Source organism: Ictidomys tridecemlineatus, chromosome 5 (assembly GCF_052094955.1).
Source record: "Ictidomys tridecemlineatus isolate mIctTri1 chromosome 5, mIctTri1.hap1, whole genome shotgun sequence".
Taxonomy (NCBI): domain Eukaryota; kingdom Metazoa; phylum Chordata; class Mammalia; order Rodentia; family Sciuridae; genus Ictidomys; species Ictidomys tridecemlineatus.
In genome coordinates this window covers 180,191,141-180,244,142 of record NC_135481.1, presented here as the reverse complement: position 1 = coordinate 180,244,142, position 53,002 = coordinate 180,191,141, and the positions used below count along the sequence as shown (strand labels likewise).

General features: G+C 44.5%; 1 protein-coding gene across 4 annotated transcripts; it reads right to left on the bottom strand.

Moving 5' to 3' along the window:
• Positions 1-11,104: 11,104 nt before the first annotated feature.
• Manbal (mannosidase beta like) lies at positions 11,105-39,441 on the bottom strand. 4 transcript variants are annotated; one of them, XM_078051760.1, is made up of 3 exons: positions 39,324-39,441; positions 27,240-27,446; positions 11,105-12,014 (listed from the first exon to the last, which is right to left on the bottom strand). In XM_078051760.1, the coding sequence occupies exons 2-3, from the start codon at positions 27,387-27,389 to the stop codon at positions 11,907-11,909; spliced, it is 258 nt and encodes an 85-aa protein (XP_077907886.1). In that variant the 5' UTR covers positions 27,390-27,446; positions 39,324-39,441; the 3' UTR covers positions 11,105-11,906. The 4 variants fall into 4 exon arrangements, with proteins under 4 accessions (XP_077907886.1, XP_077907888.1, XP_077907889.1 ...); XM_078051762.1 differs by lacking the exon at positions 39,324-39,441 and adding an exon at positions 39,069-39,224; XM_078051763.1 differs by lacking the exon at positions 39,324-39,441 and adding an exon at positions 38,785-38,847.
• Between the last annotated feature and the right edge of the window lie 13,561 nt (positions 39,442-53,002).

Below are 53,002 nucleotides of genomic sequence, written 5' to 3'. Positions count from 1 at the left end.
GCGCTACCGCTTGAGCCACATCCCCAGCCCCTATACTCAACTCTAAAGTTAATACTTTGGGGGCTGAGATTGTAGCTGAATGTGGAGTTAGTTCTTGCCTAGTATATGTGAGGCCCTGGATTCTTACCCCAGCACTACGAAAATAAATAAGAAATAAAATTGATATTTTTGGTTTCTAACTTGCAACTGGTCAAAAGTGGAAATAAACTTGATCTCCTTGACCAAATGTGGTAAGAAAGCTCTGGAAATTTGGGTTCTAGCTCAGCTCTGATTCCAAAGAGCTCAATAGCATCGAACATGTCAACCCCCTACAAGATTCAGTTTCTAAAATCAGTTTATAAAATTAGGGAAGAGAATGGGTTGGCCACAGGAGAACAAGTGACACTGAGACATGGGCTTTGAAGTCACACTGCCTGGGTTCTAATCTCATTTTTCTAGCTATATAGCCTGAGGCAAGTCATTTAATGTTTTCATTTTCTCATCTCCGAAACAGACAAGAGTATCTACCTATGAGCCAGGAGTGGTGGCGTTTACCTATAATCCCAGTGATTTGGGAGGCTGGGACAAGAGGGTCACAAGTTTGAGGCCAGCCTCAGCAACTTGGCAAGGCCCTGATTCAAGATAAAAATAAATAAATAAAAAGCATTTGGGTGGCCAGGTGTGTTGGCGCATGCCTGTAATTCCAGTGGCTCAAGAGGCTGAGACAGGAGGATCGTGAGTTCAAAGCCAGCCTCAGCAACAGCAGTGCACTAAGCAACTCAGTCAGACCTGTCTCTAAATAAAATAAAATAATAGGGTGGGGATGTGGCTCAGTAATCGAGTATCCCTGGGTTCAATCCCAGTACCCTCCCCCACCAAAAAAAGAAAAAGTGTTTGGGTGTAGCTCAGTGGTAGAGTGCTCTTAGTTCAATCTCCAGTATAGCAAAAAAGAAAAAATAATCTACCTATAAAATTTGCTGACAAGATAAATGACATATGTACAAAGAACATAATTTAGGGCCTGGTCCACAGGGGGGAAAAAAAACGTATTGTAATAACTTACATATAATGTGGCTCACAGATACCTGTAACAGATAACCACAGTAGCAGAAGCAGGAAACAATGTAGCCAGGACAGAACACTCCCCCTTTAGGCTTAGTGCAGTAAAAGTCCCTAAGTTGTATGAGCTAAGCGTCCCTAGGCTGTTGACAAACTTGTGCCCATATAAGGGATGCAGAATGCACCCTCCAATAGACCTGTACCAACTCTCTTGCCTCAATGTACCTCAAATGTGCTTGTGTATAAAAGTCAAATCCCTGCTGTGCTTGGGGCTCAGACTTTGGGAATTATCCCTCTGGGCCATGGTACCACTAATAAAGTTTTGCTTCTAGATCTCAGTGTCCTGACCCTCATTTCCTGCTACAAAACAGATCTTAAGCATTCAGTCAATTTTGGTGACTGCATATTGAAGATAGAATATTTCAATAACTCTAGATAAAGTTTTCTCATGTTCCTTTCTAATCAATCTCCAATACTCATAGGATCTGCTTGTTACCACAGGATGGTTTCCTCTATTTCAGATTCCACTTGAATAGAAACAAAGAGTATATATTGTATTTATGTATGTTGGACTTATTCCACTCACCATAAGAGTTTTTAAAAATATTTCTTAGTTGGACACAATACCTTTATTTTATTTATTTTTATGTGGTGCTGAGAATAGAACCCAGGGCCTCACACGTGCTAGGCAAGTGCTCTGCCACTGAGCTACAACCCCAGCCCACTATAACTTTTGTTATTTATTCAGATCATTGTATCAGTAGATCATGTCTTTACAGTGTAGAGTATTTCGTTGTTTAAATATACTACATTTTACCCACTTTATTGTTGACGAGCATCTGGACTATTTCTCATTGTTTTTTTTTTGTTGTTGTTGTTGTTTTTTTTGGGGGGGGTCCAGGGATTGAACTTGGGGCACTAGACCACTGAGCCACATTCCCAGCCCTCTTTTGTATTTTATGTAGAAACAGGGTCTCACTGTTGATGAGGCTGGCTTTGAACTCGTGATCCTCCTGCTTCAGTCTCCCAAACTGCTGGGGTTACAAGGGTGCACCACTGGGCCTAGCTAATTCTCATTTTTTACTATTATGAATAAAACTGTTCTGAAAGTTCTAGCTAAAAGTTAGTACAAGACTCTTGTGGACGATTATTTTCAATTCTCCTGGGTCTTGGGCATTACCTAGGAGGGGAATGCTGAGACACAGGTAGAGAGGCATGTGGGACTTTTTCTTTTCTCCCCTGCCCCCCCACCCCACGGGGATTGAACACAGGGTGTTCCCTGAGTTAGCCTTGCCAGGGCCTCCCTAAGTAGCTGAGGCTGGCCTTGAACTGGGATCCTCCTGCCTCCGACTCTCTGGCCATGGGGATCTCAGGTGTGTGGCAACACTGTGCTTGCTCAGGAAGCTCCCTGTGGTTTCTCAGTGGCCGTGCTGTCTCACACCCCCATCAGCAGGGTGTGGGAGCTGGTCATCCCACATCCTCTCCCACACAGGGTGCGGTCGGTCTTTCGATTCTAGGCATTCTGGGGGCGCTTGGTGGCATCGCACTGTGGTTTTTGTTTGCATTTCCCTGATGAGCAATAGTGAGCTCCTGTCATGTGCCCATTTTGGTTTGTTCTAAAGGTAGCTCCTTTCCCTTCAAGGCCATGCTGTTTTCAACCTCAAGATGCGGATGGGTGAATAAATGAGGAAGGGAAATGCTGATGGCAACATCTATGAAAATATCAAGAATGAGCATGAGGGGCTGGAGACAGAGCTCAGTTGGTAGAGTGCTTGCCTCCCATGCACAAGGCCCTGGGTCCAATCCCCAGCACCACACACACACACACAAAAAAAAAAAAAAAAAAAAAAAAATCAAGCATAAGCTCAGCTCAGAAGTTACAGATTCATCCATTGATGATGATCCAGTCACCCCTGAAGGCCCCATCCGTAAACGCTGCTACATTGGGGATCAGGCTTCTCTGGTAACCTTGGTTCACAGGACTGGTCGGGGCAGGGCTCTTAGGACATGCATGTCTTCCATGCAAGTCAGGATCACAGTCAACGAGAAGGTGTGTTTCATGATACATCTGCCCCCGATGGAATAATCAATAGCACTGCCACCACTTATAAATTACCCACTATGCTCCTGGCACCTCATAGACGCAGTAGGTCCAATTTTTACGACAGCCCTTTAAGGTTGTTATATGATCTCAATTGACGGATGGAAAATCAAAGATGCAAACTGGAACTCACCTGATGACAGCTCTGTCTCCATGGCCTCTAGATCTAAAGTGGGGCTGTCTGGCTCCAAACTCACCTAGTTACATTCTAGAAAACTCCATCATTCATACACACACACACACACACACACACACACACACACACACACACACGAACAGTATGCAGCTCAGAGAAGAAATGAAGTGGGCTGAGGGGTAGCACAGTGGTGGAGAGCTTGCCTAGCGTGCCTGAAGCCCTGGGTTCAATCCCCAGAACACAGGGGGAAAGAAGAAAAGGGATGAAATCCTAAGGCACATTACAGAGTGGATGAACTTTGGACACATTATGCTGAATGAAAGAAGCCAGTCACAAAAGATCACATGTTGTATCCCGTTGATATAAAGTATCCAGAATAAGAGCAGATTGGTGTTTTCCAGGGACTGGATACTGGGTAAACACAGGAGAAAAATCAATGTAAGAAGGAAGTGAGTATTTTGGCCCATGGTTTCAGAGATTTTAGTCCCTGGTCACTTGGTTCCACTGCTTTTGGGCCTGTGGTGAGGCAGAACCCATGGCAGGGAGCGCAGGATGAGGCAAAGCTGCTCACTTCCTGGTAGCCAGGAAGGGGGGGAGGGGCCAGAGACAAAATGCACTCTTCAAAGGCAGGCTCCCAATAACCTGCTTCCTCCAACGAGGCCCACCTCCCAGTGACCCATTAAGTTACAGACTCACCCACTGATGAAGATCCAGTCACCACTGAAGGCCCCATCTGTGAACACTGCTACACTGGGGATCAGGCCTTCAGCACGTGAGTTTTGGGAGGACATTTCTGACCCAAACCACAAGAGTATGTGAATGTGCCCTCAGTAAAGAGATAAAAACAAAACTCCAAGCCAGGCATTGTGGTGCACGCCTGTGATCCTAGTAGCTCAGGAGGCTGAGACAGGAGGATCACAAGTTCAAATCCAGCCTCTGCAAAAGTGAGGTGCTAAGCAACTCAGTGAGACCCCGTCTCTAAATAAAATACAAAATAGGGCTGGGGGTGTGACTCAGTGGTTGAGCCCCCTGAATTCAATGCCAGGTTCTAAAACAAACAAACAAACAAAAATCTCCACCTAAGAGTCTCTTCCTCATCGATGAGCCTAACTTTACCACTAGTAATTTAGCCCTTCAGGTACCTCTACACCTAGGCCTGATTTTTTCTTCACCCAACAGAATCCCCCTTGAGAATTCAAGGGCAAAAATGAAAGAAACAGAGTGGACACTGCAGTCTGGCAGTCCAGTTTAATCCCAGGAATCTTCATGGTGATAATGTTACCAACCCCATAGGGACATAGTGAGGACTAAATGAAGTCATGTATGTAGCTGGGCATAGTAATGAAATATCTGAAATCCCAGGGACTCAGGAGGCTGAGAAAAGAGAATTTCAAGTTTGAGGTCAGCCTCTAATTAAATGAGGCCCTGTCTACAAATGAACAATAAAATGAGGGGGCTGGAGTTGTGGCTCAGTGGTAGAGCACTTGCCTAGTATGCATGAGGCCCTGGGTTCAATCGCCAGCACCACATAAAAATAAAAAAATAAAATAAAGGTATTGTGTCCATCTACGACTAAAAAAACACTTAAAAAATAAAATACAATAAAATGGGGATGTAGCTCAGTGGTAGAGCAATCCTAGGTTAAATACCTAGTACTGCCCCACCCCCAAAAAAACATGGATGTAAAGTGCCTGTGCATCCATGCAATATTTAGTCACTAATCAAATCCAAGGGCACTTTACCACTGAACTACAGCCCCACAGCCCCAGTCCTTTTTTTTTTAAATTTTTTATTTTGAGACAGTGTCTTCCTAAATTGTGGAGGCTGGCTTCAAGATTACATAGGCTACTTTTTTTGAAAAGCGGTTTCTACTTAATCAGCAGGTCAAGGCTGTAAGTCCAAGACTGGGTGACCCCATTGATTTGGCCTCTGGTGAGGGCTAGAGGCACCATGGTGGGAACATATATGGGAATCCTGGGGTCACAATCACATCACAGACAGGAAGCCAGAGGGGACTCAGGGGCCAGGCTCAGGTTTTTATTTATTTTCAGTACTGGGGATTAAACCCAGAGGTACTTTCCCACTGTGCCCTTTTTATATTGAGACAGGGTCTCACTAAAATTTCCCAGGCCGGCCTTGAATTTGCAATCTTCCTGCTTCAGCCTTCCAGGTCACTGGTACTACCAACATGAGCCACCTTGCCCAGCAGGCTCAGGCTTTTTGCAACAATTAGCTCTCGAGAGAACTCACTCCAAGAGACCAGTTTTCTCTAATGAGGGCCACGAACAAAGGCCCGAGGACCCCCTACTAGGCCCCACCATTTTTTTTTCAGTGCTGGGGACTGAGCCCAAGGGCACCCTACCATTGAACTATATCCCCACCTGTTTTCAGTTTTTATTTTGAGACAGGGTCTTGCTAAGTTGCTGATGATTTATAAGAAACCTAAATGGACAATGAAAACAAGAATGTTCAACTTCACTAGAAACCAAGGGAAAACATTAAAAGAAGAAGATACCAGCTGGATGCTGTGGCACACCAGCTGTGTAATTCCAGCGGCTCTAGGAGGCTGAGGCAAGAGCCTCAACCACTTAGTGAGGTCCTAAGCAACTTAGTGAGACCATGTCTCAAAATAAAACATAAAAAGGGGCTGGATGTGGGTCAGTAGTTAAGGTACTTTAAAAAAAAAAAAAAGCCTCTTGACATTGGCTTCAGCAACAGTTTTTTGGATATGACACTAAAAATACTGGCAGCAAAGATAAAAATTAAAAAGGAGAATATCAAACTAAAACATTCTGAGCCAGGCATAGTGGTGCACACCTATGACCCCAGGGACTTGGAAGGCTTGTATATCCAATGAAGATATACAAATGGCCAATAGGTTATATGAAAATAATGATTAACATTATTAATCATCAGAGAAATGTCAATCAAAACTAGGACATAGAGCTAGGCATGGTGGCACAAGCCTGTAATCTCAGCAGCTCAGGAGGCTGGGGCAGGAGGACTATGAGTTCAAAGCCAGCCTCAGCAAAAGTGAGGCACTAAGCAACTCAGTAAGACCCTGTCTCTATTAAAATACAAAATAGGGATGGGGATGTGGCTCAGTGTTGGAGTGCCCCTGAGTTCAATCCTTAATACCTCCCCACCCCCTTCAAAAACAAACAAACAAACAAACAAAAAACAAGACATATCAGCTCACACTGCTTACCTAGAATGACTGTTACTGGGAAAAGGCCAAAGGTAATTGTTGGTGAAGATGTGGAGAAATTAGGACCCTGGTGTTTGATGGTGGGAATGTACACTGGTACAATTATTATGAAAAACAGTAAAACAGCTCCTCGGAAAGTAAAAAATAGAACTACCATGTAAGCCTGCAATCCTACTTCAGGGTATTTATCCAAAGAAAAGGAAATTTGTTTTTTTTGGTTTTAATATTTATTTTTTTTAGTTTTCGGCGGACACAACATCTTTGTATGTGGTGCTGAGGATTGAACCCGGGCCGCACGCATGACAGGCGAGCGCGCTACCGCTTGAGCCACATCCCCAGCCCAGAAAAGGAAATTTGTGCCTTGAAGAGACACTTACACATCTATGTTCACTGCATGATTTACAATAGAGAAGAAACAGACACAATTCAAATGTCCATCACCCGAGGAATGGATAAAAAACACAGTACATGCAAACACCGCACTAGGACTCAACCTTTTAAAAGAAGGAAGTCTTGACATTTGTGACAACATAAATGGATCTTGAGGACCTCGTGCTAAGAGAAATAAGCTAGACACAGAAACACTGTACGATTTCACTTCTATGTGGAATCTAAACTAGTTAAACTCATACAATCAGAGATGGTGGTTGCCAGGGGCTGCAGGAAGGGAAGATGTTGGTCAAAGGGTACAAAGTTTCAGTTATGGAGGATTAATAAATTTTATAGGTCTAAATATAGAGCATAGTGATCTTAGCTGAGCTTCACAATGCCACCCAAGGACAAAAAGAAGAAGAAAGATGCTGGAAAGTCAGCCAAGAAAGACGAGGACCCAGTGAACCGATTGGGGGCAAAATCAGAGAAGTGGTTCAAAGGCAAAGTTTGCAACAAGTTCAACAATCTAATTTTGTTTGACAAAGCTACTTATGACAAACTCTGTAAGGACGTTCCCAGGTGTAAGTTTATAACCCCAGCTATGGTCTCTGAGAGGGTGAAGATTCAAAGTTCCCTGGCCAGGGCAAACTTCTGGAAGCTCCTCATAAAGGACTTCTCAAGGGCTGGGATGTAGCTCAGTGGCAAAGCGTCTGCCTTGCATTCGCAAAGCCCTGGGTTCGACCCCTAGTTCCAAAAAAGACAAAAAAAAAAGAACCCCACCAAAAAAATAAATAAGATTAAAAAAATAATAATAATAAAGGACTTCTCAAACTGGTTTCAAAGCATGGAACTCAAGTAATTAACATCAGAAATTGGTGAAGATGCAGGAATAGGTCCAACCAATATACATTTGGGAAAACAAAACCTTATTAAATATATATATATATATATATATAATCATGGTGATCATAGGTTAACATATTATACTGAATACTTGAAATTTTCTAAGAAGATAGAGCCTCAGTGTTCTACCTACACACATATAATGGTAACTATGTGAGGTGATGGATTTTTTTTTTTCTCTTTTTTGCAGTATAGGGATTGAACCAAGGGCCTTGCACATACTGCACATACTGGGGAAGCACTCTCCCACTGAGCTACATCCCCAGTATTTTCTCTTTGAGACGGGACTCCCTAACTTGCCCGAGCTGGCCTTGAAATTGTGATCCTCCTTCTTCGGGCTCCTGAATAGCCAAGCTTTCAGGTGGTGTGCCACTGACCCCACCTGGTAAAGTATATTTTAATTAGTTTGATTGTAGTGATTATTTCACAACATATACATATTTCAAATTGAGTTGCATACCTTAAAATATATAGTTTTAGTCTGGCATGGTGGCACACAACTGTCCTATCTACTCAGGAGGTTGAGACAGGAGGATTTGAAGTTTGAGGCCAGCCTGGATAACTTAGCAAGACCAAGACCCTATGTCAAAATAACATTAAAAAACAAGGGCTGCGAGCTCAGAGGGAAAATCCTCCCAGGTTCAATTCCCAGTACCACACACAAGTACATATTTTTGTCTTTGTTGCTATTTAAAGATACTCTTTAAGAGGAGAGGACAAGAAGGGCAGGTTGGGGCTGCAGGTGAGAAGATTAGGAATTTGCCTTAAAGGCCTCTTGGATATACAAATGGAGATATTGAGGAGGAGGTCAGATATATGAGTCTGGAGTTTAGGGGACAAGTCTTTTTTTTAATCCAGAGGCACTTTACCACTAAGTTATATCCTCAGTTTATTTTTATTTTGAGACAGGGTCTTGTTAAATTGCTGAGGCTGTCCTTAAGCTTTGGTTAGTCCTGCCTCAGCTTTCCAAGTCTCTGGGATTACAGGCATGCGCCACAACACCTGGCTAGAGGAGATACTGAGAGGTCTGGGAATGATCAGCATTAGGGCAGCAAACTGATTGGTGACAACCTGACTGGGCCACAGGATGCCCAGAAAATCATTAAACATTATCTCTGGGTGTGTCTGGGAAGTTATGTCCAGAAGCTATTAGCATTCGAATTGCTGGACTGGGTAAGCAGAGGGTTCTCCCCAGTGTGGTGGCCTCATCCAGTTCCTTGGGGTCTGAATAGAACAAAAAGGCAGAGGAAGGTGGAAATCTCCCTCCCTCTGCCGGATTGTGAGTTGAGGCAGCCATCTCTTCCTGCCCTTGGCACTCCTGGTTCTCAGGACTTCAGACTTAGACTGGAATCTACCACATAGGCCTCAGTCTCAGCTTTCCTGGATTTATAGCATGAAGATAGATCATGGGACTTGTGTCTCCATAATTGCCTGAACTGATCCCTTATTTTAGTTTTCAACAAACAACAGAAATTTATTTCTCACAGTTCTGAAGGCTGGGAAGTTCAAGGTGCCAGCAGATTTGCTACCTGTAAAGGCCCATTTCCTGTTTCATAGATAGCTGTCTCTTCACTCTCTGGGGTCTCTTATAAAGGCACTAGTCCCATTTATGAAGGCGCCACTCTCATGACCTAGTCATCTACAAAAGGCCCACCTCCAGATACAAATTTTGGAGGCTCATAAACATTGAGTCTGTAACAAAAGAACCTTATCCAAGATCGTGTATTAACTACCTATTATAACATAACAAACTACTCAAAATTCAGTGGCTCCCAATAAGCAGCATGTTATGTCACAGTTTCTGCTATTTGGGAATCCTGAGCAGATTAGTTAGATTGTTCTGTGTTATGGTCTCTCCTGAGGTTGCAGTCAAGATGTAGAGCCAATCCTTTATAATAAATCTCTCCTACTGGTTCTGTTTCTGGAAAACCCTGATGAATTAATGAAGTATTTAAAGCCATGAGTCTGGGGCTTGGGATATAGCTTAGAGGTCGAGCCTTTGCATACTACAGTAAAGGCCCTGGGTTCAATCCCCAGCATGGCAAAAATAGAAATAATGCCACAAACCTGGATGAAATCTCTAAGGAGTATGCGGAGAAGAAGTCTAGGGACTGGGGTTTCTGCACAACAAAGTGGACAAGGACTGAGGCCTGGGCTGCTCTGATGAAGAGGAACCAGGATGAAGGAAGAAACCCAGGAGAGGAGAGGTACTGGAAGCCAAGAGAGTGCAATGCTGCAGGCAGCCCACTGTACAAGTGGCATGAGGGCTGGTGGAGAGGAAGACCACTCTTGCTTTCCACAGGCTGGCTGGCACAGCCTTTAAGGAGACAATGTGAGGAGTTGTGCCCTCCTGGGAGCTAGAAGCTGTCTCTCCTACACAAGCTCCTGTTCTGGAGGCCTGGCCCCCAACTCTTTGGGCATAATTTCCCTCTGGTCTCAACTCCCAGGAGTCTTTGAAGACTCAGCTAGGTACTTTTGCTCTGCCAGGTAGCTGGACTGACCCCAGGTCTGAGATGATGCCCTGCAGCTCCCATAGCATCTGCTGCCCGCCCTTGCTGGAGAACTCCCCACACCAAGCCTGCTCACGTGCCTGTCTCCACTAGGCCAGGTGGTTTCCTGGGAAGGTTCCTTGTGGGCAGCCTCACTCTGTGCCTAGTATCTGGCCAAGACCAGCCCTGTGTCATGCAGAACCAGTCCCTGGACTTGCTCTTCTGAACCCTGCAATGCTAGGAGACCTTGCCAGCCTCTGCACAGCAGGGCCCTTGCAGCACTGGTACCTATCAACAATTGCTAAGTATTTGTTAACCACCATGAAAGGGCCTTGGACTTGGGTCATAGCCCAAGCTTTGGCATTCTCAGGTAGCCCAGACTTCAGGCTCCTGTCTCTACAAAGATGACAGACGCTTGTCCTCTGAGTTCCCCATAGTCTTGACAACATTTGGGAAAGCATTTGGCACATGATAAAGAGCCTGCTGTTTTATTTACCAGAGATTAGACCGGCCCAAAGCCATTGAGTGTACTGCACTTGATCTTGCTTAAGGCTTAGAGGACAAGCAGTGTCTTCCTCAGGCAAAGGCATGTAGGGAGTGAGTGGAAACTCACACCCAGAGACATTCACAAGTGTTTCCAATGACTAAGGGCCACACGAAGCTGTTGGCAGGACCCTTCCTGAAAACTTGTTCCAGAATGTCTAGGCCTGCAGAGCCACACTGATCAGAGCTACCCACTGTCCAGCCATCTTCACCCCACACTGTCCCATTCCTCTGGGGGTCCACTCATTCCCTCACTCCCAAAACAGGGACCCATGTGTTCCCTTTCCCTCAACAACAGACAACACACAGGCAGGTTCAACATATGGAACCATTTATTGACCTTTACTTCCCCAAATAATGTTTCCTTAATGGTCAGGGGATGAAAGAACTGACAGGGAGGGGGAGGTACGGTAGAAGTCAAAGGCACACCTTGAATGTGTCCGGAAGGGTTGAAAACAGGTTGGTCTGACATTGACAAGCCTGCTACTTCAGGAGCTCAGAATTTTTATGCTCAAGAAATATAAACTCATTTAGTCAATTCCCTTCCACATGCTAAAGGAGAACTCAGGTGTTCCTCTGGCTCAGGCCTTCTGGGACTCTTGCACCAGGCATTTTGGGACCTGGTTGTTGCAGTCAATGAGAGACTATCATTGCATGGCCATGGTGTCCTGACCTAAGCTTACAGGTGAGGCCTGGCTCCACTCACACAGCAGAAACAAAGATGCTGAGTGAGCCGGGAAGACCTGCAGTTCACAGCAATGGCAGAGGGTGTGCCTGTCTGCTTGAGACGACGACTCCAAACCCAATGTGAATCCACAGCGGGGGAAACTGTCTGGATCTGTTGATCACATATGAAGACGTAACTGTGGGCTCACCTGGCTCCTGAGAAACCCTCTCAGCACAGGGTGTGCTCCCAGGCCTTTCAGTACCCTAACTCTAAACCACCACTGAGGCAGCAGGAAGAGGAAGTAGCTGGAGCTTGGGGTTGCCATGACTGTCCATCTCTCTGTGGTCAGAGGGCATGACAGCCACCTCAGACCTGATCCTGGGATGCAGAATGGAAACAGATGTTGACTCCCGGGTAGGCTCCCCAAGGCCCGCCTGGCTCCTCCACTTCTACCGCTTCTTCTTGGTCTCCTTCTTGGGCCTCTTGTTGGCAGAAGGAACAGCAACCTTGGGCTTTTTTGTCACCTCTGCACCTCGGGGCTCAGATGGTTCTGCCTCCTGCATGGTGATAAAGGAGTCCTGATTAGAGGAATCAAGTCTGACCAAAGGGATTTTGCAAAGTGAAGCATGCCAGGGACACCAGGGATGGAAACCATCCTTTGGGTCCCACAGGTAGCATCTGGTGCCTTCACCTCCCAGTCGAGTGACGTTGTGGGCAGAGTTCACCTCCTTTTCCTGGTCAGGGTTTACCCTGTGACAGGGAAATCATGATGCACTCCCTGGTTGACTGCCATGAGCAGGCAAACCTGCACAGAAAGCACCCAGAAAGTGATGGCTGCACCCGCAGCTGGCAGGTCAACCTGTGCGTGAGGGGCTGCTGCGCAGCAGACCGTGGCTAGCTCTCCTTCTGGCTGCTGTTCTTTTCCTCCCATGCAAACCATAGAATGTCAGGGCTGTGGGGAGACAGTGTGCAGTCACCACACTGTTCTGCGGTGTCTGGCAGAGGTGAGGTGCCGCTGTGGGGGAGGCCAGAGGCAACCTCAGGCCTGATTGCAGCCTCCCTGCCACTGGGGCAGCTCTGTTTTATCTTATTTCATACATTGTGATAAGATTTAGTTAAAACAAAGCTTCTGCTGTTGAAAAGAAAAATAAAAAAGGGTTCAAAACCACAGAGGCCAACTTGGCCTTCACTGTGCTGATAAAGGTGGGCACCAGGAAGAGACAGGTCTGCCCTAGGCCACTCAGGCTTATGACAGAGAAAATCTGGAACCGATTTAGCTTATTTCTATCTAGTGTTCCTCTCCTCTGCTGGGTGATAATGCACAGTGTGGTGTGGCCAGAAAGGACATTAGAAAGCTAGACTAACTTGGGAACACTAACTACAGCTCACAGGCTTTGTCCGACTCACAGGAAAACTTCACTTGGCCTACAGTGTTTATTTTAAAAAATTCAAGCCAATTGAGAGACTTCTCATTAAGTCAGGACTCCCAGTTTCTCTCTCTCTCTCTCTTTTTTTTTTTTGGGTCTCTGTGTGTGTGTGTGTGTGTGTGTGTGTGTGTGTGTGTGTTTTGGTATGGGGGTTGAACATGGGTGCTCTATCACTGAGCTTTTTTAATTTTTTAATTAAGCTCTACCAGCTCTTTTTATTTTTTAATTTTTCAGACAGAGTCTTGCTTAAATTGTCCAGGCTAGCCTTGAACTTGTCATCCTCCTGCCTCAGTCTCTTGAGTTTCTGGGATTATAGTGCAACATTGGGCCCAACTCCCAGATTCTCTTAAAAACTTGACATAGGGCTGGGGTTGTGGCTCAGTGGTGGAGCACACTCGCCTTACATGTGTGAGGCACTGGGTTCAGTTCTCAATACCCATATACATAATATGAGTAAAATAAAGGTCCATCAAAAACTAAAAGAAAAATTAACAAAACAAAACCCTTGACATAGTGGTCATCCTGGCCCTGAAGTCCCCCGTGGTGGCAATGGCTCATGAGAGGCTGCCCCTTAACTCATGTGTACACACCCCACCACCCCACCACCCTGCTGCCTCCAGCCCATGAGAAGGAAATGTTTTAGTGTTTGTAGTACTCCTAATCTTTATCTACTTTTTTTTTTTTTTTTGAGACATAGTCTTGCTAAATTGCCCAGGCCAGCCCTGAACTTGAAACTCGCCTGTCTCAGTCATCTCCTAAGTCACCTCGATTATTGGTGCATGCTCCCAGACCAACTCTCATGATCCTTATTTAAAATAGAAAAATGAAAAGCAGACCAAGACTACTAGGAAGTAGTGTGCTTCTTCTCAAAGACAAAAATCTCACTCTGTGTTTCATTTGCCAACCCCCAGCATTCAGCTTGCTTTGCTCTCTGACCTTCCCTACTCACTCAGGTCCCCTGGGGCCCAGCCCTGTCCAAAAGGAGGGGCCACAGCTGGGGGTGGTCCCTGACAAAGGTCCAGCCCAGACGCCTATCTACTCCCTTATCAGCCATGGTCCTCTCCAGCCAGTCAGACAAGACACCAGATATGAGAGCCCTCCAGGTCTAGGCGCCCAAGACCGCATCTTCCCAAGATAGCAGGAGGGCTTCCCCTCCCCTGGCCTGCTAGGCCTCCTCCCACTAAAACTCAAAATGATATCTGATGTCAAAGGTACCCCATGTTGATACTGTTTATGTAACTTGGCCAAAAAAAATAAAAAAGATTAGCCCAATAGAAAAACCAACTAAACCTCAGGGAAGCCAGTCTGACAACTGCTGCTCTGAGAGCCCCCGTGCCCAGAGGGAAGGCTCATGTTTTGTTTTGTTTTTTAATATTTGTTTATTTATGTATCTTTAGTTTTAGTGGACACATTGTTTTGTTTTTATGTGGTGCTGAGGATCGAACCCAGTGCCTTATGCATGCTAGGCGAACACTCTACCACTGAGCCACAACTTCAGCCCGAGGTTTGTGTTTAAGGCAACCCAAGAGAGCATAATGCACCTGGGGGCCCTGGGAGCTGGAACCATGCCCAGGGCAGTCCCTCTGCAGCCAGCAGCCAGCAGTCAGTCCCTAAGCACCCCAGATGGACGAGTGCTCTACACACAGGCAACTTGCTGAGGCCCAGACCTCCAGGATGGAGCCCCCAAATCTGAGCTCAAAGCTGGGTGGCTCCTTGGGTTTCATTCAGTGGGGTTCAGTTCTGAATCCAAAGACTGACACTCAGTTGCCTCCCCCAGTGCTTCCTCATGCCATAGACCCTCTCCTTTGGTACCTCACCTCTACTGGCACCTCCCAGACCTTTCCCTTGACCCGGCTGTCTGTCAAACAACAGGGACGTGGATCTTCCATGTTCCTCCAACTCAACTGTACTAACCTTAGTACCCTCTCTCTAGCAGTCCACCCTCTTCCAGTAGATAGGGCAACCGAAGTCCCAGAGACCCCACCCTTGACCTGTTCCTGACTGTCCAATGGGTCACCAAGGCCTATTGATTTAACCTCTTCCTCTTGACTCTACCATTGTCTTTGACATCCAAATCCCTACCCAGTTCTGCCCATTGTTAATCAATCTGCCTGTTGTGTCTATCCCATTCCTTGACCTGCTAAGGGAACTCTCCTAAAGCACAGATCTCCTAAAGCTCCCGCTATCTTGCATCTCCTAGTGACTCTCTATCATCCACAACCTCATGTCCCACACCTGAGATGGCATCTAAGGTCACCTTTCTAGACTCATCTGGGCCCTTCTCCACTCCCGATTCTGGTCAGGTCCCAGGGCTTTCCCTGATGATCTTGATCAAAAGAAGCACTCTTTCTTCCTTGGTCACTCAGTAAACCCCACCGGTTTGGCCCTACCCAAGGAAAAATCTCCTCCAGCTGAAGAATCCCCTCCTCCACCCCTACCCCAGGTACCTAGGAACCTTTTTTTCTTTTTTTGGTACTGGTGGGTTGAACCCAGGGACACTCTATCACTGAACTATACCCCAAACTTTTATACTTTATGAGACAGGGTCTAAGTTGCTGAGGCTGGTCTTGAACCTCAGCCTCCAAGTAGCTGGGGTTATAGGCACTCAGGTACTTAGGAACCTTATAATGCCACTATCATTTTACCACAGTTACATGTTTTCATGCCGTTCTCTATTAGCCCCTGAGCTCTTCAGGATAGCTTTAGCTGTTGCTGGATGAGTGAATGAAATAAAATAGACAAGGTTTCCCAGGACCATGGGAACGTCACTCTTGTCTATCACTCTGAAACTACAACATTTAAGACCAGACCTCACTTTTTCTATGAGCACAGAGGACACAATGCAGTCTTAAAATCCAATCTACATACCTTACAGCAAGGCAAGGCATTGCCCACCAATAAAACAACACAACCACCACAGCAATGGCTAGTAGTTATCATTCACATTATGCTAGGCCACGTTATGTGGTCTGGACACATTTTAGCTTCATAAAGTCCTAAAATGAATCTATTTTATAAATGAAGTAACAGACACGGAGAGGTCATGTGACATGTGTAAGGTTTCGACCGGTGAGCAGGGCCAGGACTTGAACCTAATTTCTTATGCTCATACAGTACAGCCTGGGGAATCCCAGGGTTTCCTGGGAACTTGGGGCTACGGAAACCTGGGATCTGGCTAACTGTGAAATCTATTTTCTCTATTTGGCAGCCCTGGAACCACAAGGTGACTCTGGAATGACAAGAATGGCCTGGTCTAGATTCTATCTGTTGAAGGGTCACTCAGAGTTCCCTTGTTTGTGACGAGAGTTCCTACAGGAGTCAGGAGAGTGGGATCAGGCTCAGAGTCATGCTTTATTTTTCACAGCTGAAAGCAGGTCTCTGTGGGCGTGCATACACATGACAGTCCCCGAGTCATCTGAATGCATGATCTGTCTCCTCCTCCTTCTAGCCCTCCTCCTCTCCTCGCCTCTCAGGTTCTGGCATCATTGCTCACCCAGTCACCCAAGCAAGAAACCACACCATTATCCAAATATTTCTAAGTTCTCATGCTCCCCTGTGCTCCCCCACCCAATCTGCCCCCAATCCTATTCATTCCACTTTTTTTTAACATCACTCTTTTTTAATATTTATTTTTTAGTTGTAGTTGGACACAATATCTTTATTTTATTTTTATGTGGTGCTGAGGATTGAACCCAGGGCCTCACACGTGCTAGGCAAGTGTTCTACCGCTGAGCTACAATCCAACCCCTTCATTCCACTTTTCAAGGGGCTTTAGCATATACTGGTTCCCCCAGATGGACTCTACTGCCCAGTTAAGATCTCATGGTCTCCTGCCCACCTCTCATTCTATCAGCCATCCACAGTTCTTCCTCCCTTCTCTCAAATCTCTCCATGCTCATCAGCCTCCACATTACTTTCAGAGTCTGTTTTCCTAAAACAATTACAACAATCCAGATCATGTCTGTTTTCTGCTTTTAAAACATTGCTTGCTCCCTCTTTATATGAGATATATTTTAAAAAAAAAAGTCTCAGCCTGGCCTTCAAGGTCATTCTGCTTCAGCCTCAGCCTTGACTCTAGGCACGCCCTGTTGGGCCACACATTTGGTCACTCTGGGTGCCTGGCCAACCAGTAGCTCCCAGACACTTTTGCCCTCATCCACTGCATAGGATCTCAGCATTAATCACCATCTATTTGCATCTAGCATATGCAGGTACTGTGCCAGCCCTCACGGGTGGTGGCACACACACTGGGTGGAAGTACGCCAGCAGGTGCCTCATAGGTGTCAGTTCACTGAGCCTCTCGATCAACCTGATGACCAGTCACTGAGAGTCACATTTACATGCAAGAAATTGAGGCCCACTGAAACTGGGTAAATGGCCCAATGTGGCACAGCCACCATCCCCTGCACACTGTGGGGAAGAAAGGTGGCTATTACACACATGACTTGGGTCCTTGGATCCCAGCCACACAGAGCCTATAGCGCCACTTCTCAGCTGTCAGGAATAACTAAATGAATGGCTGTCTTTTAATTTCTCCCAGAAAATGCTGCTGGCACAAGCCAGGCAGATAGCAGACCCTGCACCCCACGGCCTTCATCTTTAAAGGTGGGAAGCCCTGTAGCTCCCCCAAAGCCAGAGTGAAGTTTCCTTAGCAATCACACTATGGAGGGGAAGAGAACATCCCTGCTGCCAGGTGGCTCCTGGGTCTACAGAGGCGTCTTCTGTGGACTCATGCCTCAGCAATAAATAAGTAGCACTACAGCCGCTTACCAGGCCAGAAAATTGCTCCTATTCATCAGGTTCAAATAATCGAATCTGTGCCACAATGCATCAAATCCCTTCCAGCAGGGATGGTGCATGGAATCTTATGATTTCCACACTACAGTCCAACATGGATTTAGTCCTGCGAATCAGGACAAAACGTCATTCTACACTGACTGAAACCATTCTTTTCTTGAAAATTGTCAGGGGAAAGAAAACCACCAGCCTATACTTGGCACCATCATGACCTTATCTCACTTTTCCTCCAAGATCTCTGGTCCTCTCTTCATGGTTCAGGATCTGAGGCTCAGCTAGACTAAGAAGGAGCCAGCACTCACTCAGAGCTGTCTGACCATCACTGAAGCTCCTGCCCAGCCCACTGTGCCTCTCTTGCCTGAGGTCCTGGGCAGGAGAGGGGCTGAGAAGGCCTTGCAAAGATAGAACTAACACTGGCCTTGGGAAGAAGACAGGCCCAACTGAAATGGAGTGGGGGAAGGCACCCATGTGGGCTCAAATGCACAAACGAAGACACAGAGTCCAGGATGCACTTGGCAGGCGAGTGAAACTGTGATTAGAAAGAACAGCCCCAAGAGCTCATTCCAGACACAGTTCAGCAAGACTCTACAGCCCTTCCCACTAGCTGGCCTGTGGCTTCCCGTGTGTCCAGCCACCTCTCCCACGAGTTGGTACACATCTCCAGACCATGGCTGCCTCACCCTGCCCACCACACAGCAGTCCCGCAGGAACAGATCATTAAATAAAAAATATTCTGCCTCTCACTTCACCTGTGAGCTCCTCTAAAGCTTTAAAAAAAAAAAAAAAAAAAAAAAGCAGAACCTCAAAACTGGTTCTATAAGCCTATATCCTAGGGTGTTGAGAACGGGGACCTGCTCACCCAAGTTCATTATTTATTTATGACACCCGTCACTGCCAACCAGGGGCCGAGTTTAAAATCAAGACCCTCATGCAAAATTTTCCAACAGGGTTCTGGCATTCTAGGCTCCATTCCACTGCACCCAAGGAAGGGTCAATATTTTTAGGGTTCCAAATGCTGAAGGGCTTTCGGATAGTAAAGTCTCTGTGAAGACATCATATTGGAAGTCACCACTCTCACATCCATTCTGATCATGTCGCTGGGCATCTCTTGTGCTTGTCTGTCCAGCATCCCCTTTCTATGGAGGCCCTGACCTTTCCCCATCCCATGGGGTTCTGGAGACTCTGAATCACTGTGGACATTGGAGTGAGCAGCTAAATGTGGCCTGGCTAAAGATAGAAGCCATTCCTTCCTACCTATGGGGTAAGGTAAGAGCATGTGGCGAAGCAGAGCCCATCCATGAGGTTTAGAAAGAGAGCATAAGAGAGAAATGGCTTATCTCGCCTGTAAATCCTGAGTGACAAGGATGCTGATGGGCTGCTGCAACTATCTTTCCTAATATACTGCAAGGACCTAAGAGGAAGCCACACTCCCAGGAAAGCCAGGAGATGGAGACAAAACCATGAGGCCTCCCTGAGCCCCAAGTCCATTGTGCCTTGACATCCCCTTTCCAAGAGCCAATCTCATCTCTGTTTAGGGAAGCTGCTGGAGCTGAGTCTCTGCACTTCCAACGGCAAGGGTCCCCATCAACACAAGAAACGCAAAGGGAATCAACCATGAAGGCAGAGCACGGTGAAGGGATCTGCTTTCCAGGAGCTGGCAGCTGGCTGGGATGTGACACAACCATGTGAAGAGATTGTATCAGTCAACATTTAAACTATGAGGAGTTTATGATTAATTACTAGATGCATTAATAATTAATTAATTACTAATATCTGCTATGTGAACTGTTGAACTAAAAGGCAACAGCTTGCTTAGGGGTGACTGGATCAACATTCTGTGTAGAAACTGAGCCAACCTGGGAAGTGAGCAGGCAGGACTCTGGGAAGGGAGGCAGACAGACTACCCACCTTTACTTCCTTCCCTTTACTTCCTTGTTATCCACTCCTCAAACACCTAGAATTGGGATCCTACCTCCTTAAACTATTGCATGCCGCTGAGAGAAAAGCTGTAGACAGTCTCCTCAGAAAACATGCCTGAGCTTTTTTTTTTTTTTAATATTTTTTAAAATTGTTATTGTTGATAGACTTTTATTTTCACTTATTTGTATGTGATGCTGAGAATTGAACCCAGCGCCTCAGGCATGCTAGGCAAGCAGGTACTGCTGAGCCACAACACCAACCCCAGATGTCTGAGCTTTTTAAAGCTCACCTTTTTGCCCACTATTTCAGGAAACTCACAGGCTCCTAGAGCTTATCGAGGGACACAACCCGCTTCAGGAGAACATCCAGAACTCCCCGTAAAGAACTTTGTTCTAGGGCTGGGGATATGGCTCAAGTGGTAGTGTGCTCGCCTGGCATGCGTGCGGCCCGGGTTTGATCCTCAGCACCACATACCAACAAAGATGTTGTGTCCACCAAGAGCTAAAAATAAATATTAAAAAAAAAAATTCTCTCTCTCTCTCTTAAAAAAAAAAAAAAAAAAAAGAACTTTGTTCTATTGAAACCCCACTCTAAGGAGAGCAGCCTGAACATGGCAGGGTTGTCAAACTGGGCCAGCCTTCCTCCATTGTCTCTGGGTGTTTGGTATGCTCTCCTTAGGTCACCCAGTGGGTTGGGGAGAGGCCACAATCTCCTGTTCCCGACCACTGCCCTGTCCCCTGAGATGCGAGAGGAATGGAGACCTCAGATTAGTCTGCTCAGGGTCCCAGCTCCTGTGGGAATGGGTCTTTTCTACTCTCCATAGGGTCACAGCTGCCCCAAGCTGGGTCAGCCACACAGTTTGTTCCCTGAGAATTTGGGAACTGGGACCAGGCAGGAAGGTATCCTCTCTATGAGATGCTGCAGCTGAAAGATGTAAACCCTGGAAGCTGTCATGGTTGTTTCATCTCACCACAGGACAGCGAGCAGAAGAAGCAGGCCCCGTGAGAGAAGTGAAAGAGGAAAGGGTTAGGGAGAGCAGGCAGAGGGCTTGCAGACAGCAGCGATGGAGTGCCAGGTCCCCACCCCCTCCCAGGTGCCGCACTGCATCCCTGCTCTTGGGTTCTGGGACAGCATTTTCATCTTCTTAGTACATCTATAGTGCATGGAAACTACCTCAAGTTGGTTGGGCGTGACCTAAGTTCAGGAGTTTCCTTAATCTTTCTGGGGGGTTGCAGGGGAACAGGGGATTGAACCCAGGGGACTCTACCACTGAGCTACATTCCCAGCCTCTTTTCTTTTTATATTTTGAGAGAAGGTCTCCCCAAGTTTCCCAGGCTAGCCTCGAACTTGTGATCCTCTTGCCTCAGTGTACTGAGTATCCAGGAGACACAAGTCACTCTTAGGTTTCAAGTAAGAATGCCATGTGAATGAAATAGCCCCCGGGTCTCAAACCCCAACTTCCCACTAGCTCTCCCTTTTCCAATATGGGAGTGGCTTGCCATTATTTCAAACTTAACACACCTAGAACCGGCCATCTTGTACTCTCCTAAAATTGGTTTGTGCTTTAGGGAAATCATTTAAGGACTAAACCAGTGGCTGCATATTAGAATCACTTAGGCGTCATAAGAAAACACTAATCTGAGACTCTGAAGAACATCTAGATCAGAATCTCTATGGGTGCAATCCAGGCCTTTGAAAATTCCCCAGATGGTTCTCATGTGCAGCCAGGTGCAGAACCATGGTCCAGCGCAAAGATGGGCAATCTGAAGGATCACTCCCTGGCTCCTGTTCATGGAAAATATCATGAACAATTTCTTTCCTCCAGAGCCTTGAAGCAGCCTCAGAACCCTTTTCACCACCAGTCAACATACAACCAATAAATAACTAACCAAAAAGAACATAAGGATCTTGTATTTCAGAATCTGGCCTTCAAAGAAGAAAAGTTCGGATTAAGTGTGGCCCAGGTCTCAATCAGACTCAAACAAATGTTTGTTTTCTCAGGTCTTAGTTTAATGAGGTGTCAATAAGGAAACCTAATTTGGCTTAGAATCGTAAAGACTGAGGATTGGTTCCTTTCTCATACTATGAAAAGAAGGGGTGGGGTGGGAAACATTTGTATGTATTCCTTTTTTTTCCTTCCCTGATTACCCCCAAAAGAGCTTTCAAATAATCTGCTAAGTACTGAAATACTGAAGTCATAAACTAGTTGCAACAACAACAAAAAAAAATCGGCTTACTGGAACAACAGGAAAGACATTCTTTTGCTTTTCAAAGGCTTTCCCATCATCTGGAGCCAAAAATATTATCTTCTGACCCAAAAAGCTACTAATAAACCTTCTTTCTATAGGCCTAGAAAGAGGGATGATTTTGCCCTAAGCAAAAGGGATAGAGAGAGCTAGGGCTGTGGCTCAGTGGTATAGTGGTAGAGCGCTTGCCTAGCCATGTGAGGCCCTGGGTTCGATCCTCAATACCACATAAAAATAAATGAGTAAGATAAAGCTATGGAAAAAAAGTTACCTCATTAAAAAAAAGGGGGAGGAATAAGATTGTTCTCTGGATTCTCCCCCCACACTTCTGCCCCCTCTCCGGCCTCCTGCCATTCTCCACTTCCAGGTACCTCCCTACTGCCCTGGGACTACCAGGAATCCCTCAGAGCTGCCTTCACTTCCAGGGGTTCCCTCTCTCCTGAAAATCTCCTGGCCCCAAGTTAAAGCCTCCTCTTTTCTCCTCCACACCAAATTCCAGTTAGCTGTAGACACAACCTCCAATCAGCACAGTGCCAGCACCTGACCTCTCCTAATCCTGTTTATACGCAAAATTCTGTGCTTCTTCTTTCCATGCACTTAGGAGTTTGGGAAGCAAGAGAAGCCTTCCTTATGGGACACAGAAGAAAAGTGGCAGGAGAATCCCTGTGTAATCAGGGCCATTTTTGCTGCCTTAGTGCAATAAAAAGTTGGATTAATTATACTATTTTTTTTGCTACTAATCCATTGAAAAGCTCAAGAAAAAAAAAAGTTAAAACACTAAGCTTTAGTTACAAAGGCAGTTCCTTTGTATGAGCATCAATCCCCTAAACTACAAGATAAACAAAACCAAGATGTGCTGTACTATATTTATATTTTAAAAGATGAGGTCTTGTCCCCGATTAACCTCAATGGTGGGGGTGGGGAGATGGAGGCATATTTTTGAGCCCTTTTTCAACTCTCTGCCTCAAAGAGAATAGGAAAGGGTCCCCTTTTCTGCAAGTTGGCTGGACTGACCCAGACCTCTGCCACTCACCTTGAAGGGTTCCTAGTCACACTGGTCACAGGAGGTGAGCAGCTTCCCATCTCTCAGATGGCCACACCTGACTACATCTCTGCCTATAAAACCAGAACAGTCAGCACCTCCCTCCCCTGGGACTCCAGCAGGCTTCATCAGCAGCCAGTGACAATAAAAATGTTTGTTATTTATAATACCCAATAGCATGCCAAGTCTGTGAGGACAGAGCCCAAGAGCACAGGGACTGTTTTTAAAGTGTGATATAGTTGAGGGTGAAAAACTCCATGGTGACCTCCTTAGAAAAACCAGAGTAAGAGGCAGACAGAACGACCAGAGGCCGTGAGCCTGTCCACCCCCACCAGCGTCTTTCCCTCCCCATGGCTCTCCTTACCCCTGCTCGTTCCCTGCATGCTGAAACTCTCAAGTTCTGTCCTGGGCCCTCTTTTCTCCCCTGCGGAGACCTCATCCCCTCTCATGGCTTCCTTGACATCTCAACTCCCTGAAGCTGGTCAACACTCTATCCAGAGCCATCACCTTCTGCTATACATGTGGAAATCCACTTGCTTAGTGGACAAAATCACCTGGACTTGTTACAGGCACCTGTTTATAACAGACTCAGGCCAAGCACCGTGGTGCACACCTGTAATCTCCATTATGGTGCACACCTGTAATCCCAAGTACTGAGGCAGGAGGAGGCTGAGGCAGGAGGATCTCAAGTTCAAGGCTAGTCTGGGCAACTCAGAGAAACCCTGCCTCAAAGAAAAAACAGAAAAGGCTTGGATGTGGCTGGGTGGTCAAGTGCTTGCCTGGCATGTGTGAGGAACTGGGTTCAATCCCCACTCCATCCCATGCCTGCTCCTTCACCAGGACTCCCCACGCATCTGTAATCCTCTTCATCCTTCCCGCCGCATAAGCAGGATCTCCAGGATATAGCCATCTTTTAAATTAATGGGTCTCCAGAATATATTATATATTGTTAAATTAAAAAAGGAAGGAATAAAACTATGTTTAAGGGTAGGCTATCTTTCATAAATCAAAGAAGGGAATATGAATACACATGTATATATACAACACACACATATATATGCATTTGTTTGTATTAAGAGACAACCACTACATCAAAATAATAAAGACATATCACAGTAATAAAACTGGTTCCCTACAGGGGGAGAAGGGAATAGGGTGGAAGATAATGAGATTAAAAGAAACTTCTGTGAATAAATCTTATTATATAATTTGACTTCTGGTAATGTATATAAATGTCTTATATAATTTTAAAAGAAAATAAATAAAAAAGGAAAAAAATCCCTGGAAATTAAAAACAACGAAGCAAACTAACCTTACTGTATGACATTATGGAGAATACACCTACACAGAGAAGACTTCTTTTTTTTTTTGTAAAAGCAAATAGAGCCCAGGGTCTCACATATGGTGCTAGCTAAGCAAGCGCTCTACCACTCAGCTATACCCCAGCCCCCACCATACAAAGAAAACATTACTAAACATAATATTGTATAGCACCCCCTCCCTCGGGGACATATTGTAAGGTCAAAAAGAACCACAAAGAAACTTTAAATTTCATTCTCAGTCTGTGGTTTTTTTTTTAATATTTATTTATTTAGTTAGTTTTAGGTAGACACAGTGTCTTTATTTTATCTTTATGTGGTATTGAGGATCAAACCCAGTGCCCTGCACATGCCAGGAGAGTGCGCTACCACTTGAGCCACATCCCCAATCCAGTCTTACTGTTAAAAAGTGAAAAAAAATTAAAAACTATAATCAGTATGTTGTAAGTATGCAAAACAGAGTTAATATTAAAAAAAAAAAAAAAAAAACCTGCTTTCCTTAGAAAGTCCTCCTTGCAAGGGTGACCCTTGGCTGGCATCTAGGAACATGAATTTGGATGGTTCCCACAATTCCCAGAACTGATAAGAGTGGCTCACTATGATTAAGCCATTTGAGCAAATGATATGGTTTATGTTGAACACCTGCCTTCTTTCTAGAAGTATGGAATTTGGATTCAGGGTAGGTACACAGTGCTTATGTGATCAGCCCCCAATAAGAACCTGGGCACAGTCCATAATGAGCTCCCCTGCTAGATAACACTTCATATGATTTGTCACATCCCGTGTGACTCCAAGGGACAGCACTCTTGTGCCTATTTTTCTCCAGTCCTCACTGCATGTACCTTTTCCCCTGGCTGATTTTGCTTTGTATCCTTTCAACTGTGGTAAATCAGAGTTGTGAGTCCTTCTAGTGAACCACTGAGCCTGGAGTGCTCTTGGGAACCCTAATATAGCAGAATACAGCACATAAGTCATTCTGTTAATGTTACCAGGAAACGAGATTCCAGCATAAGACTAAAAGATACAAGATACTAAGGGCTGGGGTTGTGGCTCAGCAGTAGAGCGCTCACCTTGCACATGCAGGACCCTGGGTTCAATCCTCAGCACCACATAAAAAATAAATTAGTAAATGAAGGTATTGTGTCCAACTACAATGAAAAAAAAGGATACAAGATACTAGTATAAGATCATATTAAAAAAAAAAACTATGATCTTAAACATGAATTGAAACTAACTATAAATTCACAATTCTTTTTCTTAAAAAATTATTAAAGATGAATGCAGAGGCACATTGTATTCTCAGCTTGAGATTAAGAGGATTACAAATTTGAGGCCAGATTCAGCAACTTAGTGAGATCTTGTCTCAAAATAAAAAATAAAAAGTCCAGGAGTCATGGTGCACGCCTGTAATCCCAACAGCTCCAAAGGCTGAGGCAGGAGGATTGCAAGTTTGAGGCCAGCCCCAGCAATTTAGTGAGGTCCTTAGCAACTTTGTGAGACCGTGTCTGAAAATAATAATAATAATAATAATAAAAGAGCTGGGGATATAATTCAGCACCCACTGAGTTCAATCCTCAATACCAGAAAGAAAAAAGAAAAAGGACTGGGACAGTAACTCAGTGGTTTGGCACCCCTAGGTTCAATCCCCAGCACCACAAAAAAAAGAAAAAAAAGAGAAAGTTTGAAATTATTGGTCTACACTGGAAGATGATTGAGCTAAAAATCACTACTCTAAAGGGAAAGGACCAAGCATTTATACTGCTTTTCAGTATGAGAAAAATTTCAGAATATCCACATAGGTGATAAGGAAAAGGTCCTCACTAAAGAATTCTAGCTAATAAATGCAGAGGGAAATAATGGACCTAAGCAATGATCATGAATGGATGCTAAAGTCATCTTGGTCAAAGAGTGATGAGAGCTTTTATAATAGAAGAATCAGGTGACAACAAATGAACTGGCTAGAACCTATAAATAGATGTGTGGCAGCCAGACGCCACGTGCCTATTGATGTGCAACACCAAGTACAGAGCGCTGGCCATAGGGTGTTCGCAATAAATAACCTAATCTGAATGGACTCAGGCCTCAGGATGGAACTTCCTGTGGGCGGGACATATGGGAACAGAGAAACATGTTATAGGACCCCACAGAGGCAATTGGCCAAATTCTGGGATGTAGAAATCCTAGGTGACAAAGATTTCCTTTCTCCAACAAATCAATGTCAGGGGAAATGTGGTGGGCAATAACAGTGGGTGGAGAAGGGTGTTACAGTTTTAGAATAAAGACATTTACAGACTAAGAATCAAAACAGCAAAAAAAGCCAATCATTCTGATGGTATCCTTCTCTTATTTAAATCCTCCAGGCCTTGGCAGCATGGCTCACAATGTCTCCTCTGTGCTCTGACAGTCACCTTCATTCAGTTCCTTGAACTAACCTGTTCCGTTACCCCTCAGGTCCCTTTCCTTGGCAGGTCCCTCTCCATGGAATATTACCCTCATCCCTTCCCCACTTTAACTGATAGAAGCCTGCTCATTCATTTCCTTTCTTAAATACTATCTTCTTAGCAGGGGGAAGAGCCCAGCTCTTACCTCAAGGTATGTCAGTGCAACCCCCACCCACTACACACATTCACTATGTTCTGTATTCCTTTTGGTACTAGAGATTTAACCCAGGAATACTTTACCATTGAGCTACATCCCCAGCCCTTTTTGTTTTTTAATTTGAGACAGGGTCTAAGTTGCTTAGGGCCTTGCTAAATTGCCAGGGCTGGCTTTGAACTTGCAATCTTCGTGTCTCAGCATCCCAAGCTGCTGAGGTTATAGACATGCACCACCACACCTGGTGCAAATTCATTTTTAAAAAATATTTTATGTATATTTTTTAGTTGTAGATGAACACACAGTATCTTTATTTATTTTTATGTGGTACTGAGGATCAAACTCAATGCCTCACGCTTGATTGTGATGACATCCATGTTAGTACTCAGAACCCAGACTGGCATTAAAGAGCTCAGGCTCACAGGGAAGGACTTACCACCTCGTGGGACTTGGGAATGGGTACGATGATGGCCAACACACAGATGAGCTGGAAGATGGCCCCCAGGAAGAGTCCGTACCGTAGAAGGTTCTCCAGGAAGGTAGGCTCAGGCACCTCAGGAGGTGAGAAGTCTAGGTCGGAGGCCATGGCCCAAGCCACCTGCTGCTTGAGGTCTCTGACTCACCACTTCTTTACAGCCAATTTCTAAATGCAAAGGTAAGTAAGCATCATGTTTCTAAAACGTTTTTTTTCCTGGGTGGGGGGGCAGTATTCATGGTGGTGGAGATCAAAACCAGGGCCTTCTGAATACCAGGCCAGCACTCTACACTGAGCCACATCCTCAGTTCCCTCTACTACTGATTTTTAAAGATCCTGCTTGCATAAACACACATACATTCAAGACTATATAAAGCAATTGTAGTGAAATGTTAACAGTTCTTGGATCTAATTAGAGAATAATTAGAATAAAAACATTTACAGAATAAGAATTAAAATTAAAAAAAAAAAGCCAATCATTCACAGTGAGCCGTTCTTCCAACTTTTTCATAGTTTTCCAAATATAAAGTTAAGAAAAATAAATAAGTAAATGCAAAGGGAAATACTTCCAACAAAAATCTCAAATCACATCTGTAATCCCAGTGACTTAAGGAGCTAAGACAGGAGGATCCCAAGTTTGAGGTCAGCCTCAGCAACTTAACGAGATCCTGTCTCAAAATTTTTTTTTTTTTAAAGAGAGAGTGAGAGAGGGGAGAGAGAGAGAGAGAGAGAGAGAGAGAATTTTTTTAATATTTATTTTTTAGTTCTCGGCGGACACAACATCTTTGTTGGTATGTGGTGCTGAGGATCGAACCCGGGTCGCACGCATGGCAGGCGAGCGCGCTACCGCTTGAGCCACATCCCCAGCCCCCTGTCTCAAAATTAAAAAAAAAAAAAAAAATAGAAAGGGCTGGGAATGTGGCTCCACAGTAAAGTGCCCCTGCGTTCAATATCCAGTATCAAAAAAAAAAAAAAAAGAAAGAAAGAAAGAAAGAAAGAAAAAGTCAGGCAAGGTGGTCACACAGGCCTATAATCCCAGCAGCTCCAGAGGCAGGAGGATCACAAGTTCAAAGCCAGTCTCAGCAACTTAGTGAGGCCTAAGGAACTTAATGAGAGACCCTGTCTCAAAATAAAAAATAAAAAGGACTGGGGATGTGGCTCAGTGGTGAAGTGCCCTTGAGTTCAATTCTATCCCTGGCCAGAAAAAAAAAAAAAAAAACTCAAATCAATGTACATTTCCTAAAGGACTGCTATGTTTCAGGTTTTGTATATTCATTTCTTTACCCATCTAGTCATTCACCAATGAATATTGATTGAATACCAAGCATTAAAGAGTGAGCAAAACAGACAAATCCCTGTTCTCTTGGGACCCCTGCTCAGGAGGGAGGCAGAAAACAAATACACTGAGATGTGATATGCTAGGAAGTTTTGGAAAACATCTAAGCAGGACATCATTTTATTTTACATGGAGTGACAGGAAAGCCCTCTCTGAAGAACAGAAGTGAGAATGAAGTGGCAGAGATGTGAGGTGAGGGAGTGAGCCACTTGTTATCTGAGGGAGTCTGTTACAGGTAGAAAGAAAAGCAAGTGCAGAGGCCCTGGGGCAGGGAAATGGAACAACAAGTCCAGAGAGAGCCCTCAGGAGGGAGAGTAGAAGCAACAGAGACTAGAGAGGGGCGGGGCAGGCCTTGTAGGACCCTCACATCTCTGATTTAATTTAGTAAAATGTAAAGCCACTGACAGATTTTGAGCAGAGAAGTGACATGATCTGAATTACTTTTTTTTTTTTAATGGGGGGAGGGAGACCACAGGGAAGGGGCAAAGTGGACACATGAAGACCAACAAGGAGGCCACTGCCAAAAACTCAGACAAGCAATGTTGGAGGCATGCACAACAGGGGCGGCTGTGGCCAGTAACAGCAGGTCCAGCCTCAACCCACCTCTCTCACCTTTGCTTTCACTGGTGCCCCCATTGCTAACACCTGGAAGAACTGAGCTGCCTGTGGACCTCTAAGAGCACTGGGCTCTTTGAAAATCCTGGGCCTCTGCCCAGCAACACTCTCTGCCAAGAATAGCTTTCCCCAAGGCTGAGGTGAGTGGCACCCCCAACATGTCTTTCTTGTCGCCCTCCTCCTCCCCTATTTGACTGTACTGTCTCTTCTCTACCAAGCACCCACAAATGGCTTCCTTCTACCCATCTCAACAATAAAGGTAAATATACATCGGGATCAGTGCACCTGAATCCATAGCCCTTTGCATTTTCAGGGATCTGGGCCATAGTGCAATTTTCTGCTAAACCTAAGCTATCCAATATGGTGATCATGAGCCACACATGGCTATCTAGACTTAGAACACACAGCTAGTCTGAACTGGGATGACTGTTAGGTTTAAATACATGCCCAATTTCAAACATTTAGTATGAAAAAATACTCACTAGTAATTTTTATATTGATTAGATATTGAAATGATAACTATGCTAAACAAATTATATTACTAAAATTAATTTCACCTAACTTGAAAAAGAACAAAGTTGACAAATTCATTTTATGATTTCAAAACTTACTGCAAAACTATGGTAATCAAAATGATATGGTACTGACATAAGAATAAACATTTGGACCAATAGATTAAGAGAGTTCAGAAATAAACATTCATATGGTCAACTGATTGATTTTCTTCCTTCCTTCCTTTCCTTTCTCCCTCCCGATTCTTTTTTCCTTGCAATACTGGGGATAGAATCCAGGGGCACTCTATCACTGAGCTACGTTTCCTGAATTTCATTTTTTATTTACAATTTATTAGTTCATTTTAGGTATACATAATATTAGGGATTATTTCAACATAATTATACAAGCAAGGACTATAATTTGCTCCAATTCAGTTCCCACTACTTCTCAAACTCTTCCTCCTCTCCTCCCTCCCCTGTTCCCTTTTTTCTACCCTATTGTTATTGCTTCTATTTATTTATAATTATTTTTAATTAGTTCCTTATGGATATACATAAAGGTGATATTCACTATGGTATATTCACATATTTTTGATTTAGAGACAGTGTCTAGACAAGTTGCCCTGCTGACCTCAAACTTACAATCCTCCTGCCTGTAATCGCAATTACAAGTTCAACTGATTTTCAAAGAAGGGAGGAAAGATCCTTTCCTTTGAGTAAGGAAAGAACAATCTTTTCAACAAATGGTGCTAGGAAACTGGACACCCAAGTGCAAAATAATGAAGTTGGACTCTTAACCTTGAACCATATAGAAAAACTAACTCTACCTGAATCTTTATCTAAATTTAAGAGCTAAAACTCAAACTACTGGAAGAAAACAGGGAAATTTCCATGACACTGAATGGCAATGATTTCTCAGATGTGACATCAAAAGCATAACAAAAGAAAAAAATAAGCCAGGCACAGTGACGCACACCTACCATACCAGCAACTTGGGAGGCTGAAGCAGCAGGACGCAAGTTTGAGGCCAGTCTCAGCAACTTATTATTTCAAAACAAAAAATAAAAAGGGCTAGGATGTAGCTCAGTGGTAGAGTGTCCCTAGGTTCAATCCCCAGTACTAAAAGAAAAGAAAAAAAGAAAAAAGAAAAAACATGAACTTCACATTAAAATTGAAAACAGTGTATGAGAGGCCATCACCCAAGAGAATGAAAAGACAACCTGTGAAATGGGAGATATATCTGTAAGTCCTATATCTCATAAGGGTCTAGTATTCAGAACATATAAACAACTTTCACTAGGCAACACTACCACCAGCAGCACAATCCAATTTAAAAATGGGCCAATTTCTCGGAAATGGACAATTTCTGGGAAAAAAAGATATACAAAAACCAACAGGCACATGCAAAGATGCTCAACATTACTGGTTGTCATAGAAATGCAGATCAAAACCATAAGACATTACTGTTCACCCATTAACATGGTTACTATTAAGAAATAGGTGGAGGAGATAACAAGGTTTGACAATGTGGAGAAACTGAAATCCCTATGCATTGCTTGATGGGAATGTAAAATGATGCAGCTGCTGAGGAAAATAGCTCGGTTTCTTCCAAAAGTTAAACACAGAATTATCATATAATCCAGCAATTCCACTCCTAGGTATACGCCCAAATGAACTAAAAGCAAAGATTTAGATACCAATATTCATAGCACCATCAGTCACAAGAGCCAAAAAGAGAAAACCAAAATTTCAACAGATAAACAAAATGTGATATACACATATAATGGAATACTATTCAGACATAACAAGGAACAAAACCTGGACACATGCTACAACATAGATAAACCTTGAAAACATGTGGTAGAGTACTCCCAACCCCAGCAGTTTTTCTTTTAATTGGTATGGAATTGTTTAAGGGGATGAAAGACTTCTGGAACTAGACAGTGGCAATGGCTATACAACATCGCCAATACCACTGAATTTTTTCTTTAAAATATTTTTAGTTGTAGATAGACACAATACCTTTGTTAATTTGTTTTTATGTGGTGCTGAGGTTCGAAACCAGTGCCTCACACGTGTGAGGCAACCACTCTACCACTGAGCTACAACCCAAGACCTACCACTGAATTTTATACTTAAAATGGCTGAAATGATAAATTTTGTTATGTATATTTTACCTGTTTCATTGATTTATTTTTAGTACCAGGAATTTAACCCAGGGGCACTGAACTACATCTCTAGACCTTTTTATTTTTTGAGACAGGGTCTTGTTAAGTCACTAAGGCTGGCCTTGAACTTGCAATCCTGCTGCCTCTGCCTCTTCAGCAGCTGGGATTACAGGTGTGTGCCACTATACCTGGCCTTCTACTACATTTCCATGGACATTTCCATGGGACAGCCTCGGGCACAAGAGACTGTCTGAAAGACCTTCATTCACCTTGGCTCTCTGCTGCTCTGCTTTGCAATGTTTTCCCAGCATGAAGTGTGGCTGCAGGATAATAGGGTGACCTACTAAGTAAAGTGAGTGGGATCTACACAATTGTGCGTTGTTTCCCTTTCAACCCGGTCACTTCAAAGGTTGTGTGTGGGCCAGCAGGGTAGCCATTTTTCACCTCAATTCTGCCTACTTTGAGAATGGCCCTCAGAGCCCGAGACTCATTTAGTTTTTTCCCCAGAATCCTCAGAGTTGGCAGATCTTCATCCTCCCAGGAAGGATCTGACTTCTGGAAAGAGGCCAACATCACTGAGTTCCAAATGTGGTGAATCAGGTGGGGCATCACGCTCAGGAATACCATTTTTGGTCAAATACAAGGTATCACAGTCAGACTCCAGGCAGATTGTTTGGAGTGGCTCATAAACTGGCCCTGGAGTGAATTCCAAAGCAGATGCCAGAACAACTTCACTGGAAGAACAGCACAGCCCCTCCAGGGCACCAGCACATGGCTCCCAAAGTTTTAAGAAAGCGGTCTCATTTCTCCAGTTGCACCTCGTAAAGTAAAATGTTCTTGGCCCCAAGCTTTATTCTTAAGGCTGTAACAGGTCTACTGGGTTTATCAATACTCAGATTTATTAGTGTTACTAAAAGCAACATTATTATTGATATTTGAGGTAGGTCTTTGGAAGGATAGGGCAGGCATCCAGAAGTTGGAGGCAGAGTTTGATTCCATCAGCAAATAGCTACACTTTGGGTGATCCCTTGACGTCTTAGAGACTTGTTCTCCTGAGACAAGCAACATTATCTCTTCAAAGTATAATGCATTTAGGCTATTTTTAAAAGTGGCATCTAGGTAATAGATAACAAGAGTCATAAGTGATTATATCCTTTGACTGAACAATTTACTTCCTAGAATTTATAGAAAGGAAACAATTCAAAAGAAGAAAAAGCCTTCAGGTACAAAAAAGTTCATAGCAGTGCTATTCATAATACTGGAAAACAGGAAGTAACAAAGTACCCTACAATAAGGAAGCAGCTGACCCAATTACACTTTGCTAAAATCTAGATGGGATAAAATATTGTGTTATCGGCTAAATCTTTGCAATATAATACTAATTAAAAAAACAAACAACTGTATAAACAATGTGTTTGCAATTACGTATATCGTATAACGTTATTTCACCGGTTGTCATGGAAATGTCATGATTTCACCGGCTAAAGATCAAGAAACCACTAGAAAATGTAAATAGTTGCTGTTAAGGTGAAGGACACTAGATTTGAATTTTTTAGAATGTTACTGAAACAATGAATCAGTTTAAAAGAAAAACTCATGCCTTATCTACTTGCTTCTCAAGACTTTTGCAATAGTACAATTAAGTACTGTTCAATAAAACTTTTTGCAATGACAGAAAAGTTGTAGACGTTTTCTCCAAATGGTGGCCACCAGCCACATGTGGCTATTAAGTACCTAATACAGCTAAAGAGGAACTAAATTTTTAATCTGAATTTTATTTACTTTTAATAAACTTAACTATAGGTACATGTGGCTAAAAGTGCTCTCCTGGAAGCACAGGTATAACAGGAGCGTTCAAAGGTCTACAAAAGACTCCCCCTATGCTGCACGTGCTTCAAAGCTCCCACCTGTTTCCTCATTTTCTCTGCATCTTGTATTTACCTCCCAGTCTGCCCCTCAGTACTTCTGCGTTTTCCTTTCCTGTTACAGCCATCACTGGAGTCCTACACATTCTTCAGATCTCAACTAGGAGACTCTCACCCCTGAGACTCCACTACCTGGGACAGGGCCGCTGCAAATCATTTGCCAGATACTGTGCACAGCACTTTATGAATCAGCTTCTCATTCCCTGCACAACCACTGTGGAGGTGGGAATTACTACCATGGATGAGGAAACTGAGGCTTGGAGAGGTCAGGTGGCTTAGCCAGGGATCACTAAGCCATGAGCAAAGTCAGGATTCAAAGTGGCTGGCTCCTCCACTGCCAGAGCTTTATTGCTAGGTCAAGAGGAGTGACCTACTAGTGAGCCATGGAAACCATTTGGAAGGCACCAACCAGCACTTTCTCTTTTTAACTTTATTAGCCAGCACTTAATTTTAATAAAATTAATTATTTTATTTTAATAAAATAAATAGCAACAGAAAATATTGGAGTGTATCACATTGGTAAGGGCTATCTCAGATGGATTTCTCATATGAGGATTTAAAATGTATTTTCTATTGTTTGAGAAATGTTAGTGAACCATTCATTATAAGGCTTTCTCTGAGTGAAAGAGGAGCCACTGAAAGGTTCAAGCAAAGAAATTACAAGATCCTTCTGGCTGCTGTGCTGAGAACAAAATATAGAAGGAAAGAGCGGAAGCAGTGAAACCAGATAGACTATTATAACAAGTCAAAGACAAGGCAAGAGGGCTGGGGTTGTGGCTCACTGATCGAGCGCTCTCCTGGCACACATGAGGCATTGAGTTCAATCCTCAGCACCACATAAAAATAAAACAAAGGTATGTGTCCACCTACAACTAAAAAAATATATATATATATTATATATAATATATATGTATATGTATATATATATAAAGACAAGTCAAGAGCAGTGAAAATAGAACTTCTCAGGTTATAAATATGTTTTGAAAAGAGGACTGTTCAGGTGAAATCTGAAAGAAGTAAAATGATCCCCAATGAAGGGGAATGATTCTGTATGATACTGTAATGGTGACCAGCAGACATTAAGCAGTCATCAAAAACTATAAAAACTGTCAAGTGCAGTGGTGCATGCCTGTAACTTGTGACTCAAGAGGCTGAGGCAGGAGGATCACAAGTTCAAGGCTAGCCTGGGCAACTTAGACCCTGTCTCAAAATATAAAATAAAAAGATATGAGCTAGGGTTGTGGCTCAGCAGTAGAGCACTCGCCTAGCACATGCAAGGTGGTGGGTTGATCCTCAGCATCACATAAAAATAAACAAAATAAAGTAAAAAAAAGGGATGGGGATATAGTTCAGTGGTAAAGCAACCCTGGGTTCAATCCCCAGTACTTCAGGCTGTAAAATTTTATGGCACGAAGAGCAAACTGAATGTTTTAAAATGCTAATATTTTTTTAAAAATCACAGGTCCAGAAATCTCAGGATGGAATACAGATGGTGACATTCTGAATCCAAATGTATTATAAACAACTTCACTGAAAGGGTGGAAGGAATAAGATGATGACCTACATAACTTTAGAAATAAGAGGTCTGTAAAACAAAAGTCAAAAGGAACATCCATATGAATTATGCTCTAGTTGATAAAGTTGCTTTCAACAAGGTATACAGGTAAACAATTCTGAAAACCCTATACGAGTACACCAGAATAAGCAAAGGGATGGTGGCAGTCATAGGTGGAGTGGGAAGTCACAGATTAGAAAAGGAAACTAGAATAATCCACACAGTAATAAGGAATGAGCGTTGAGGAATCAATATGCTTAGTTTACTAGATACAGTTACATATAGAAATATTTATAGAGGGCTGGAGTTGTGGCTCAGTAGCAGAGCACTTGCCTTGCACATGTGAGGCACTGGGTTTGACCCTTAGCATCATATAAAAATAAATAAAAAAAAATACATTGTGTTCATGTATAAGTAAAAAAAAAAATTTAACAGAAGTATTTACAGATACATGTATATACACATATGTCTCTTATTCTGTCCACTTACATGGTCTAGAAGCAAGGACACCCCAGTAGCAATGAGCACAACATATGTCCAGATATTAGTTTCTGGGCCATTCTCCAATAAAAGGAACCAAGACTCCTTGGTAAACGGCTAATTCGAAGACTGGGGAAGAAATATACAGGATGACCCTGATGCATAAAAATATGTAAGTGCTTAAAAAAAACTAAGCAAACAAATGAAATATTAAGGGGGTTACATCAGCAGGAGAGCTCCCAATAGCAACACCTGAAACAATCAGAGCAACAAAATAAAGTAGTAATAGGTTACAACCCAAAGTACAAAATAAATACCTAGTCTATACTGACAAAAATAAATGTTTGAATAATAAATGGTGGAGCACAGAAAAATCTCCCATGGAAGCCAGACACAGTGGCACTCATCTGTAATTCCAGCTACTTAGAGGCGAGACAGGAGGACCACAAGTTCAAGACCAGCCTCAGCAATTTAGCAAGACCCTGTCTCAAAATAAAGAATAAAAAGGGCTAGGGATATAACCCAATGGTAGAGTGCCCCTGGATTCAATCCCCAGGACCAAAATAAAATAAAATCTCCACAGAGAATTCCGAATAATTTATGTAGATACTCCACTTTTAAGTGTGGGGCATAATTCCACACTTCTAAACGTGGGCTGGGATAATTACTTTCTTCCAAGAGTATATGGTATGAAAATGCAGTGAGAGGAGTGAATTTACAGTAAAACAAAACAAAACCCCGACTACTGCCTCAAGCCAACAGTGATAACTCATACTGGTTCTCTGTACTCTCCTTGAAACCCAGTCTAAGCAGAAGAAGTGACAAATCCCAACTGGTAAATTATTCAGCAAAGTATCTAACCATAATCCCCAAAACTGCCAGGATCACTCAAACAGGGAAAATATGAGAAACCATTACAGCCAAAAAGAGTGAAAGGAGACATGACTATTAAAGGTACTGTGGTCGGGGCTGTGGCTCAGTGGTAGAGCACTTACTTGCCTGTCATGTGTGAGGCACTGGGTTCGATTCTCAGCACCGCATATAAATAAATAAAATAAAGGTCCATCAACAACTAAAACAATGTTAAAAAAAAAAAAAAAAAAGAAGGTACTATGGTCACCTAAATAGGATCCTGGTACAGAAAAATGGCATTAGGGCAAAAACTGAGAAAATCTGAATAATTTGGCAAATGTACTGCATGAGAACTCCCTTCAGTATAGTCACAATAATTTTGTATATCTGAGTGGCACACACATGTAATCCCAGTGACTCCAGAGCTGATAGGATGGCAAGTTTGAGGTCAGCCTGAGCAACTTAGCATGACTCCTTTCAAAATAAAATAAACATAAAAAGGACTAGGGAGGGCTAGGGATGTAGCTCAGTAGTAAAGCACACCTGGATTTAATTCCCAGCACACACCCCAAAATTATATAATAAAAATTATGCGAATGTGGTCTTTCTCTCAAAATATTCTTCCCGTACTCACCCTTCCTGGGGTGAGGACATAATGCCTACATAATGAGATTAGGTGAGGTGAGTGATGTAGGCACTGTGATGTAGTGTTAAGCTACTATTAATTTTCATTTGCTTCAATTGATCCTGAATCACAGGCTAAGACAACCATGGGCGGTTGGATGTCAAGAACAGATAATGTTGATGGCTGGGGGCTGGGGATTCTTTTTTTTTTTTTTTAAATATTTTATTAGTTGTTGATGGATATTTATTCATTTATTTATATGCATTGCTGAGAATCCAACACAGTGCCTCACACATGACAGGCAAGTGCTCTACCACTGAGACACAACCCAGCCTTGGCTGGGGATTCTTTATAGGAGAATTTTTTTGTGGCAAAAATCTTTCAGAAGAACACTATAATCAAAAGTTATCTCTTGGGCCAGGGGTTGTGACACAGTGTTCACTTGCCTGGCATGTGTGAGTCACTGGCTTCGATTCTCAACACCATATATGACTAAAATAAGGTCCATCAACAGAAAGTATATATGTATACACACACACATATTTTTTAAAAAAAGAAAAAGAAGTTCTCTCTTCTTTTTAAGTTTAAATGTGTCACCTCAGACACTGTAATCGTTTGGTAATCACATAAGAGATTTTAATGCTGTGTTCATCCAAGGACCACATACATAATTTTGTTCTTTAGTGAAAATTCAAAACACTTTGGCAAATTCTGATAACACCCACTCTGCTACAGCTTCTTCAAATTCCCTACTTGTTAACTTGATGGCCTTCAACATTCTTCCACTTCCGCTAGAAAGGTGGTAGTTGCAACCTCTTCAGTAATTTTTATATTTTGCAGTTCAAATCTATCCTTGAATCTGTGTAACCATCCCCGACCTGCATTAAATGGCTTCATGTTTCAGGGGATCCCTTGCTGAAATCTTCACGCAGACTCAATGCTTTCTGGTACCAAACACTGTCGTCAATAGGAACATTTTCTCTTCACTTCTTCCACCCACAAATTTAATGCCTTTCCATCTTCACTAAGCACTTACCACACACTGTGACTATAACTTTCGCAAGCTGAGGTATGACAGCACGACTTTCTTCTTCACAATTTCATGGACAGGAGATTCATTCCTACCATAGATTTTAGCAACCTCAGCATACTTTATTTTCTTTCCTTAGTCAGCTTAGAAGAAGGACTTTTTGGCTTGTCTTGGGCATATCCAAATTGCCAGCATCACTCATCTTGGGCTTGGGGCCTACTACTAAGTAAAATAAGAGTTGCCTGAGCACAAGCATCGCAGTGCAGCATCTGATAACTCAGATGATGGCTGTTAAGTGACCACTGAGTCGGTAGCACATACAGCATGGATTCATTGTACAAAAAGGATGATTCACGTTTAGGACCAGAAGGAGAGGGATGGCGCGAGATTCATCACGCCACTCACACCTCACAATTTAAAACTTACCAATTGTTTATTTCTCGAGTTTTCCACTTAATATTTTCAGACCACAGGTACGTGAAACTGCGGATAGGTGAGAGAATATTGTACTCATTTCCCCCTTTCCTTAGAGAACTAATGCATCCTCAGACACTGAGGCTCTACATTCACTACCTCCTGTAATGTTCAGGACAGGCCTGTGTGCCCGTTTTACAGAGGTGCAAATTGAGAACCAGAGAGGAAATGCGACCAGCCCACAGTTGCACAGCGATGCAAGGCACACTGGGGATCCGAACGCCGGGCCGACTTACTCCAGAGCTGAGGCTCCACCTGTTGCAGGAGTGGCTGGACTTGGCTGTGAGGAGCCCGGCGTTCCGGCCCGGGCTTGGGACTAAAGAGCTGGGCGGCCCCAAACCCTCCCAGAAACTCCAACTCCCCACTACGAGTCACTTGCCACGCGTGCCCTGGCCGCCGCCCCATCACCCGCCCCTCCGCTCGGTTCCCGCCACAGCTCCAACTCCGCCCCGCCCGGAACCCCGGCCCGCGGCCCGCTCCTCCGCACTCACCTCCCGCGCCGCCGCGCTGCTGCCCCGGAAGTAGCTCCCGTGACCCCGGGTCCCGGAAGTGACGCGCCCGCGTTGCCGGGGTCGTGGCGAGCGCGGCTGCTGGGCTTCCTTGGGCTTCGTTGGGCTTTCCTCCCCTGCACTGGGAGCCTTGCAGCGAGGCCGGGGGAGGAAAGGCCCAGACCCTCTCTATTCCCCAAGCCCTTTGTCACTTAACACGTTTCAGGAAGCCTTTACAGAAGCCTTAAATCCAAGTCAGGCCCTGAGCTAGGAGCCCACAGCAGAAGGAAGTCAGCATGATTCGTTGGAAAAACATCCCTCGAGCTTCTTGTGCCGAGGGAGATGGAGGGAAATAATTAAATGAACATGGAATCATGATACGTGTTTGAAAGGCAAAGAACAGTCTCTGATTAGAAGGGGCGGGCCACGTGGCTGGGTTAAAGGAGACCCAGTTGGTTAGACAGAATGCGGCACCCAACCTCCACCGAGCGCGAGGATGACTGCCTCTTGAAATCCGCGACCCGTGTAACCCATAGGACATGGTGGAAATCATGGAGCACCACTTTGAGATTAAGTCAGAAAAGACATTGCAAGTTCCTCTTTGCTCTCTGGATTACTCAGGGAAAATCCCATGCTGTGAGGACACCAGGGCAGCCTTATGGAAAGGTTCTCGTGGGTGGTCATCAGACCTGCCTACGACAGCTCCAACTCGGTCAATTCAGCCAAAAGTATGAGCCACCTTGGGAGTTGACTCTTAAGTCTCAGTTCAGATGACTGTAGGTAGCCCTGAGAAAGATCTTGAGAATAATAACCTCATGACTGGGGAAACACCCAGCAAAGCTACTAGGATCCCTGACCCACAGAAATTAAAATAATAGTACAGGAATTATAAATTATAATGTATTTCCAAGCTCTGATTTCAGAATTATTTATCATGCCTCATACATAACTAATACCTAGAGGACAGAGGAAGGGTTAGATGCTAGACATTAAAAATAAAATGAGACCTATCTTACCTTAATGAATATCTTGGCCTGTAATTCCAGCTATTGGGGAGGCTGAGGCAGGAGGATCACAAGTTCAAACCAGCTTCAGCAACTTAGCAAGGCCCTAAGCAACTTAGTGACACCCCATCTCAAAATAAAAAATGGCTGGGGATGTGGCTCAGAACTTAAGTGCCCCTGGGTTTAGTCCCCAGTATCAAAAAATAAATAAAAAAGAATATCATTCTGGGCCAGTGGAACTAACACAGTGGAACATACCAATAATCCCAACAACTCAGGAGGCAGGGACAGGAGGATCACAAGTTCAAGGCCAGCCTTAGCAGTTTAGCAAGGCCTTCATTGTCTCCCAAAAAAGGGCTGGGTTGTAGCTCAAAAATAAAGTATCCCTGGGCTCAATCCCCAGTACCAAAAGAAAAAGAAGAATCAATCTCCCTGCCCCCTCCCTCTCTTTCCAATGTTTGGGATGGAACCTGGGACCTCACCTACCACTGAGCTTCACGTAGGAGTTTGTTCTCTCTTGGAGGACAGGGCAGAAATTCACTAATCTCCCGATATGTGAGGTAATATGGGAAATACAAAGATGCAAATTTGTTTAATAAATTCCTATGGAGGGCTGGGGATGTGGCTCAAGCGGTGGCGCGCTCGCCTGGCATGCGTGCGGCCTGGGTTCCATCCTCAGCACCACATACAAACAAAGATGTTGTGTCCGCCAAAAAATGAAAAATAAATATTGGGATTCTCTCTCCTCTCTCTCTCTCTCTCTCTCTCTAAAAAAAAAAAATGTGTTCCTTCCTTTCTCTCTTCTCTACTTTCAATAAATAAATAAATAAATAAATTCCTATGGAGTTTCTGCTCCATATCCTGCATGATGTCACTAGGAAGACAATGTGAATAGGTTGGACTCTATCCTGACTGTGTCAATCCCACAGACAAATGTATACTTACAAAGCATGAGATGAATTAGGAAGAAAGAAAAGAAACCATGTGAATAAATAAAATGAGAGATACAATCAAGATAGATTGATCAGGGAAGACTCTCTGAGAAGGTAACATTTAAAGTAAGAAAGAAGAATGAGTAGGAATTTACCAGGCAAAGAGAGGAAGGAAAGAGCATAGTGGGGGCATAGGCAGAGGTTGGTCAGAAATGGATGGAGCAGCGAGAACTGAAGCCTGAAGGTGACATATAGAACAGGACCTGGTACTTGTCCTAGAGGAGCCCTCTATGGGGTATGATGAGAAGGGTGATTTATGGATTGAATTAAGTCCCCCCAAAATATATGTTGGGATCCTCACCTCAGATTCCTCAGGATATTATCTTAGTTAAAGAAAGGCTTTTAACAAAATGATCAGGTTACAATGAGGTCATTAGGAGGTCTAACACAAAAAGGAGAAGCTTGGACACAGGTGCACATATAAGGAGGATGTCATGTGACAACAGAGAGGTATTGGGGTGATGCTTCTACAGCCAAGAAACACCAAAGATGGTCAATAAACCACTCAAAGCTAAGGGAGAGCCAAGGAAAAGATTACTTAACACCCTTATAAGCTGTCAATAGACACCTTGATTTCAGATTCCTTGCTTCCAAGAACTGAGAAAATAAATATCTGTTGTCAAGCCACCCCTGCTCGTGGTATGTACTTCATTATGGCAGCTCTAGTATATAGTTACACAGATGCTTTGAAACCTGTTACTCTCTGTATCCAAATGTAAAAGATCCCTGGTGTGACTGCTGCAGGTACAGCTACTTTCTCACCTTCTAGAAGCTTCTTGAGGTCTCCAGCTGAGTTTTGCTCATCTCTGTGCCTACATGGCTCCATTAGCACCACAGCACGGTAGGTAGCTTCGTGGCATGTGTGTTCCTGTCCATAATATCTATGCAAGCACAGAGCTTCATTATGAAGGAGATAACATTGAAAAAGAAATGATCTCTGCTCTGAAAAAAAAAAATCTGAAGTAGCTTAACATGTGATGTGGTGGACTGATTTTATCAGTATTAATTATAACTGTCAGGCTGGGGTTGTGGCTCAGAGGTAGAGCGCTGCCTAGCATGCCTGAGACACTGGGTTCGAGCCTCAGAACCACATAAAGTAAAATAAAGACATTGTGTCCACCCATAACTAAAAAACATATATATATTAAAAAATTATAGCTGTCATTTATCATATATTCACTACTTTACACAGATGAAATTCTTCTCCCGGCAACTCTACAAGGTAGACATTATTGTTCCTACCTTATAGGTGAAGGCTAGAAAAGTTTAGCAGATTGCGTGCCTGTATAACCATCGCAGAACCCAGCCAACCTGCACAAGCCAGCTGAGTGCCCTAGGAAGAGGGGAAGGATGGGCAGACACTGAGGCATCCGCGAAGGCTTCATAACTGCCATCCTCTAGGCAGTGCAGACATCCTCCATGTACAGCAATGTCAGGGACCTGTCCATCTCAGAATCCATGGGACTCCAACAGCAGTGGGGACTTACCCCTTTCTGACTTTCTCTGGGTCTCCAGGAGCCTCGCAGCAAATAATGAACTTCGGTTGCTCAAGGCCTGCTCTCCTGCTTTCTGTCGGTGGGTCTGGGATGATGGGCTGGATTTGAATGTGGGAAAAGGAAAAGAGAGGGAACAAGACTTACTCTCCATCTCCCAGCCTTTGTCTTTGTTGGTCTCTCTTCCTGGAGTGCTGTCTTCTAGTTCTTCACAAAATAAGCTCATTCTCATTCCTTAGGGCTCAGCCCAAATATCAACATTTTTAGAAAAGGCTTCCCTGGTCACCAGCATAACTGATTGTGTTTTCCAAAGATAGCTGCAGCAGTAGCTCTCATCCTACGTAACTTTTTTCCTCAAAGCCCTGCGACAGCTTTGAGCCCCCATTTGTGGGGGGAAGCAAGGAGAGAGAGCTCTCTTCCCATAATGGCAGATGAATGGGGTGGTCAAGCTCTCTTCTCAGTTCTGGATGGAGATTGGATGCTGTTTCCACCATGTCTAATTGAGAGTCTCTACCCTGGACTCAAATCCAGAGGCAGGAATGCCTGCTGCAAGGGTCAGAGATTTGGGTCTTGTTCAGAGCAGGTGGCTCTTGGCACAGGATTTTGGCCACCCCTGGCCTTGGTGGTTTCTGCCTGAGCCTTACTGCAGTGTTCCCACCAGCTCCAGCGGGAAGCTAAGAACTATGGTAGATCCTGATGGATCCAGAATCTGGACCAAAACCAGACACTGCTGTCCTCTGGGCAGTGGGGACATCCTCCATGTACAGCAATGCCAGGAACCTTTCCATCTCAGAATTCGCGGAGCCCAACAGCAGTGGGTGTCCAGGAGCCTCCAGCAAATAGCAAACTTTGGTTGCTCAAGACCTGTTCTCCTGCTTTCTACAAGGTGTGAAGTCAAGGTCAGATCCCATGCACCAGGACCTTCCAGCAGGTCTGCTACAAAAGAGGACAGGCCACATTTGAATGCTGGGTCATTAGAAGGGGCATCCAATAGAATTTCTATCAGAAGATAAATCACACACCAAATCCCAGAGGGTCAACCTTCCTAAGAAAATCCCAACACCTGCCCTGTACTTGAGACCCGGATTTACACAGTTCTAACACCCAAAAATCTTTCTGTAGCAGGCACTGCCTGAGCACTGACTGCATTTCTGATAGAGACTGGGGATAAGACCTTGGGCTCTGGTGTGCAGAGACAGATGTAGCAACAAACTGACACAGTAGGATGTTTAAGTTCAGAGTGACACAGGTTTGGCAATCTCAGAAGGCTTCCTAAAGGAGGTAAAAGCCAATCCCCAAGAGAAGGGTACAGCAGAGACAGAGACCAGGCCAGGGCTTGCACTACTCCTACCACCACCACCCCCAAGCAGAGTCCAGAACTTCATTTCTCTGAAATGTTCAGTCATGGAAGCAGCACAAACTTCTTGTGCCCAGCATCTGGTTGGTATTAATTACCTCCACATTTATTAAGTGCCCCATTAAACTTGGCTCTGACAGCACAGTTGGCTCCCTGGGTTAAATCCACACTAAATATTCAATTATACACAGCACAAGCAGAATCATATCTGGCAGGGATTAGCTCACTTGTCCCGGGAAGGCGCTTTTCCAGCTGAATAACAATGGCTCCTTTTAATCATGTAGTGTTTTCCTCTTGAGGGACTTTAAGCTGGGCCGTCTCCCAAGGGAGACAGAAACTGGGTGTCATCCTCTCCATTTGTAGTTGATGAACTCCGGAAGAGAGCTGGCCCTCACCACATAAGCTGGAATTGTACTCCTCCTTCAGGGCCCAGCTCAAATTACTGCAGTCTTGAAGATTTCTTGGTTCCCTCATGAGAACCTCCAGGCAGCGTTTGACCGCAAAAGAAGCTCTGACCTAAGAAAAATGGCTGGGCCCTCGCTGCACACGGGGCCCTATGATAGGTACCTGATCTGCATTTGATCATCTGATCCTCCCAGCAATCCCAAAGGGGTGTTTCCATTTCCCAGCTGATGAAATGAAGGCATAGAGAAGTTGAGTGGTGGGTCTAGGATTAGTTGTATACTAATAAGTGTTACAGCCAGCCTCAACACCCGGTCTGCAAGCCCACACACAAGCCTGGTCCATTCACACAGTAAACATGCATTTATTGATCATTTACTATATATTCAGGGTTAGGTAGGAGTAAAATACTTTCCAGGGAAGCAGGAGTGGGGAAAATATGGTTCCTGCCATATCATCTAGCAAAGAAGACAGATTTAAAATACTCCCACAAAGGATTATTTAATTACTTGTCAGGCAATGTTAGTAGAAGTTTAACTGAGTTAACTCCTGCTCTCTTCCTTCTTGGAATCTCAGTTTTTTTCCAGCTAGAAAATCAGGATGAAAATAGCAGAAGACTAGAAGCAACCCCAATATCCATCAACAGGGGACTGTTAAAATAGAAGATGGTACACAGATCTACACCATGGGATATGCTATTAAGGTTGCTAGCTCAGCTCTTAAGAAGCATGAGGGCCGGGTAAGTGGCTCAGCATGTAATCCCAGCAGCTCAGGAGGATGAGGCAGGAGGATCACAAGTTCAAGACCAGCCTCAGAAACTTAGCAAGACCTTGTCTCAAAATAAAAAATGAAAAGTGCTAGGGATGAAGCTCAGAGGTAAAGTTCCACTGGGTTTGATCCCCAGGATGAAGAAGAAGAAGAAGAAGAAGAAGAAGGAGAAGGAGAAGGAGAAGGAGGCAACCCTAAATGCGGAAGGATCTCTAAGACATATTGAGTGAAAAAACAAGGTACAGAAAAGTGAGGATGGAGAGCTGCTGCTTCTGTGAATAATAAAAGGGGAAGGAGGAAAGGAATGTCCCTTGGTGTGCCCGGGCTCTCAGTGAGGATGCACAAGAACTAGGGGAGGGGTTCCCTCAGGGAGGAGACCAAGGCTCCTGGAGTTGGGAAGAAACTTAATGTGTGCCTTTTTGTGCAAAACTTTTTTGAGTTTTGCATTCTGTGCACATATTTTCCCCCCAAGATAAATTAATCAATCCAAGAAAAATCGAATACACCATTGTGACGAAGATAAAACTGCAGTCCAATTGCTCACACCAGCCTCCCTCCCACTGCTGTTAGATTCCAAGGAGAGGTCAACCGTGGCAGTCTCCTGGAAAATCTAAAACCTTTAGAACACATGTTGCTCATAATGAGATGAGAGGGGAAGGGAGGACCAAACAGAGGAGAAAGGAGGAAGAAAAGACAGGAGAAACAAAGAGGCCATGCTTAGATAGAATGACCCACAGAATAAAAATCCACAATCCACAGTTACTTCAGTGCCCCAGAGACCTCCAGGCAGTTATGCTACCTGCCTCTTTCTAGCCAGCTGCCAGGTTGCCATGGTAATGAAACAGCCTGCGTTAAGCTGATTTCTGATTCTGAAAACATATAAAAAAAAAAGAAAGAAAAGAAAAGAAAAAAAAAAAGAAAGCTGCAGATGGACAATGAGCAGAGAAGGTGACAGAATAAGAGGAGGCATTGGGGTGACCTTCTTAGGCTTCATATTTATTCCTCTTTGAAAACTGGTAGGGTGCAAACCTGAGCATGCATCTGAAAGTGGAAGCTAGACCAAACACAGATTTCTGGGTCCTACCCCGAATCCCTGATTCAGTAGGTCTGAGGTAGGGCATTTCTATCATATTTCTTGGAGGGGTGGATACCGCTGATTGGAGACCACATTTTGAAACCACTGTCCTAAGTGATCTCTAAAGGGATCTCCAACACAGGAAGCCGTGAGCAGTGGACCCAGCCCCCATTCACCCCAGACACATCTATTCCTTCCATTGGCCTCCTCCATCATCTAAGTGGCCGAAATGTCCTAACAGAAGGGCCCAGCATGGATTGCCAGATAGGCAGAGCACCTGGTGTGCCAAGGACTCCAAGGGTAGTGTCTGAGGTAGAGGCCAGCACCTCACATAAGCAAGAACATGGGAAGATTGGCCAGCGTTCCGGCAGCCTTTGCCAGAGCTCTCTCATAGGACCAATTAATGAGGTGTGATGGCCACAGGTGCTGCTGGGACAGAGAAAGGCAGCTGCCCAACAAGAGAGAAGCAGAACAAGGGCCAGGGCAAGTGGGAGAGGACTTGAAAATGACAGAAGCCAAGTCTTCAGGCACTGTAGTGACCTCATGGGATCCTGCATCTCCCTGAAACGGAGACAGGCAGACAAATCCAGACCCCAACACACACAGCCTGCTCAATAGGAAGGCAGATAGTTGAGTAGACTGCAATATCAATGACGAGATCCCCAAGTTCAAGATTTCTTGTGCATGGACACGTATTTCTAGAGTACCGGCTATGTGCCTGGTTCTGTGCTAGGTGGTGCACACATGGGTGTTGAGCAAGATGGCCCAGTCCTCATGCAGCTGCCCTTTAAGTAAAGTTGCTATTAAAAGAATCATAGAATTCAATGTGCTTAGGTTCTATAAGTGAATGATCTTATTCTTGGAAAATAATGTTCAAATATTTAGGCGTAAAGGGGAGATGCTACCCCCCGTTCCACGTGGGCAGCTGAACTTAAGGTCTCTCGTGTGAATTTACAGGGACACCAATTAAAACACAGACACACTTTACCTTCTGGAGAGTGGAGAAGCTTTTGGATGGCTTCTCCACTCTCGGCCTCAGGCTCCCCAAAAGGGAGAGCAAGAGAAAGTCATGAGAGGCTGGCAAGACAGAGAGAGAGAGAGAGAGAGAGAGAGAGAGAGAGAGAGAGAGAGAGAGAGTGCTTCAGAAGTGAGCTTTTATTTGGGGGACTCTTGTTCTTTAGAAAGTTCTAACCAAAAAAGGTCAGAAGGGGCAGGGTTACAAGGGACAAGTGAGTGTAACTCAACCTCAGGGGTGACACCTACATCTGAAGACCTTCTATTTCCCGGGCTGGGACAATGCTCAAGTCACCTCGAAATGATTGGCAGTGACAAGTCAGAGCCTTTTGCTTCAGGACTGGAAGGCATGGGTCATTCAGAGTGGCTCCCCCCAGGGCGAGATGTCTGGAAATTATTTGTAAGTGGTTCAGAGAAAAATAACCATTTTTTATAATATATTATTTATATGTGTGTGAGTGCAGATATAACTATGTATATAACATATATGTATTCATAAAGAGAGACAGAATGACAGAGTAAATGTGACAAAAATGTTAATAATTGTTGAATCCAGGAAAAGAGCATATGGGTTATTTTTTGTATTATTCTTGCAACTTTTCTGAGTCTGACATTATTTCAAAATTAAATAAGAATCACATTAGTACATGAAGAGTTATAACAGTGGTGAGCACTAGTTTTGTTTGTTTGTTTTGTTTTGGTAGCAGGAGTTGAACTCAGGGGTGCTTAACCACTGAGCACATCCCCAGCCCTATTTTGTGTATTATTAGGGTCTCACTGAGTTGCTTAGGTATTCCCTAAATTGCTGAGTCTGCCTTTGAACTCTTGATCCTCCGGCCTCAGCCTCCTGAGCCACTGGGATTACAGGTATGTGCCACTAGGGCTGGCCACTAGTTTTTCAAAGAACACCAGTGTGGAAGGACCTAGAATGTTGTGGCTTGTCTGAAACAAAAGCCAAGGAGGACTTCCTGCAGGGGGCAGGTCTGTAGGAAGGTCTGAGCAGAAATTAACCAGGGGGGAGGCGCTGCCTCCCAAGAAGGAACTCGGCCCAGCAGAGGCTGTGTGGTGGGAGACAGCCGGGCCCATTGGAGGAACTGAAAACCAAAGTCAGGGCAGCTGGAGCTGAAAGCCTCCACATCCTCTCCTCCATGCCGGATGGTGGAGCCCGGCAGAGGCAGGACTTGTGCAAGGCTTCTCTTCTGGCCCAGAGTGGAATCTGTTCTGTTTCTCCCTACCCAGTCTGGCTCCCCTCCAACCTCAGTTTTTAAGGCTCTGCTAATGCCGCTCCCCAGACCAAGGTCCCAGCAACATTTAACAACTTGATCTGAGGGCTTTTCACAGCTCCTTCCATTAGCTCCATCTCAGCCCTAAATCCCTGGTAGACATCCATCAATCAAATCCTTTACCTGCCAAAGGGGGTCATGGGGAGAAATTTGGGCTGTCATTTCAACTTATTGGTTCAATTTGCTTCCTAGGCTTTAGGCAACCGACTCCATCTGTGGACAGCTCGGCACACTTCCAGTGCTCTGCCTCCACTGCTGATTTCCTGAGAGCTCAATAGGGCTGACTTTCAATTTCCTGCAGGGGGTCAACCAAGTGCAACCTTGGTGATTCTGAAGTAGGGACTTGCGTAATGAACACATGGTGTCTCCATAGCATCCCTCATCTAGGTTATCCAAAGCATTTTGCAGATGTAGAGTAACATTGAACCAAATCTTGGTAACACTTTCAAAACCCCAGGAGGTAAGTGCCATTTTATTAGGTATTCATCGAACCAGGGAACTCAGAGGGAAACTTGAGGTCTTGTAGTCATTTTATAGAGATGTGAACTAACTTGCCCAAGTTCACAGAGCAGGTTCAGGTTTCTTTTTTTTTTTTTTTTAGGTTCAGGTTTCTTGATGCCCAATAGGACAGGGTCCATGTGACCCATTAATACACAAGGTGCATGTCATCCCAGGAAGCTAGCATTCCGGTCAACAGCCTACACGGAATCTATTATGAAGTGAGCAATTTGTATACCCTTGGTGGGAAATGAGCCCTGTGAATCTGTCTTCTTGTATTTAGCAGCTCCCTGTTCTGATATTTTTATCTGTTTAGTTTCACTTTAGACCTGGTTCCTATTTCACATTTATGACAAAAGTCCCTTGGGCTTGGAAAAGGGAAGTCAGAAAAGAGAATATTTTCTTTGATACTGTCCAAACCTTTCCATATCCCCCCCTCCTTTATAATATTTCCTTTCCCAGGCCAGAAAAGCTTTTCAAATCTCTTGCATTTCTAATCTCCTGTTCGCCTTGGCTGTAATTATCTTGGGAAAATTTAAATTCCTTATCACAGCACTGTGACAATATCAGCTCAAGTTAAACACGCCTTGCTTCCATTCTGAGGTCTTGTCAAATTGCCCTCAATAACTTCCCTCAATAGGAATTATTGTTAGATATTTTTAAAGGGGCAATAATAGGATTGTGACTACGTTAAAGAAAGAATCCTTATCTTTTTTTTGAGATACATATTGAAATATTTGTGGATGAAATGATATGAACTCTGGAGTTTGCTTCAAAATAATCTAGTGGGAGAAATAATAAAAAAAAATGTTTTTATGGTGCTGGGGATGGAGCTCAGGGCCTCAGACTTGCCAGGCAAATACTCGAACACTGAGCTACACCTTCGTCCATCTCCCAAGTTCTTTTTTGTGGCATCTTGCTCACTTCCATGCTCTCAGCCCCAGTCTTTGAATCTGTTGGTTTGGGACCTGAGGATAGGATTTGCCTCCCAGAGACTCATCAGAGAAGAAAGTGTGGGCCCTGGAGCCAAAGAGGCATAGGTTCAAATCCCATCTCCACTCTGAGGATCACAGGGACATTTCCTTGTCTAAGTTTCAATTTCCCCATCTGCAAAGTAGAAATAATAAACTGACAGCAAACAGCCTAGTTTTCTAATGGATCCTTCTTGTAAAGGTAAAGATAAAAAGGTAAAGAGGTTTGAAAAAAAAAAAACAAAACAGGCAACCTTTCTAAGGTTCCCCACTCCACATGCCCCTTTGTCCCTCAGGGGATCTTTTCTAAGCTCCAAGCTCAGGATCAGATTCAACGGTGTGTTCCCCTCGCCCTCCTAAGAATGAGTCCTAAGAATCCAATGTGTGCAAATCAGCGCTCATTGCTCCTTCTCTAGCCTGCTCCACCCGAGCATCCTGATTACCCTGCAAGAACCCAGCTCATTCTCAACATCCCTTCTTTACCCGCCCCATCCAGACACTCCAGGCCATGCTCCCATCCTCCAGAGCCCATCCCAAGTGCTCCCCACCACCTCCCTGGTCAGGCCCTGGGCATCACAGGCCTGGACAGCTGTAAAAGCTCACTAACTGGGCTCCCTCCTCCCACCTCTTGGCTGCTGACAACCCTCTCCTTCCAAAACCATTTCTTGGGGCCTTGAAAACCTTCTATGGATTCTCCCTACTAGAACTGGAAAGGCCGAGATTTCTTAGTATGACATTTGACACCCTGCCCAGCTTGTCCTTAATGCATTGTTCCAGAATTACCCACAATTTCTACCAATGAAGCCACAGGCCTGGGCTTCTCGGTCAGTAGTCCCTCACACCTGTGTCAGAATCCCTTGGGGCCTTAGTTAAAATCCCAGGACCCTGAATCCTACTCCACACAACTGAATACAGGGTCTAGGTTTAAGCACACAAAGATCTGAGACCCTTCACTCCAGCCACCCCAAACGACTTTGCTCCCCTAGGACCTGCTCCCGCTGGACTGATTTTCCCCATTTCTGCAAGGCCCTGCCTAAATGCTACGTCCTCTGCAAAGCCTTTCCTGCTCCTAAATAGAGCCAATTCCCCACCCACTCTTCTCCACGGCACCTTGTGCTCACTTCTAATATAGACCGTGCGTATCACACTGTATGTAATTATCTGCTTGCCCACCGCCTGCTGAGCTAGAATGAAATCTTCGGTGAAGCAAGTCCACAGATGCCACGAGTCCCCAGCAGAGCCAACAGAACAGAGCGGGTACTTGATGAGTATCAATTCATTGGGTCGTGTATTGCTTTTTCTGTTTCCTGAACAAGCACAACACTTAGCACCGGCGGTGTTATTACACCAATGTCTGGTGGACGGATTATCAACGGATGGTTGAAGGCAGGGATGAATGATGAAATATGCAAATAAATTGATAGATAATGACTTTTCATCATCCATGGATATGGGGACGGTCTAAACTGAAGGACATATAAATTGGGTCAGAGGTCAGGCAGGAGTCTGGACTTTTGGATCCAGATTCACTGGTGAAATTGCTACACCAATCACAAATGTCACAAATGTCACCATCACCATGATGAATGCATGAAAAGTTCAATACCCTCTTCCATCACATTCTTCCTGTCATTGGCCGCAGGAAATCTTTACTTGTCACATTTGTCACTCCACCTGGTAGGACCCATAGAGACCCTACTGAGACCACTCAATGGTGAATGCGATATTTGTGGTGGGGCTGGCAGGAGATCAGCCTGCTCTGGGGCAGCAGAGCTCATCTGGAGAGAGGCAAGCATCACTCATGACCCTGGCGACCCCATTTACTATCTGCCTGAGATTAAACAAGTTACCCAGGGATGTCCAGCTCCCTCCACCACACAACCAGAGCGCTCTGTGTTCCTGACCCTTACAGTTGCTGAATGAGACGGTGTGCATTACGTGACTAGCCTGGATGCTGTTATGCTGCTACAATTCAGGACAACTCCATTCCTGTCAGCAACCGGGTGCTGCAGGTTGGTGCTGACCCAGGGTGACAGAAGTAGATTCCAGATTCTGGGGTTTAGACCCAGGTTCTGGCTCCAACAGGGCTCAGCCATTAGGGAGCCAGGAGCTGGGTGGGGCAGGACATGGGGGCTGATTTTCTTTCTGCTCTGTGACCTTGATGGTCAGGGACTAGCTGATGCAGGGTGGGGGAAGGTCAAGAGTCTGGGAGCTTGGGGGCTCTGGAGGAAAAAAAAACACCCAGAATTCTGCTTCTGGGCTGCGGGTGGGGGAACTCTTTGGCCTTGAGTCTGGAGCCCAGGTTTTTGGCCACTGGGGCTGTTTGAGTTCCCTTAACTGCACTTTTGTGGCCATAGAGAGGAAGTGAGGCCATAACCCAGCCCTGACATTTCCTTGCCACTTCAGATGGGAAACTGGAAACGGGAGTCCCAGACGGGCCTCGGTTCACCCTGTAGTGAGAAAATAAGGGGAACTGACTGTCTGTGCAGGTCCCCTCCTAAGATCCTCCAGTTAAAGACTCCAAGTGTAGGGAGGGGGTGCCGCCCTATACAAGCCCCCTCCTTGCTGGAGTATGTTTTTGTCTGGTGAGTGAGGCTGAGGGCCAGGAGCACCTCAGACAAGCCCCCTTTTGGTCTTTCACACAGCCTCAATTAACTGGAAACATAGCTGAGAATATGGGCCAAGAACTAAGAAGCAAGAGAGGTTTTGGTGGCCGAGGAAAAGATGGCATGACAGACCTGACCTAGACCACTTGGTAGTCCCTGGATTTCACAAAGAACAAAGCCCCATGTGTGGGGCCTCAGGCGTGGGTAGCAATCCTGACA

Coding starts and splice junctions, on each gene's coding strand:
- Manbal (XM_078051760.1), bottom strand. CDS start 27,389: ATGGCCTCCGACCTAGACTTCTCACCTCCTGAGGTGCCTGAGCCTACC. Junction 12,015..27,239: donor TTCCCAAGTCCCACGAGGTG/GTAAGTCCTTCC, acceptor ATCACCATGCAG/GAGGCAGAACCATCTGAGCC.